Source organism: Lonchura striata, chromosome 3 (genome assembly GCF_050655825.1).
Source record: "Lonchura striata isolate lonStrDom1 chromosome 3, ASM5065582v1, whole genome shotgun sequence".
Lineage (NCBI taxonomy): Eukaryota > Metazoa > Chordata > Aves > Passeriformes > Estrildidae > Lonchura > Lonchura striata.
This window is the reverse complement of record NC_140705.1, coordinates 71,053,556-71,118,483: the sequence shown is the minus strand read 5'-3', so window position 1 is coordinate 71,118,483 and position 64,928 is coordinate 71,053,556. Positions and strand designations below refer to the sequence as shown.

At 38.4% G+C, this 64,928-nt stretch overlaps 2 protein-coding genes across 5 annotated transcripts; both read left to right on the top strand.

Moving 5' to 3' along the window:
• Positions 1 to 8,105: 8,105 nt before the first annotated feature.
• Positions 8,106 to 31,095, top strand: ABCB10 (ATP binding cassette subfamily B member 10). 2 transcript variants are annotated; one of them, XM_021527137.4, is made up of 13 exons: positions 8,106 to 8,571; positions 15,904 to 16,104; positions 16,448 to 16,650; positions 18,314 to 18,448; positions 19,841 to 19,987; positions 20,745 to 20,880; positions 22,997 to 23,092; positions 25,515 to 25,724; positions 25,987 to 26,066; positions 27,948 to 28,128; positions 28,368 to 28,411; positions 29,920 to 29,954; positions 30,487 to 31,095. In XM_021527137.4, exons 1-13 carry the CDS (start codon positions 8,121 to 8,123, stop codon positions 30,776 to 30,778), a joined length of 2,211 nt encoding a protein of 736 aa, XP_021382812.4. In that variant the 5' UTR covers positions 8,106 to 8,120; the 3' UTR covers positions 30,779 to 31,095. The 2 variants fall into 2 exon arrangements, with proteins under 2 accessions (XP_021382812.4, XP_085431559.1); XM_085575433.1 differs by lacking the exon at positions 8,106 to 8,571 and adding an exon at positions 8,824 to 8,973.
• Positions 31,096 to 33,886: 2,791 nt separating this feature from the next.
• Positions 33,887 to 63,967, top strand: NUP133 (nucleoporin 133). 3 transcript variants are annotated; one of them, XM_021527133.4, is made up of 26 exons: positions 33,887 to 34,132; positions 35,250 to 35,368; positions 36,163 to 36,266; positions 37,269 to 37,376; positions 38,937 to 39,068; positions 39,472 to 39,642; positions 40,253 to 40,408; positions 40,511 to 40,581; positions 41,162 to 41,309; positions 42,122 to 42,269; positions 42,937 to 43,094; positions 43,823 to 43,914; positions 46,144 to 46,307; positions 47,726 to 47,820; positions 47,935 to 48,159; positions 49,155 to 49,277; positions 49,729 to 49,828; positions 50,826 to 51,068; positions 52,242 to 52,375; positions 53,947 to 54,105; positions 55,490 to 55,625; positions 57,375 to 57,493; positions 58,975 to 59,055; positions 60,105 to 60,169; positions 62,491 to 62,579; positions 63,610 to 63,967. In XM_021527133.4, the coding sequence occupies exons 1-26, from the start codon at positions 33,948 to 33,950 to the stop codon at positions 63,744 to 63,746; spliced, it is 3,462 nt and encodes a 1,153-aa protein (XP_021382808.3). In that variant the 5' UTR covers positions 33,887 to 33,947; the 3' UTR covers positions 63,747 to 63,967. The 3 variants fall into 3 exon arrangements, with proteins under 3 accessions (XP_021382808.3, XP_085431558.1, XP_021382811.3); XM_085575432.1 differs by having other exon boundaries at positions 35,250 to 35,407; XM_021527136.4 differs by lacking the exon at positions 39,472 to 39,642.
• Positions 63,968 to 64,928: the final 961 nt, after the last annotated feature.

The window sequence follows — 64,928 nt, the reverse complement described above, 5'->3', positions numbered from 1 at the left end:
CAGAAACCCCTCTGTACACCTGGAGTTGAATGGTACTGCTGATCCTCTGATGGCTGCATGTCAGAAGTGTGAAGCAGTTTAACAATCCCAGACCAGGATTGGGCGTGTTGAAGAAAAATGTATGGAAGATGGTTGTGTTGCTGATGCTTTGTGCTATGCAGGTCTTTAGAGAGACCTCCCTCAGCTCTGTTGAATCAATACCATTTTCCAGACTGAACACATGGTGTTCTTCAACCTGCAGTAATCCCTCTAATTGCTTTGAGTGGTTTTGCTTGATGTTGTATAGTCTAGCATGAAGATTTTATTGTGAAGTGACTGTTTTGGCTGAATGTCTTTGTGAATACCCAGGAAGGATATGGCCCACCAGTGCTCACTGGAACTCATTTTGCTGTTCGTTGCCATATGTCCTGAGCAGTGTTTAGATTTAGAGCAGCTGGAGTTTTGGTCCTGAAGCAGAGCAAACAGCAACCAAAAGGGAAGGAGAGGAAGGGAGGGGGAAAGAGTAGGGGGCGGAAGTAAGAACAAGATGGGCTGAGAACAAAGTTTCCCATTAACATCTTACTTCTACAGTTCTACAGCAGAATTGGGCTTTTTATTACTTGGGTTGCTCTGAAGTATTGCATGTAGAAATGACAAGAGAAAAGAGACTTCAGAAGCAAATCCTGTATATGCACATAGGCTAAAAGATGTAAAAGTGATTCCTGAATTGTTGGAAAAACAGTCATTAATTATGTGCTTCAAACCTATAAACAACAATGTACTGTATGGAGAGTTTTTGGTGCTCTTTGACAGAAACTAGGAAATAATCTAGACTATAAAAGATGTCGGCAGTTGATTGACAGGCTGAATTTTAAGGCAGAATTGGGAGGAAAGTATGAATGGAAGGAAGGAATACCATAAAATCTAGCAAAATTTGGACTGTAGTCTCCATTAGCTATCTAGTTCAGAAATAAGTATACTTGCACGGTCTACTTTCTGTTTTAAATACGTACCAAAAACCACAAAAGCACTTAAGATGACAAATTTAAACACTGAAATGTTAAGAAACATCATAGCAGAATCTTGCAGTTTGTGTCCCCATGTGTAACTTAGTTCTCAGTTGGGTAACTGGGTTCTCCTTCCCCTGCAAAACTTTTTACTTCATGTGCCTCCTGGGTGATGCACAGGGTACAAGGCACTGCATGGTACCAGCAGTGGCTGTCAGGAGATGGTCAGAAAAAGAGGACAAATGGACAGCAGTCCTTTCCTGGTTTACACAATCCTGTCTTCTCACAGTTAGGTTTGCTGGGGTTTGGGGTTTGTTATAGTAGACCCCTGGCACTGCATGCTATGTAGCTGTTGATGCATTTAGTTTCATCTAAAATAGACTCATCTCTTTTATTAATCAGCTATAGCTTGTAGCTTCCACTGTTTGCTGCAGCAAGAAGTTTTATGAGGAGAGAAAAATATTTATTTGGTTTTGACATTTGCTATCTGATAATTTTGTTCTGTTCCTTAACCTCTTGAATTGAAAAAGACAACAAAGAGCAAAACCCCTTTCCAGGGTGTAAGGTAGTCCAGGCCACAGCAGGTATAGACAAAACTAAGGTAAAAGTCCATGCTTAGTCACTGAATACTGAGGAAAGGAAGGAGTATGTGCTCTAATAAATTGCTACACCCATTCACAGGTCTATACTAAAGTTGCCCTTCTCACTTTCAACACGGGCATCTCCCAGAGCAGTGTGCTGCCACCCTGTTCAGTCTAAATGTCGTAATTCCTGAAATTATAAAGTTCATCCTGTTCCTCTCCATTTTTGTGACATAGTGAAAAGATTGTCTCTTGAAAGCATTTTTAGGTCTGAAAACATTTTACAGAAATGTTATTTCCATTAACAGGTCCTTTGGGTTTGCCAAGAAAAACAAAAAGGACTTCAGGCCATGTTGCTAACCTTGTTTCAACACTTGCTGCCTTTTGTTAGACCTCTGGTCTTTGTGGGTTCTTCAAAAAAGTCCTGAAATGACCTTTCTTCTGAGCGGTGTCCAGTTGCTTACGGTGAGCCAGGCTCTAAAACTGTACCACTACAAGACACCGATGTGATGGTAAAATTAAGTGCCTGGATGTCCCTTGCCAAAGACTATCCTGGCACGTTGCACATCAGCTATGGTTTGTTTTTTTTTTTTTTAAGTACTGGGTAGGAGCCCAAACTGACTGAAATAATAACGTTCGCTCTGCTCAGTGTGCTTCAAGAACAAAAAACTTTTCCTCTGGACTGGTAATTTTTTGTAACAATTTTAAACCTCTGTCTGGCTTTCTGCTTCATGGACACTACTATGCAACAGCACTGAGCAGCAGGTGAACAGAGAAGGTGATACATTCTAAGTGCACAGTTTAAGGCAAGGTGTTATCTACTGTGTGTTATCCTGAAGAAACAGTCTCTTGGGACAAGGAAGTTGTTGAACAAGAAAGCTGTAGAAGTTATTTCTATAACTTGCTATCACAAGCGTTACTCTTGCATTAAGCTGAGGGTTAGGGGAGGAAGGAGACAATTTCAGAAACCTGCTTTATCAGTAGCCCTGATTTTCTACCTCATCCAGGTCTTTGCAGTTCCTTTTTAGGATAGAATTGTCTTCTCTTTGCAAAGGTTTGTTATCTTCATTGAAGTTGTAGTATTCTGTTTATGACAAGCCTGATGACAACATTTTTGCATATACACATGGAGAATCAGCTAGCAGTCAGGCTTCATACTGTTTGGTGCTGTACAAGCATATCAGCACATGGGCAGTGCTCCTCTGACACTGCCTGAGAACAGGAGGAAGTAACTCCTAATCCTTCTACTGGGATGCCAAAGGAAGGATGTATGCTGGAATTACTATCCCAGCTCTGGAGAATGGGATGGGAGGCAGTTCAGGAGCTATGAGTGTCAGGGCACAACACCAGGATCATGATGGTATCCAGTTTTATTTCTCTGCTCTCACTCCTTTCCCCAGCAGAGTAGTGATGCTTCTGTTCACTTTGCAACACATCATGCATCAACACTCCAGCAGCCTCGGTAGGGCAGCAGTTGGGCTGGTCAGGGAGCTAATTGAAATTATCCCCCTGCATTCCTTGTAAATGGCCTGTAAATATCAAGCCTGGGGTTTGGGTTGGGGTGTTTCAAGTTTGTTGGGTTTTTTTGTTTGTTTGTTCAATTTTTATTTGCTTTTCTAAATTGTTTTGTTTGTTTTTCCTGTGGCTTAAAATTATTTAACAGAGGTAGGCTGTAGCAGACTGAAATGCCTGTTTCCATCTGAAAGAAACCTTTGATCTTTGGATATTCAGGGATATCTTGAACCCCCTGTCCCTAATTTGGAAGATACCAGATCAGACTCCATTTTTATACTTAGACAAGTGGGCTACCTAGACAGCAGTGAGTGCCATAGCTCTATTCGTAGATACAGCAATACTGAATACTGAAATATCCAAAGGCTGGATTGCACATGAATCTTGGGAAGTTCCTGGAAGTGATGAGGTAGGTAGGTGGACACTAAGGGCAGAAAGGCTGCTAGATAACAAACCACTCCTGCCAGAAGGTGCTTCTTGTTCTTTGGACAGCAGTGATACTACCTGTGCTCTCTGATGTCTGCCTTAGGCCAGCCCTGCGCCTGGCTTTGCAACAGCCACTGATGCTTTGTAGTTCATGGAGAGGGACAGGGCAAATAAAGGCAGAAGCTGCTGTGTGCTGCTGCAGTGATAAACTGGGGCCATGCTGTAAGACAACTCCAGACAAACTAGTGCCAGCTGCATGTGGAGAATGGCCATTTGTCTGGCATCCAGAAGAGCACAACAAAACCCATGTACTGACAAGTTGCCCTTTAGAACTAGCACAGATCCTTCTGGAGCTGCATGCACTTCAACACCAGGAATCTGCCAAGCCCTAAACATTCACTCCCAGGGACGGCAGTTGTGAGTACACATGTGACTTCGTAGTATTTTAGGTTAACACGTCACAACTTCAGCCCATTACTGGAGTTGAAGCAAGACATGTTTGCACAGCTTTTTTTTTTTTTTTTTTTTTTTTTTTTTTTAAATTGGTGACGCTTAGCCAGAGACATGTGCAGGACTGCTGCTGCTTTTTGTCATTTTTGCTTAAGGCAATAGCAGAGCAATCTGCATGCGGTTAACAGACTGGAAAAGAATAGCCAGAATTTTATGCACTCTGTTCTGGCAACTCCACTCCACTAATGAAAATATTTCAGGACCATTTAGGATGACTGTGGAACCATCTGTGAATTTGGAGGTGGTTGTGTTATGATATACTATTTTTTAGCCCAGAAATAAAGCCTAAACCAAACTGGAGTGTAAAGCTGTGCTGCACCTAAACTTTCTGGTGTCTTTGCCAGGCTGATCTCCTTGTCCTGGAGGAGGTGGGGAGTCCTTGGCTTTCTGTTTTCTTTTTAAAATTATTTATCCATAAATCTCACTTCCCCAAAGTCTCTCAAGATAAAACATCCTGGGTTCTCCAACAGCTCTCATCCTGCACCCAGCATAGGATAGACACAAGTGCTGAGAAGCTGCCTTTCTGAAGCACTGCTTGTGTCTCCATGGATAGTTTTATTGCACAGAGAGATCACACACCTCAGTGACCTCTACATGCAGAGATGCTGGAGCCCCACCCTGCACACCTCACTGCTCAGGTGCACCTGGCACTGGGAACTGTATGCTTCATTCAGGTTTTATTTCACAATGGAAATGTTTCTTTTTCCTTTAAACGACACTTTGAAACAACATGTATTATGGGATTTCAATGCTCTGTTGCTTTTGTATTGCTTGCTTCACTCAATGCAAAGACTTTTGTCCTGAAGTGCCTGTTTTCTCTCCCTGAAGATGCAGAGGCTACAAAATTATTTCACTAACATGCAATAACTAAACAGAAATTTAATGTTTACAGTTTAATCTACATCTAACCCATCAGCTTTCATACACACATTCAGATAACCTGGGGACAGTAGAGGTTTGATAGCACCTGAAGCTTCACTGCAAGACATAAACTCTCATCTCTGCAAACTTTCCTGGGTGTGCCCTTCCTGTGGTGCTTTCACCTGTATCCTCCCCTGCACTCATTGGGTTTCCCCTCTGCACCTTGCAGCACCCCATACGGGCCAGTGCTGCAGCAGGTCTGGCAAGACCCTGGTCCTTAACATCACACCCAGGTTTGAAGTTTGCTCTGTCCTGTGTCCCAGACCCCATTTAATCCCCCTCCCTCAGAGATGGGGAGCAGGCATCCTGGGGCTGGTGTGGGGGATGCAGTCTCCTGGAGCACAGCACAGCACACAGCCTGCAGTGGTGTGAGGCTCCTCAGTCCACAGCAGGGTCAACTCACCAACCCTCTCACTAAAATATACTATTTGAGTGTTTCTCCCTTTAATAGCCTTGTGCAGTATTGCCTCAAAACTACACCAGCAGTTTTTCAAAATTAGGTTGTTTAGCCTACGGAGGCTCAAGGGATGACCTTATCACTCTCTACAACCACCTGCAAGGAAGATGCAGCCAGGTGGGAGTTGGCCTCTTCTCCCAGGAAGCCAGCAACAGGACAAGAGGGCACAGTCTTAAGCTGTGCCACGGGAGGTTTAAAGTTGTACGTTAGGAGGAATTTCTTCACAGAAAGGGTGATTAGACACTGGAACGGGCTGCCCAGGGAGGTGGTGAAGTCACTGTCCCTGGAGGTGTTTAAGGAACTTCCGGACGTGGCACTGGGTGCCATGGTCTAATTGACAGGGTGGTGTTTGGTCATAGCTTGGACTTGATGATCACAGAGGTCTTTCCCAAACCAATGGATTCCTCCCGTCTGTTTGGGAAACGCGGATTTGGCCGGGTCGATCCTGCCGAAAGGCGCCGCCCGGACCCTCTCCTGGCCTGCTGGAAGCAGCCACGTGCTGCACTGCATTTTCCAACGGGAGAGATTTACTCAAAACAAAACAAAACAAAAAAAACCAAATCGCCCTAAACCTAGGCATGGGGCGAGCGCAGCCCAGGCTCCACACCCGCCCCTCACACGGAGCACGGCCCGGCCGGCACTCCACGCGGGGAAGGGCCCACAGGCCTGCCCTCAGGGCCCCGGGCACTGGGAAACGGCTACGGGATTTTGGCTCTAGACACCCCTGAGAGCGGGCCTCATTAATGCGTATAAATAGTTAAAGGGTGGGTGTAAAGAGGATCCACACAGGCTCTTCTCGGTGGTGCCGAGCAATGGGGCAATAACACAGGAAATTCCATCTGCAGCAGATTGTGCAGAGAGGTTGTGGAGTCTCCCTCACTGGAGATGTTAAAGAATCATATGGACACAATCCTGTGCCAGGATGGCCCTGCTTGAGCAGGGAGCTTGGACCAGAAGACCGCCCATGGTCCTTTTCAGCCTGACCCATTCTGTGATTTAGTATTCAGTATATACACCATGTCCTCCTAGCAGGGCCTAAGAGCAACATTATAGAGGGCAGGAAAGCTGGGTGTGGGAAAGGAGGAATCCCAGGTACTGGGGGTGAGGCTGTGGAGCTACTGCCTTTGCACTGCAGTTCTCCCGCAAGGAAGGTTTATGGGAGTTCACTTATGTATCAAGGGAGGTTTATGCTAATTCACTCAAATATCAAGGGAAACTGCTACGGTGGTTTTCCCACGATGAGGTTCCATTCTTCAGCACTGTTGCTGGGTGTGCTAACACCTTGATTTCCCTAAATACTGGCTATATCATTTGCTGTAGTAAAAACCTGTTCATGTTTTCTCGTTATCTTTTAATACAATTTTACTCATTTGTAGACTTGAAAGTGTGATTGTTCAAACCACTGTGGCAAACCTAGTCTCACAACCCAATGTTAACTAATTTATACAGAAGCTTGAACCAAAAATTTAAAACTGAAGTACAGGTATCCCTATACTGGGCACTCTGGTGAGGAAAACAGGACAGTTGGTTCCCTGCTTTGGTTGCTGGTACTGTGTGGCTTCAGGAAAGCTCAGTTTCTTTTTCTTAAATCAGATTTGGGGCAGGAGATTGTTTGGTAAATAGTTCACACCTTGAGTAGTCATATGTGAAAAAAATAGTAATGTTAAGGGGTAGGAAGGGATCTTAAAGACCATCTAGTCCCAACCCCCCTGCAATAGGCAGAGACACCTCCCACTGGATCAGAGCTGCATCCCAATTGGCCTTAAACATTTCCAGGGATGGGGCATCCAGAACTCTGAATAACCTGTTGCACGACAGGTTCTTCCTAATATCTATCCTAAATTTCCTCTTTCCGTTTGAAGTCAATAGTCCTTCTAATCCTGTGGGCTCTTGCCCAAGCATAGGCATGTAAGGCCAGTTTATATCGATCCTTTAGACACCAGCCTGAGCATGGGATGAGGCACATGGTGTCCCCAAAAGGCAGCTCTCCTCTGGATGGACATTTTCCCTTGCTTGGACCAAGACCAAATCCATAGACACAGGTCAGAAGGTCTGGTGGCCAGCCTGAGATGACTGGAGACATTGTGACCCCCATGTGGGCCTGGAAGAGAGGAACAGGCCAAGTCCCTGCTTTCTTCTCCTGGGATCAGCTGCCTCAGCTCCCCTTGCCTCCCAGGTGGGTCTGCCATCACTGGGCAGGGCAGGGCAGGCTCACACAATCACAGACTTGTTAGGGTTGGAAGGGACCGCTGGAGGCTTTTGAGTCCAACGCCATGGCAAGGCAGGGTCACCTCGAGCAGCTGACACACGAACACATCCAGGTGGGTTTTTAACGTCTCCAGACAGCAAAAACCCACTACCTCCTCGGACAGCTTGTTCCAGTGCTCTGCCACCCTCAGAGTGAAGTTCTTCCTCACACTGAGATCGAACTTCTTAGGCTTTCGGTTACAGACACTGCTCCTCGCTGTCTCACAGGGCACCACTGAAAAAAGTCTGGCACCATCTCCTTGGCACCTGCCTTTGAGATATTTATACGCATTAGCGAGGTCCCCTCTGTCTTCTCGGGCGCCATTTCGGCAGGCCGGGCCCCGTCCCGTTCCTTTCCCGGGCCGGGCGGCGGCAGAGGGCGCTGGCCGGGGCGGCCGGGGGAGGCCGACACCGCAGCCTTATCGGCGCGCCGCAGGCCGGGCCGGGCCCGCGCGGCCGCGGCTTCCCGGCCGCCGGCCCATGGGCGGCGGCGGCGGCTCGGAGGCGCCTCCTCCTCCTCCTCCCGCCGCAGACCCGCGCGGCGGGGACCCGCGACCGCAGCAGCAGCCCGGGCGCCGTGCCGGCCGCATGGCGGGCTACGCGCCGCGCCTGCCCTGGCTGCTGCCGCTGCTGCGCCGGGCGGCGCCGCCCCCCTGGGCTCGGGCGGCCGCCGCGGCCGCCGGGCTCCGCGCCCCGCCGCGCCCGCCCGGCAGGTGCGGGGCGCACCCCCTGCCGCCGCCGCCGCCGCCGCCGGGCTGCCCGTCCTGTCGCCGCCACCTCCTCCCCGCCGCGGCGGCAGCGGGCGGCGCCCCGCGCTCCCTGAGCACCGCGGCGGGCGCGGAGCCGCCGCGGGGGACCGCGGGCGCTCGGCCGCGCTTCGAGGCTCGGAGGCTGCTGGCCCTGGCGCACCCCGAGCGCCGGAGACTGACAGGTACCGGGGCCGCCCCGGGGCTCTGCCCGAGCGGGAGGGGGCGGCGGGCGCCCTGCCCGGAGGGGCTGCAGGGGCCGGGGTGCGCCACCGGAGCGGCCGCCGCCGGGGCGAAGGAGAAGGTCGTGCTTCCCTGGAGAACCGGCCCTGCTGGCAGCATCCCAGCACGGCACGGAGTCTTGGCGCGAGCCTTCCATACGTGTGAAAAGCTAAAAACATACATTATCCCCCTTCTTCTCACTTTGCCATCTCTTAATCTGTTGGTTTTTAAGGGAAGGCAAAACTTTTGGAAGTTAAAATAACTCGGTTCCGTTTGTTTAATGCCTCTGTGCTTGTTCAGCGTTGGCTTCACAATCTACCTGTGATAAATTTGGGGCCAAGACTACATGAAATTAAGTAAAAAAGGTAACCTGATGAGTTTTTTTTTAAATAAATCAGAATTCTCGCCTCCAATATTTTTTTTTGCTTAAAACTTTTGTAACACGTTTTGAAAATTGTTTATTTTCTAGTGTCTATGCGGTGAAACCAAAACACCGTGGCTTAAATTACACCTTAACATTGATATGTTCAGCGTAGTATAAACAAACTTTTCTTGACATTTCTTCTCATGGGTTAATACTATAATAGCTGTTGGTAAGAAAACAATGTCAAATTATTATTTGCTTTGAGTTTTCTAAGGTATCTTTATTGGCAGACAGCATGTACACTGTCTCATAGTACCTGTAGTCCTCTGTAAAAATTTAGGTAGTTCCCATAGAATGAATAAATGGTGTTTGAGAAGAGAGATGAGGTAGTTGTACATATAAAGAGGTGGTTTGTGGAATACAAAATACTTTGCGCAAGATTTTATTCGCACTGGATATTTACAAGTTTCACTACATGTTAGTGTTATATAGCCAGCATAATTTGGGTCCAAATGAATGTTTATAGATTTTAGACTACCTGCTGGTTTTACAATGAAGTTTTAAAATACTGTGGTTTTCCCATTTAAATTTCATCAAGTAAATAAATCAATTATTTTAAGGCTGGCTTTTAGGACCCAAGGCTTCTAAGTATCTGAAAATTTAATTTAGTTCACTTTACTGGGCACTCGCTGCCAGCTTGTTTATCACAGGCAGGGTTATAATATGCTTGTTTGTAATTATGTTTTGAAATAGAGAAAAGCATCCTTAGTCTGTGCAGTCTGCTGATGGTTTTATTTAAGTAATCAGCTATCACAATTACTAAAAACCAGCTACATGCAGTTTTGTCTTTTGAGATAACAAAATAGCCCGAATTAAAAGGTTTAAAAAAACCCTAACACAACAACTTGATGATATCAAGTTATGAAGATGGAAAAAATATGGAAATGTAGTAACTGCTTTTTTCAGTGTTCAGTTGGTCTTCACCGTAGGAGAGGAGTGAATTTATGTAAGATTCTTCTTTACTGACACCCTTCTTAAGGGAAAAGTTGTAGTTAAGATGTAATTAGGTGGAGTGATGGAAAAGCTGGCAGGGAAAATGCTTTTGGTCATTACAGTGCAGGGATAACAAATATGGGTAAAATGCACTGTAGGTGGTTGTAGGGAAATTGCATGTACCCATTGTATCTGAAATATGTAAAAATAGTCGCATTTTGTTCCTGTTGCAGCTTTGTACTTGAGAACCTAGTCCTCAAAAACCTAATATGTCTGGGTTTGCTCCATTCAAAAAAAGAGGAAGGTTAATGGTTTCACTATATGAAACAATGAACCAAGGGTAAAACATATAATTTCCTCTTTGAGTCCATGTAACTGTTAAGCAAATGGTGTGAGATCTCTTCAGAGGTCTACATGTGCTGTTTAGTTCATTGAGTTCTTCCAGATTTTCTGTGTTTTATAGAGCGGGTGGCTTGTAACATAGGAGTGTAGCAGTACCAGTGTGTAGTGCTGTGTGCCTTTTCTGGCATCTCACATAGCATGAGTTGTGATGGTCTGTCTGCTCCTTGCAGTTGTGAGTTGAAATTCACAGTCACAGAAGGTGAAGTGGTTGCTGTGAGGACAGCAGAATGCCGTGGGAGCAGAGGATGAGTTATGAGGAAGTTGAGCAAGCCTAGCTTCACCCCTCTTGGTGCACTGGGGAAGTGGTGTCAGCTGATGAGGTGCAGGTACAGAGGTGAAGGTGACCTGCTCCCCTCATGACTGGCAGCAGAGGAGAAGGTCCCATCTTGCTCTGTGCAGGACCTCTTCACCATCCAATGGTTCAGGAAGAAGGGGTGTGCTCTGGCCCAGACTTCCCATGTGCTAGCACACAGCGCCTCTTGCAGAGGGAGCTTCTGACCCTCTGGAGGCTCCAAATATCATACTGCCCAAAAAAAAGAGTATCAGTGTAATATGTTCCATGTCCAATTACTTCTACAGTGGGGTAGAGCTATGAATGTATTTTAAATGGGACATGTGTGTTAAATTTTGTTGTTTGCAATTAAAGTGCTAAAAAGAAGCCCAAATACTATTGTGGGAATTCACTGTGTTAGTGACCATAGTTTTGTGTAGTGATTAGGAGTTTGTAAGTTCCTTAATACCTTCCAGGTTTAACAAAGGAGAGAAGTAGTTGTAGGAGTTCTTTGGACGATCTGGTGTAGTCAGGTAAGGTAAACTTGCATCTTCAGCTAAGTTCAAGTCTTGGGGAAGAGGACAGGGCTATTGTTGGAATTATTAAATCCTGCTGTGTGTGTGTGAGACCACAAAAATGCCTTTTCAAAATGATCCCTTTTATATCCTCCTGCCTCCTTGTTTTTCCTCGTGAGAATCTGTCTGTTGCACTTTATCCAAACCACACTCGAAGGAAACAATAGTTGTATTGAATTGTAAAGTAAGCACAAGGAATTCTGAAATTTTTAATCCCATAGCAAAGTGTGCCCTTTCCCTCTATCAAACTTTATGTGCATAGTGTAAGATTTATTTTGTACACAGGTCTTCTTTAGAGGCATTCAAGAAATGTTATCTCAGATACTTTATTTGGTAATTTTTTGCAAGTTTGTAATAGCTGTTTTCCTATGGATTAAAATTTCAATTAAGTCAGGAGAGCACTGCCTTATTCATAATTGGATTTTATTGTATTTTAAAATTACACCAAATGATGCACATCGAATTTTTTTGGAAGGCAATTTTTGTGGTTTTAAAATCGCAATTCCTATATGTATATATATGTAGAGGTAACTCACTGAGTGTTTTCTCATGTGCGATGCGCCAATGAAATATAAGCTAGATGCTTTTTATTGTTTTTCCCATAGTTTTCCTTCTGATTTTCTCAATTTTTGGTATGAAACTTACAAAAGGTCCTAGCAGCCTTGCAGCTTTATCACAGAAAGTTTGTTTGGTTTTTTTTTCTGTGTAATTGATTGTTTATTTTGAACTGGGGGTGAACTGTTAGCGAAACTACTTAAGTAAGACGTTGCAGAAACAATAGCTGCTTACCACTGTGATCAGTTAAGTGCTTAGACCTTAATTTCCTTGGGGAATGTTGTTGCTGCATTATTTGTGGATATAGGAGGAATAATAGCTAGGTTGGTCTGACATAAAGACTGTCTTCTATACGGGGTAAATGTCAACAAGTTAAATGCTTTACTGTTAAATGCACGTTAAAAAAAAGAAGCCATATTTTCTCCTCTAAACCTAGAGTTATTCTGTTAGTTTCTAGCATTTTGTGAACTGTATTTTTTTTTTATGAGCACAGTAACACAGTTGCTCTTAATGTAAGGAGGGTGGTTCTAGAAAGTTTTTGCATAATAATAGATGCAGTGCAGTTGTCATGTATGAATTTACTTTAACACAGAAAGAAAACCACACCACTCATACCTAACCTAGAACTATACAGAACATCATTAAGTGCTTGCAGTGTACTCTGGAAGAAGATTTTTGTCTTGTAGTAAGTATTTGCAGAGCTGCCTCTTCACAGAGTTGATACCTTTGCAGGTATCAGCTGATACCCAAATATGTTGTGGTCCAGTGTCCACGAAAGGAAATGAACTTTATTTGACCAAAAAATGTAAAATTTACCAGTACATCTTCCTCCCATAAAGAACAATTGAAGAGCCCAATCTTCTTGAATGTACATTATAATGTGGTAGGTTTTATTCGGCACTCCAAATGCCCTTGTGGAAAGCCAGTCAGTGTTCAGCTTAAAAATCCCCCACATATTAAATAAAACTGCACAGATAACTGGTTAAGGACAGACATTAATTGTTACTGGCAGAAGGATATTTCTCAGAAATCCAAAGTTTGTTTCTGACCCTCCAGCCCCCCATATTTAAATGAAACCAGTACAGGACCTAAAAGATTTCAGGAGGTAACACTCATAGCTTATGAAATAGTAAAATCTAGCTACTGAGACCTGTTTCTGGGATACTGTGCAGTGCCAGATCTCATCAATACCTCATTTTTCTGTCTTTTATCCCTGATTGGCTTGGATGATCTTAATTCATCTGTGATAAAATCTTTATGTATTTGTATTCAAAACAGCCCCTCACCAAACAGGCTTGCAAGTATTTTGTCTTCATACATTTCCACATACTATACTATACTTGGTGAGAAGGGTGCTCTGTTATAAAACAGCAAAATTAGAAGTATTCATTGTCTTGGTGTTGGTTTTGTGTGTAGAAAATTAATTTATGACTCTTTGGAGTCACTTAGTCTACTTTCTGAAGAGAGGTTTCTGATAGCTCTGCCTAGTTATTGCTTGTAAATGTTGTGTTTTATCATTTGGCAACCTTGTCATCTTAGGAAGTTGCAGGTTCGCTGTCAAGAAGCAAGCCATGTCAGCCTTAACAGAGAGTGTGTTGATCTTAATAGTGATAAAGGCATCACTTTGGGCAGTAATCTGGATTTCTGTGCAAGCAGATAAGCAAAGTGTTTGCATAACATTTCCAAGAGGGTTGCTCAGCTGCTCCTGCAGACAGCTTTCCTTGTCATGCTCCTGTTGCCACTTTGAACTCTCAGAAGTTCCACTGATCTGCCTCACATTTTCTTTATTGTCATCTCAGAACCTACAAAAATTAATTTAAAAATAAGAGAGTGTGTTTTGGGTCTTTGTTTGATGTAATTTTCTGGGTAACAGAGTAAGCCATGTGAAACTAATACTATAGAGTTTTCTCTGACCTTTTTTTCTATCAGCAACAACCTTCAGTGTCACTGGAGTATCTTCGTATCTGGTTGCTGAACACATTGAACTCCTCCCTTCTGCCAGTTATCACCAGGACAGCTCCTTTGAAGGAGGCAATGCAATGAGTGTTTGCTAGTTCCTATTTTTTCAACTAGTCAACATTTTAAAAGAAACAGAAAAGAGCAGCCACTTGGCAACTGTGCTATTTTCTAGTTGATCTGCTGGTATAATCAGCATGAGTTTCAGTTAGGGAACCTGATTTTACATGTGATTTGCGATTAAATTAATAAAGATATCTATGTTGCCTAGTTCAGTAGTTTTCAGTTTCCTTTAGGTACTAGTATTTGCTCTTAATTCAGTTAAGGCTGTTGGAAGTAATTACAGTGAAACCTGTGGTAGTTTGAATGAAGAACTGAAGATAAATTCAAGCAACTAGACAGAAACATATGACAGGTTTAGCTATACAGTCCTCTTCCTTCTGTCAATATTTATATCTGCAGTTCATATGTACTGTTTCATCCATAACTCAGAAATTGTCTGGACTAATGGAGACTGAGCTGCCATGCAGTACTGTGCTTATAATCAATGCTTTTGTCCATCTCCAGCTGCCTTGGAGACCAACCATTTTTCCTGACAGGAAATAACCTGGGTTTTGTTGGATTTTTCCCTGCTGCTTCACAACTTGAATCCACCAGTGCTGCCAGGCTGTTAATAAGGTCATTCATGTATTTTTAGCTAATAAGTAATACCCTTTTGAGATGTGCCTATGGCATAGATCAATAAGTTTGCACCAGAAAGTTTTTTACTTTCTCCTCTGGTTTCTCTTATAGTTTCTATAACTTCAAGCCAAAGATCCAAATCCTCTATCTTTTGCACACTTGCTGGTTGGACTGTAACACAAGGGAAAGATTGCAAATAAATATTGTCTGAGAAGCACAGGCTGCAGCTATGCATTTTTTGTACTCTGAATTCTTCCTTATAAATACATGACTGTATTTACATTTCAAGCAGAAACTGAAACAAAGCTTTCCATGTGTATGAGAAGGTGGTAAGAGGCATCAAACCATCTGTGTCAGGTGTTAGAAGTACTGCTTACAGCAGTGTGCAATAGGGAGGCTGGCTGTATCATAGAAGTGATACAAGAAGCTCGGTAGAATGGAACTAAACTTCAGGACTTTCAGTACAATACATTTTTTGTCTTCAAAGACATTATTTGCTAGTAGTTTTCCAGCAATCGTATGAATGGTTGCTGTAAGTGTGTGGTTGGTTCTTGGAAAATGATGCTATATAAATGTCATTGTTTGTTGTGGTTTTCGTATCAAGTTTGTTCAGTTTTCAATTAAGATGTGGTTTTTTTCTAGCTCTCAGCCTTCCAAGTGTGGCTTGCCTTTTTAGAATTAAACTTTGTTGTTGGCTCAAGAAATTTCTTTGCAGATTTTAGTTCAAAAGGCTAAGTTTTAGTTGAGTGTAATTTTCATACTTTGTGATACACCTTCAAAAAGCTACACAGGCTGTTCCATTGGTTATCCTGCTACTGGAATTCAAGAGCTCTGCTCATCAGAAAATATATTTCTAATTAAGACTTACACTATTTTTCTTTTAGGCCAACAATAGTAAAGAGTAAAACAAAATGAGTGTTTATAAAATTTAAGAGAAAAATAAATTCTAAAATGTATCAGTTAAGAGGAAATAAAATTTGGGTTTTTTTTTTGGTTTCTGGTTTGTTTGGTTTTTTTCCCCAATAAAATTGCATAGTTCTCAGATCAGATCTTTACTTCAGTCCATTGTTACCTCAGAAGCAGACAGCTGGAAGCTTCCATACAGTGACAAGTATGAATAATAAAACCCAAACCAAACAGAACTTGAAGGATTGTGTGAGAGAATTTGGTAACTTTCAGTGTTCTCAAAGGGTGACACCTGTGAAAAGTTAACCTTTTTTGGATGGTGCTGTTGAAGATTAGACAAGAGAAGTGATTCCAGGACTGTGATTATATACAAAGGCTTTCCAGACTCTTAAAATGTGGCTTGCTAAGTTAATTTATGCAGTGGCTTAAAATACCCCTTTCAGAACTGGGTGTAAAAGACTGCTGATTATTTCAATTGGCACTTGCAAGCTTAATAGAAGTTTCAAAAAAATCATTTAATGAAAAAATAATTTCATTTTTACTAGGATCATGTACGTTCAGAATAACTTTCCTTTTTCTTGTTGATTTGCAGCTGCTGTTGGCTTTCTGGCAGTTTCCAGTGTCATTACCATGTCAGCTCCTTTCTTTATGGGGAAAGTTATTGACATTATTTATACAAATCCCAGTGAGGATTTCACTGACAGCCTGACCAGCCTGTGTGCCTTGCTGAGTGGAATCTTTTTATGTGGTGGTGCTGCTAATGCTACACGTGTCTACCTCATGCAGACTGCAGGTAAAAACAGAAGCAAAAGTGGTACTGAGACTCATCTTGTGTTTTGCAGAGTCAGGATCTTAAACAAATTCTTGGCAATGGCCAAGAGATGATTTTTGGAATTGTTAGATTTTTTGTAACCAGAGCAAGGTGAACTAATAGTGTAAAGATAAACATGCTGGAATAATTGATCATTTTTATTTGCTGTTAGGTGAGATCTTCAAGATTTTATCTAACACATCTTACCAGACTCTGTTCCCTGTAATGTGCCTTGTTCAGTGCTGTACAATCCTGTGATTTTTGTATTGTTGGTGTCTGTGTAAAGTCTCTTGTGTCATGCTTGTCTGACTTATGTTTTTGACAGGACAAAGAATTGTGAATCGTTTGAGAGCAACCATGTTCTCCTCTATTGTGAAGCAAGAAATAGCTTTCTTTGACAAGACCAGAACAGGAGAGCTGATAAATCGCTTATCTTCAGATACAGCCCTTTTGGGCCGCTCAGTGACTGAAAACCTTTCAGATGGACTCAGGGCAGGAGCACAAGCATCCGTGGGGGTTGGAATGATGGTATGGTGGTCTCTTACTTGCTTGACACTACTTGTAGTTTCACATTTGTTCCAGTTCTATTAGGTGAGTGTGAGTCAGTCAGTCCAGCAACAATTGTGTGTTCTTGGGTACAAGTGTATTTCATTGTTTCTCTACAACAGATGCAGAGATTATTGCAATAGGTGATGTGCCTGTAGCCAGCCAACTTGATGTTTGTTCACAAGCAAAATTTGGAGGATGATGGATTGACATTAACTACTGTTTCTACCCAAAGTTATCAAGCAAAATGTAGTAGGCAAATCAATTAATTCTGTTATTTCTGAAGATACTAAAATCAGTGATAACATTCCCATGGTTGTTGCAGGTAAAATACAGTATGAAGGGCCTGATAGAAAATTATCATTAAAGTTGGTTGATTCTGGTTGAGCAAAGGGCACATCATATCTAATTAATGCCGAGGATTTTTACAAGTATTAGTATTCCTGCTTTAGTCTGTCAGTAAAGAATATGTTTATGTAGGAGCCTTGTTAATGAAGGCTTCAGTGCAGGGCATCAGTTAATATTCCTTGGTGGTCAGTTAGATTACATTAACATCTGACTTCTTTTGAGAGTGTTTTTTTTTGTGGCCTTAATTTTTTTAAGCTTATGCATTGATGTGGTAATTTCTGCTGTCTACTTGGAGTTAAAAACAGACAGCAAATAATATTTTCATAAAAATAAGCATCCAATATTTTCATTATTAGAAACTGTTAAGAGTTTCCACTATGAAGCTTTAAAGCTTTAATATTTTGTCACTGATAAGAATTGCTGATAAGAATGGCTTTCTGTTCTCTCTTACAAAGGGACTCTAAGGCTTTATCTTACCACAGATAAAATTAAATAACTTTATATAATATATTCTGCCCCAAAATACTGCCATGAGGTAGTTGTAAGAGGAGGACTATAAAAGCTTGCCAAGGAAAGGAAGAAGATACTATTATTAAATAATTATCAAGTCTATCAATTACGTTGATTTTGGATCTTTGTGGAGACTTTTATCTTCAATACAGAAAGCAAGTTGAAATTACAACACATTAGATCTACTGTCAGTAAATCTTATGAAGAGAACCTCTTTAGGTGCTTTAATGATGATTATTATAAGTAATAAGTTTTGCAGCAATAAATTAAATGCCCTGTTCCACCCATTCGTGGGCGCTAAGGAGTACTGGTGACTCCATCTGTTTGTTCCTCAGTTACCCAGAAGTACTGTATGATATTTCTCTACTCAGAGCTTCAGAGTATTACACCATCTACTCAGAGTATTACACCATCTAATAGCTACACCATTTAATAGTTGTGAAAGCACTTTAGAAACTATGTAAAGCTTATGTCTTTCAGCATCCCCAAGAGATTTCTTGGTGGGCCTGTTTACTGGCAGGTTAAGGTGCTTGACAAAGACTACACCAAGAACCAGTGAGAAAGCTAGAAATTAAATCCAGATGGCTTTGTTTATAGTCCTTTGTTCTAACCTCCCAAATGCTGTGGAAGAATGCATATTCTGCCTGGAAAAAAAATTAAAGCGTGATAAATGAAAGCATGACAGCACTAAATCCCTACTAGTTTTAGAAAAGTAGCAAGTGAAATTACACTTCAGGGATTATTTTTAATCTGAATGCTAAACTCTGACAATACCTTTTTCTTCTAGTTTTTTGTTTCCCCTAGCCTTGCTGCATTTGTTCTGAGTGTTGTGCCACCCTTGGCTGTCCTGGCTGTGATTTATGGCAGATACTTGCGAAAGCTTACTAAAATGACTCAAGATTCACTTGCAGAAGCAACACAGGTAACCTTTCTAATTAACTTTGAAGTTGGTCTAACGTACATGTAATGCTCTGTGTACATATCTTCTGAAGAAAATTGTACTTTTAGTTCTGACACTAATTTTGCACTTGAGTAGTATGGCAGGTAAATGTCAGTAACACTTATTCACAGATCTCAAAAACAACCATGCTTCCTTTGTCCATAGCAATATAACACAGAGATACTAGGCCTTGAGAATTTGTAAATGTAGGAAATTACAAGGAGCTTAGGCCTTAGCTTTGTGAGAAAAAAAAAAAAAAATCAGCCTATAAAGTCCTGTGGAAGTTGGTACCTGGATTTGGAAACTACTTTTATTGGATTATGGTTTTGAGCTTGAAGCCATCAGGAGCATAGTAGATTAATGCTTCCTTTTCTAGCAAGTCTGTCCCTGAAATGCATCCCTGATTGCTTGACCTTACTGTCAGCTCTTAAATGTTTCTTAAACATTTTCCTCAAAGGCTTAGGGTGGGGAAACATTATTATAAAGCACAGAAATATAATTAGGAAAGCTGTAGTTAAAACAGTCACAGTTGTCAGCTGTTATAAGTTTGAGATGTCCATTGTAGAACTGTGTAAAAGGAAGATTAGCCCAATCTTTCTGTTTGTCTTCTTCAGACTGTTGGTGGGAAGCTCATGCCTTTGTAAACCAGGTGTGGGACTTCATATGAACAAGCAATTGTTGTGTTCCATTCAAATTTTCAGGTTGAATGAGAGATGAAAGGAGAATTACTTTTTGTCTCATACTTTTACTTAGAAAGGGTGAAACTTGTTTTTATTAAGACCATCACAATGTCCATTAACAACTTTGTGTAATTGGTTACAATTGAGGTATTTTAGAATTAATACTTCGCTGTTTAGAAGTTAAAATACTGAGTTGAAATGAGACATTAGTAGTTGGGCTAAATTAATTCCCAGCATTGCTTAGATCAAATGAGTGGAATTAAGTAATAACTGCAGGCTTTTTTGCATTACTTGGTACGTAACAGAATATGCATTTTTTCCCTTTCCATGATGTTATTGCATATTGTGAATAGTAACTTCCCTATGGGTTTTGTTCACGCTGAATTTTTATATTACGACTACTATTATTACTACTACTACCTTTTTATATTTTTCTGTCTCTGCTAGCACTTAAGATAATCTTGGGGTGTTTTTTTTTTTTTAACTGCCTGGGCATGCGATTTGCTTTTAACTTAATAGAATTTTAAAAAAGGGGGTTTGGGGTGGGGAGAGGAAGGCATGAGAAATTTCCAGTGCTATCCAAAGATATGTTGATTAGTGAAGTGATATTGGTTTAACTTTCAGATGTTCTGTAATGTGAGCATTTCAAATTGTGTGTCTTTGTGGTTCTGTTTTGTGCTTTGCTTCAATGCAGTTAGCTGAAGAACGTATTGGAAACATCAGAACAGTTCGAGCTTTTGGGCAAGAAGTGGCTGAAATGGAGAAGTATACAAATAAAGTTGATTATGTGCTGCAGCTGGCTAAAAAAGAGGCACTAGCTCGGGCAGGCTTCTTCGGAGCAGTAAGTGTATTTAATGAAAGTAAACCAACCATGTTATGCAAAGTGTCAATTATTTTAAAACTCCCGATGGTACTTAAAAATCTGGAAGTAAATGATTGAGAATAAATAGAATAAATTGAACATACATAAAACTGTGGGAAGACTGAACTTAAATAAGTCTAAATTGCTGTGAAACTGCATCTCAAGATAAAACAGTATGATAAAGTCACTTTAAGCCTCAATTTCTGCACCACACCCCATAGTTGGAGACTACTTATCTGAGGCCACACCTTCTATTCAAGGAATTAAACCAGTGGAAACCTTCCCCTACCCTTAGCATTTAGAGGTTTGGCTCCCCAGTGAGAGGAGCATCAATGGATAGGAAGGTGGGAAGTGCGCAGGTAGGGGAGGGAGGCTTGGATTTTTCCATAACTGTTTGTCTAATTGAATTCTAAAACTGGAACATAACTGCAGACTATCAATTCTTCCTTGGTAACGATGGTTGCGAACAATGTTTAGTGTTCCTTTCTACCATGGGGAAGAAAAAAGCCAAAAATGTTGCTTGCTTTTTGAACATTTGCTGGATAGCACTGTGCCACTGGATGTCTGGCTGGCTGTTGGCTGGTTTTATGTTAGAATTGTTGAATTTACCTCCAAAAGCCTAGATACCTATAGTTGTGAGAGTTCTTTTCATTATAAGGAAAGTTCTGAAACAGCATTTTAGAGGGTGAAATTTAAAATGTATGTGACAAAATCTGCCTTTTTCATTTTTCCTTAGACTGGCCTTTCTGGGAACTTAATTGTCCTCTCAGTGTTATACAAAGGAGGATTACTAATGGGCAGTGCCTACATGACAGTTGGTGAACTCTCATCTTTCCTCATGTATGCTTTCTGGGTTGGCATAAGCATTGGAGGTATGGAATGGGAAATTAGGTTTTCTTCACTTGAAAGCATTATAGTTATTATAGGGGTGGGAGGGAAAAAGCTCTTTAAAAAATCTGACTTTCTTAAATAATGTTCTGAATGAACTACTCAAGGAATCATAATTTTTTTCTTCTGAAGAGTTAATGAAAATAATAATCTGTAACTTAATATAAGGCTTCTTTTTCTCCCAAAAGAAAGGTAGTTTTTTTTTCAATGTGTGCATGTGATGGTATATATTACTTTAATTTTCTTTAGGTCTAAATTAAGATACTTCCTGTATTGTGTAAAGCAATGAAATATTTGGGTCTATATTAAGCATACTTTACTTAGAAAGGCATGTAACATTTAGCTGTAATTCAGTGTAGAGTGTCCTCCACTGGAAGAGTAAACAAAGCGCCAGCAGAATACTGCACTCAGTGCTAACCTTCTGGTTTTCCTTACTCACTGACTCATCCCAGAAGCCCACACACTGTAATCTACTGACCCAGCAACAAGCTGTTCATCTTTTTGTCAAAGGTGTCTTCATGGCTGCATACAAGCAAAAATGAAGATAAGTTGCTCAGAAGCTTCTACAACTTACTGGAAGCATTCTTTAAAATGACCCTCTTAATTCTGATAGACTAGGAGGACAATGCAGCTTTTTCTTTTTTAAGACTAGGCCTGATATCACAGGGAGCACAAAGACGTGCTTGAGGGCAAAATATAACAAACCTGCTTCCTTGTATATCAAAATTCCAGTGGCACCCATTCCAACTACCAGCCCCCTTTCTTTTCTGCTTAAATCATTGAAGTTTGGTCAATGGAGAGATACCTGGCACTTTGAAAACATGGGACAAGCTGATATTAAATAAATTAAGATTAGAAGCACTGCTAAAAATACCATTGAATTAACTTTCATTTGCTATAAAAACATATTTTTAAATTCTAGGTCAGATTATTTAGAATGTAGTTCTGCACAGAGCTCATTCTCAGGGGGATTCTGAAGTAGAGGTGTCTTGCCACAAGAGACCTGCCTTCCTATGTGCCTACAAGGCATATAAATCTTCTAAATGCTAAGTCTACCCTGTATATGTCATCAATACATATAGGAGTTGATGCAACTGTGAAGTTCATTGCATAATCGGTGACTTTGATCTTCTTTGTTGTAAGTTTGCTGTGTTTTCTTCCCAACACAGAACATGGGTTATGAAAAACAGAAATGTTTTCTAATTTGTATTTGCTGTCCATATTATATAGTGTTTTGTTTATGAGTGGTTGTGAATTTGCAAACCTCAGTGTTTGAGTTTGAAGTTGCTCAGTGAGGCTTATGCCTTCCCCTGCTCTAGGATGTGATTCTTCAGCTCTTTTTTCCAAGCAGAGAGCTACTCACCTGACTAGTGTTGCAAACTTTCAGATAGTCCTTAGCAGCAGCATGATGAAACACCCTGCCTACACTTACAGATTTGTGACCTTGAGATGAGCTTCTTGCTCTGCAGAAATAAACCAGTAAATCCATTATATATGTATTTAGATATACATATTTTTATGTGCACCTTCATTTTTCTGGCCTACTGAAATAAGTCTTAAGTGCTTTACAGGAATTCAAAGATCGTTAAATCGGTATCTTTCTTTTGAATGGCACACAAAAATTTAAGGAATTGGACATTTTATATCCATATACTACTCCATTTTTAGTTCTGTGTTTCATTTCTGTGTTTATGTCAGCTGGAAAGCCCTTCAGCCAAGCTACTTTCAAGATTATTCAGATATCTGCTAAGAGCTGGGACCCAGTACTATGTGCTGGTTGAATGCAAAGCCATTTTCCTAAAGTTGGATGCTGTTCTTTCTGACAGGTGAATGAAAAAGGGCATACATAAGCTGAAGGGTATTCACATTTTCTTCAGAGTGATTTGTTTACAGATATAAGGAAGAACGGTGAATAAGGGTTATTGGCAGCTCTCAAATGAGACTAGATAGGATTTAACAAGTTTAACAGTTTGTTGGAATAAAAGATCCTCTACATATCTGATCCTTCAATGCTGCTGCTGAAAAGTATAATGCTAATTTTATCTCTTCTATGTCATCCATTGAATATGAATGAATAATACTGTTCTGCTTTTTGTTTAGGTTTAAGTTCCTTTTATTCTGAGCTCATGAAAGGTCTAGGTGCTGGTGGACGTCTTTGGGAACTTATTGAAAGAAAACCCCAACTTCCATTTAATGGTGGGTTCTTGGTCTGTTACTATTTAAAGGTTGATTCTGATTTATGGGTCAGCAATACTTTAGATGAGTGTGTGTAACACTGTTAAGTAATGACTTACATCACTTTCAAAGAAACTAAATATAGTCATAATCCTTCTGCCTTTACCTAAGCACGAAACAGATGATGAAAAATTACTTTAATAAAAAATTTTAGAAGCCAAAAGTTTAGCTTAATTAATTACTTTTGGTTTAATTATTTTTTATTTATTTAATTCAGAATATGATTTTAAATCATATTACTTTCTAATTTATGTGACTGAGGACATAGTAGTTTCTAGCTTTTGGAATTTCTTCTTGATGTCATCACTACTTCCTCTTGATTCAGCTTTAGAGTGAAAAGAGTGGAAAGAAGAAAAAGTAGAGGAGGGAGGAGCTCTTTGAGATGGCTGTATCTTATATGTCTACTGAACAGTTTACTGTGCTTGTCTCTAATGGCTAAGAAATGATCAGAGAAGCTTTCAAAACCAGGTGGTTTTCATTAAGAGTATTGCAAGCTTAAACATTTCATGCTGATCCAGTGAAAATCAGCCCATAGTAAGACATGTTGATATGAATTCTAACTTGCAGGCACACAGTTTGAGGCCTTTCAGCAACACATACTAAACTGAGTTTTTGAGTTGTTCTGCCATAGGAGTCAGGTACTGAGGAATGACTGGGGAATAAAAGGAAGGGTAGGGCTGATAGGGGGACTTCTGTTTCTTGGAATAGTATGGATGTGCAGCTACAGCAGGTGTTGCTTTTGGAGTGATTTGCACCTTTCTCCATGCAGTAATACTACCCACATTTTTTCTTTATTTGAGGGGGCAAGATTTTGTTTTTGCAGAGCTCTGGTTGTTGCTGATGACAACAGATATCTTGGGAACAAATAATAATGTCATTTTTCTTGTGTCTAGAACACAAACAAGAGACAAGTATGTAGCTTTTAGATATTTTTACCATGATATATAGAGGAAGGTCTTGTGGTAGCAGACTTCCTGTATTGCAGTAGTTTCAGTGTTTCGGGCCATGGATAGACTGTGCAATAACTGGAACTGAGACTGTGGTAATAATAAAGATTATACTGCTAACACAGGATTTAGCAAACACTTTATTTTCTGAAAAGGAGGTTTACAGGCTATTGTGGAAACATTACAATGTGTGTGTCCATCAGTTAAAGTCAAGGAAAGAATCTGGAATTGTATGTTCTTGCCTTTTCCATTCTAATGCTACTATCATCAAACTGAAAGCCTGGAGAAGAAATGGAAACCTGGAGAAAAAAAAAAAAAAGAGCAGAACTAGCGAAATCTTGATTGCTACTTATGGGTATCTTTGTTTCCTACCCACAGTTACTGTTTAACCAGACATAGGCATGTGCTACCCTATGCTGTGGCTGGTTGGGAGTTAATTGTGTGCTGCATCTGAAAAGAGTTAAGGGTTTGAGCTGTGCTTCTCCAGCACAAACAAACATGACTCGGGTATTGCTCTAGTATTGCCAGTTTTTACAAAGTTGGTGGGAACTTCATATTTTGGGAATGCAGTCCAATTAATTTGCTTTGTATGGATACGTGTAACTGGGTTTTAACAGGGCTTGAAGAAATTTTGTTTCTTTGTCTTAAATATTTATAAGGTTTGTCTAGTAATGATATTAAGATACTTGTTTAAGTCAAATGCTGTGTTCCAGAAATAAACTGGTTTTATTTAACTTTGGTAGTTGTTAATTCATCGTGGTTTAATTAATGGAAAAGTGAAATTTTTATTTCAGTGAACTGTTGCCCAAGAGTTAGGCCTCTGATTGGTATTTGAATTTATTAAATATGCTTTCCACTGAAAGAAGAAAATAAAACTAAAAATTGTCTGTTAGTGCAACAAACCTAGCAGCAGCTTTATTCCAGTGACAGGAACTGCTCTTGTTCAGAGGAGGGTGCTTCAGGTGACTTTTGTGGCTTGGTGAAAGGGCAATAAATGATTTGCAATGTTTGTCTTTTTTGTGTTCTGTGGTAACTGGACTTTGGCCTTCACCAATGCCTTTTTATTTCATTGCTCCTAATTTACAAAGCTTTAATTGTTTATAGTATGTTCACTAATTCAGATCATTCTATGAGAAGTGATTGTTGTTAGTGGTTAGGTATTAGCAAGATGCAAATTCTCCCTCTTGCTGTAGGTAGCCTACAGGTTCTGTGCTGGTGAGCAACCTGAAATTACATTCAGGAATGATTGGTATACCACACTGATTCTCTCATGGCTGAAATATAACCACTGTGGTCCGGAATTGTGGCTTGCAGTTATCCATAGATTGAATGTGAAGATAGATACTTCTATTGAGTGTCTGTAAAGCAAGTTCTAGGAGGGCTGAGCTAATTTTTGTTTCTGTTCACATTTCTGTATTTTATTTTTTGTTATATAGAGGGAATCACATTAGGCAAAGACGTATTCAGAGGTGCTTTGGAATTCAAAGATGTTGAATTTGCCTATCCAACACGTCCAGAAGTATCAATTTTCAAAGATTTCAGCCTTTCCATTCCAGCTGGCTCTGTTATGGCTCTCGTTGGCCCAAGTGGTACAGGGAAATCGACGATTGTATCCCTTCTGCTGCGGCTGTATGATCCAATCTCAGGTATGGTTTGTGTATAGCTCTCATTTGCAACAATTAATGCTTTGCATCTCAGAAAACCTTATAAACAGTTGGGGTTCCTGTGCCTGTGGTCCATGTCTCCTTCTGGAGTGTATGGTTACCTTGTGGTAGTGCCTGCATAGCTTTGCATTTCTGATCCACCACTACAGTGTGTGATTCCCCAGGGGTTGTCGTTCTCAGCTGTTCCTTCAGACTCTATCAGTACATGTCAAACACACTTGACTTTACTGTTTCCTAACTTAAGGTACTATCACTGTCGATGGCTTCGATATCCGTCAATTAAATCCACTGTGGTTCAGGACAAAGATTGGAACAGTAAGTCAGGTAAGAAAGAAAAAAAAATCCAAGGGGATGAAATAATTTTGTGATCATCTAGCTTTTCCTCACTTTCCTTCTTTTTAAAAATATATCATTTTGCTTCTCAGTGAAATTCTTCCATCTCACCATAAGTGCTGTTGCACATGCTTTGTTCTAAAAATAACTATTTAGAGCTAGTTCCAGTATTCTGTAGTCTGTTTTTACATAATCACAGAGATACAAAATGTTAGTTTAGAAGAAAAGTGTGCATATGGAGACTGGAAGGTAAATTGCTGCAAATTGTATAGGTATGATCAACCTAATGCTTGCTATAATTTGTTGAAGAAAGTTACAAAATTCTTAACACTTAACTACCTTTTGTATTGATAGAAGTCACACAATCATATTTTACGCAGCCATTTAAAAAACTGACCTTCTGTGCTATGAGTAGTTTCCAGGAAATCATAATTTCAATTAGGAAAGCATGAAAATACAGCACAGTTTGCACGCACTTAGTTTTATAGTGTCACCTTCCTAGCAACCTCTATACTCTGGAAGTCAATAGTGTCTTAAAAATAAGCTATTTCATCAATTTAAATGTTCATTCCCTTGTCTCCCCAGATACTTCACAGTATAATTATCTTTTAGGCTGATGTTCTGCTTAATGTTCTGTCTTAAAATAAGAGTAACTGAGTGTTTGGTGCATTTCAAAACAACTTCTTTATGTAATAATGCCACCAAAAGCTTTTGTATAGAAATTATTTCCCTGTTGGCACATTAGCACTTTTCTTTTTGAAAGAATCTATTCCATTTAAATTGCCAGTAGGACGTCAATACGTATTCAAAGAACATAACTCTACTTTTTAAACAAAGCTCACTTACCTTGTTTCAGACACTTTGCCATTGTACATCACTTGTCCTATCTCACAGTTCTCTATTACAAGCTTGAATACAAATTAAATGCACATGCCATAAAATCTGTGTAGAGATTAAGAAAAGAATCTTCACTGTTGCAAATCATAGAATAGTTTGGGTTGGAAGGGACCTTTAAATGTCATCTAATCACTTGTCCTATCTCACAGTTCTCTATTACAAGCTTGAATACAAATTAAATGCACATGCCATAAAATCTGTGTAGAGATTAAGAAAAGAATCTTCACTGTTGCAAATCATAGAATAGTTTGGGTTGGAAGGGACCTTTAAATGTCATCTAATCCAATTCCCCTGCTTTGAGGAGGGACATCTTCAACTACATGTGGTTGCTCAGAGCCCCATCTGTGATTGAGCCTAAGTTAGAATGTTTCTGAGGATGGGCATCCACCATCTCTGGGAAACCTCTTCTGGTGTTTCACTATGTGCATTATAAAAAAAGTCTTACTTACATCTAATCTAAACCGACCCTCCTTTAGTTTAAAACCATCATCCCTTTTCTTATGACAATAGACCCTGCTAAAAAGTCTGTTTCCATCTTTCTAAAGCTCCCCTTTAAGTCCTGAAACACCACCATCAGGTCTCTCTGGAGCCTTTTCTTCTCCAGGCTGAACAGCCCCATCTCTCAGCCTTCTCTCACAGGACAGGTGCTCCATCCCTTCCATTATGATGATATGTGGCAAAGGAAGGGCTTTTGATGTTTGAATGTATAGCTCTTCCTAAAGTCTTCCTAAAATACTAGGAATTGAGAGTTATATTTTGTCAGTTAAAAAAGCAACTTAATTTTGAATTGTTTTTCACTGTCCATTTTGGTGTTAGGGGAGGAGGGTTTTTTTATTAGTTTTTAATTGAATTAACTCTATCTTACATATTATTTTAATGGATATTCTAAGTGGAATATCTGTTATCTGGCATACTAGATAACACATGCATACAATTACAGATCTACCATATTAGTTATGTGTTTGCATTTGTCAGGAACCAATTCTCTTCTCCTGTTCTATTGCTGAAAATATTGCCTATGGTGCAGAGGATCCTTCTACTGTGACTGCAGAGGAGATTCAGAAAGTTGCTGAAATAGCTAATGCTGCTAGTTTTATCAGAGATTTTCCAAAAGGGTTTGACACTGTAGTTGGAGAAAAAGGCATTTTGCTTTCAGGTACGTTTTTATGTTGCTTATTTTAAAAATCTTGATGCTATTGAGTGGTGTAAAAATTCTGTCATTTTTTGTTACCACATTTTTTTCCAAGCTGTAACCTGCCATAAGTATTTAGAGAATACTCACCTCCATTCCCCATTAGTATATGGGCCTAATTCTGCTCAGTCCAGGCATTCAGTCCAGTTAAAATTACCTGACATCTGTTTTCCTATTTCAATTTACTGATTATTTTTCCCCAGGTGGACAGAAGCAACGAATTGCAATTGCTCGAGCTCTGCTCAAGGTAAGCCAGCCCCCAAACAAATATTTAAATACTTCTTGGAGGGAGGCAGGAAGAATTAACAAAGAGGAGGTATTTCAATGGGAGAGGTAGGAACATATTTTAAAAATGGAAAACTGTATCTTTTATGTTAATGAAGTTTGAAAGGGCTGAGTGGCTTAACTAATGACAGCTTACTTAATGTCAGTGCTTCTCCCTATCTTTCAGCCATGTTTCTTGATAGTTCTTTCCAAGACTGATGTTAAATCATTGTATAATGGCCCACTTCCGTAAGATGAGGTCAAGGATGAAGGAAGACTTTAAGAATGTGGTACTATTAAAGCATATATGATGTCTGTGTTCAGAGCTTTATCATTCATGGGCTAATTTATCTGGGTTGCAGTTTACTAGGAATTCAGATGCCTTGTCTTAGCTTTGAGGGGGGGTGGCCTGGATTTGGAACAAGGTGATATTTCAGGCACAATGTAGTGTCATGTTTTTCTTATGGGTATGGGTCTAGTTCCAGGGCAGGCTCTGTGCTGCACAATTTGAGGGGGCTTCTGAGGATCAGAACAATAGAGAGCTTGATTCAGGGACAGCCATGGGACCTTGCAGGGAGGCAATTTGTTGTTGATGCTCAGCTGGAAGTTTTGATTCTTGCTGAACACAGTTTACATTCATGTTAAGCCACAGAGGTGTCTGTAACATCTTGGCATGTTCAGTTCTGCTAGATTAATAGGCATTTCATGATACCTGTTGTTTTTACCACAAATGCTAAAAAGCTGACTGTATTTCAAGCCATGCATTTTATATGGCTCATGGGATTAAAGACTTAATTTTGTAAAAGTAAAAAGGTAAAAAATAAATGAGTAGTTGATATACTGGGATATCTGGGGATGCAGTGGAGTCCTGTCTGTCCCAGATAAAGTTTAAAGCTTTTACTCTCAGCTTTATCAAGGAAGTTTGGGTTATTTTCTGTAATTCAGTAGTGAATTCTTCTAAGGGATGTGTATGCTGGCAATTTTATTTTTTTTTTTTATAATCTAACTGGAGAAGTTCTTAAATGCTAGTTCTTAAGTACTATGTGTTTACCTGTGAATGAAATACTGCTTGTTGGTAGGGCTTTGTTACTTTCAGTTACTAAGACAGTTTTATGTAGCAGACTGCAAGCAGAGGGTAACTGAGCCTCTGTGAAAGAGCCACATCAGAACACAGAACTTTTGACCACGATGCTGCCAAGAATGCCTTAGAAATAATCTCCCCTCTTTAGTTCGTATCTTTCAAATGGTTATCTCATAATAGTATTCTGCTATTTTAGTTTGGAAAATTTGAAAATTGAGGAGTGTTGTTTGTTTTGTCCTCTTAGCATTTAGATTTCTTAGAAGTAATGCTTTGAATGGTGCTCAGTTCTTTTGATGAAGTAGGTACTCCTAATTGGAGTTTTAAACTGTATGAATCCTGTTCTCTATTGATATGAATATTCAGATCTTGTTTAATTGTTATTATAACCAATTTAATTTTTTTATTTTTAGAATCCTAAAATTCTTCTGTTAGATGAAGCAACAAGGTAAGAAGAAAAGAAATAGAAACTTAGAAATTATGTACCTGTAAAACTCAGATTTGGGAACTCGCTCTCTTTCTTTCTCTCTCTCCATATCATTATACATTATTTAGATTTATGCAAAGCAGAAAGGATAGCTGGTGCATTGTGATTTTTCATTGAGTTAAATTCATACTGTGTAACATGATTTTGAAACATCTACTTAAGGCTTTTTTGGCTCTGTAGTTTAAGTTTAGATCCTAGTGTAAAACAACTAGGCTTATTGTGCAGTGTAACTGATTTTTTTTTCCACTGATTTTCTTTGGTGTTATTTTCCAATGCTTATTTTTGCATTTGAGAATACGTCATGACTGTAACTTAGATGTGAGCACTGAGCATGTTCATGAAACTTTCCTGCAGTTTCAGTGGTTCATCATCACCACAAATAGAGAGGGTTTGCAGTTTTGGCAAAATAAGCCTCATGCGTACAAAACCAACCTGCCTTACAATAACAAATATCCTCCTCTCCTCTCTCCCATCCCCTCCCATTTGTTACTAGTGCTTTGGATGCTGAAAATGAGTATCTAGTGCAAGAGGCTCTGGACCGGCTGATGGAAGGGAGGACAGTCCTAATTATTGCTCATCGTCTGTCTACTATTCAAAATGCAGATTCCGTTGCAGTCCTTGGCCAGGGTAAAATTCTTGAATGTGGGAAACATGAGGAACTACTTGCAAATCCAAATGGACTTTTCAGGAAACTGATGCAGAAACAAGCTTTTCTTCAGAATAATGATACTTTTGCATTAGATTTACAATCCAGAGAAAAGGATATATTAAAAGAAAACGTATGAGACAATGTATGAATAATTACAAACTTCAAAGACTATAACTTATGTTTCAGTTATGTAAATGTTATATTTTTCCAAAATGTACAAAATATTATTTTGAAACTTAAATGTGTTTAAACTTTTTATTGAAAGCTTTTTAGTAACTATTGTAACTTTTAAAAATGTCTGTCACACTGAGATCATTTCAGGGCATAGATTTTTCTGCTTGTGTTACTTTGAAACTGTCTAGAATCTTGTTTGCTGTAATGCATTGTATGAAGATGTGCTCCATTCTCAAGTAAGTTCAGTATTTTAAAGGTAATTAAATTACAGTCTTATCATTTTCATATAATTGTCTCTCTCTTTCCAAGGAACTTTCATGTTTTGTGCTTGTCATGAGTCTTAAAATGATGGAATTCAAAAATGCATGACACAAACGCACTGTGAAAGTTCTGTCGGACTTCCACTGCGCTGTCCTTCCAGATACCATTTGTTCTGCAATGTGATTATGTGTTCTGAAGTTGACTGTGATCCCCATCTACAGTTCCTGTAGAGAATTACATATGAAAAGGGTATGAAAGCACAAGTTGGAGGAAAGTTCTTTAATAAAACAAACCACCCAATGGAAAAAAAGGCAAACAAACAAAAAAACTTTCTTTACAAAAGGACAAAGGAAATTGTTTTTAACAATTGTTAACAAATTACCACATGAAGTCACATAGGAAAATCTAAAATTTTCATGCATTTTCTTCCGTTTTCTATTTTCTCATTTCTTTAGTTTCACTTTCTCTCTAAGATGGCATCCAAAAGAACATGCCCTCCCATATATGTTTTTGTCCTTTTTAAGGCATATATAAGTTTTGTATTCTTAATTAAAATTTCAGTGATAGAAATCATGAGTTTTGCCTAATTACTTTATTAGAAACAACTAGTAAACAACATTTTCAAGGACAACTAGTAAAATAGCAGCATTACATTAATTTGAATAACTGCAGGGGGATATGTTTGAGAGTGAAGAGTTTGCTTCATGTTTCTGATTGAAGAGTCTTTCAATAGAATTTCTGAAGATGCAAAACCCCACAAGATTTTACAAAGCTAGAAACTTCCCAGGTCACATTAAAACTCATCCATGCTGGAAGACCTGATTCACAATAGCTGAAATACCTAGTGTTGGGCAAGCTTAAAATGTTTGTCCCATGAGTGGCACCTTGTGGAATACAGTGAAACTATTAGAGAATGAAAATAAAATTACATCCAGATGTGATTGTATCTTCAGATAAAATTTTCCTAGAAGCATATGTTGTACTAAAGTTATGCAAAAAATACTCCCGACCCAATGTTTAATTTCATTGTTGACTATTAATGTATTTAGAGGGGTTTGCAGCTTTAATCCTCACTCATGTGATTTCTCCTTATTTGAGATCCAATGAGCCCATTTATTCCTGTATTTACACAGGTTACAGGAATTCCTTCCAGCTGAACTGAATGAGTGTTTCATGTCTTTTGTTCATTAGTTGTCCTGGCAGGTAGTGCAGCTGACAGAGAAGTGTGAAAAGCTACACAAAAGCTCTAGTCCACGAAAAGGTAAATGTATGTCATAACAGTTACATTGTTTAGAAGACTTTTTTGGATATTTATGGGACAGTCAAGAAGTGGTTAAGTCTCTAACTGGTATCCGTACAAACTATTTTTGTGCAGAAAATTAGATTTGAATGTTGAATTGTATCTTGTAAAGATGGAGCTCTTGCAGGGCTGAGACAGCCAAAGGAAGCCGACTAATTCCCTGAGGAAGTGTAGCTGCGTATAGATAGGGTTCAATCAGCAAAACATAATTCTCATGCTGCATCGTTTCAAATATTTTAGGAACAAGCTGTGAAAAGGAGCCTTCAGTTTTTCAAATAATTTGAATGTCACCATTTGGGTTCAGTCATAGAGGACCATAATCCACATAGAAAGTCTAACAGCCCTGAATCTATTATCAAAAACCATGGTTTTGAAAAGTTATGCAATTTTTAAAAATATTCTATTTTTAGTTAATTTTATCTTAACTGATTTGCTTTGTTAATACTATACATTCAACTCAACTTCTTCCCCAAGTGTGGTACATACTTACCTTCTGAAAGCTTTTTAATGCTAACTGATGCCATTGAGCATTTAGTTCCCCTTGAAGGCTAAAATCTATTTTTATACCACAGAATAGCTGTCGTGCATGGTTGTTATTTAGCGTAGATGTGAAACGTGCCAAGGTCTGTATGGAAAATGGTTTTCTGTATTTATTTATTTACTTAATTAGAAATGTGGGGACAAACACAGGTATGCACAGGCTATTTTAAAGATAAGGCTGGAAAATACGTCTTTCCAAATAGTCTTTGAACAGCTGCTTTTTGGTCATATTCAGATGGTTAGTGCAAGCTAATCGCGTGAACTCGGCGGGGAATGGTACCCAAGCCCACCCTTGTGAATGCTCTGGGAGCGCCCCGAAGAACGGAGCTTCAGGGCCGGTGAGTGAGGCCCGTGTTTAGCTCGGCTGAGGGCGGGCAGCGCGGGGGAGGAGCCCGGGCCGCCATTCCGCCCTCAGGGCCGGCCCTGCGGCCTCTCGGACCCGCTCGGCCCCGCTCGGCTCCTGCCGGCCGCGCTCGGCCCCGCTCGGCTCCTGCTCGGCCCCGCTCGGCGCCTGCCGGCCGCGCTCGGCTCCGCTCGGCTCCTGCTCGGCCCCGCTCGGCCCCGCTCGGCGCCTGCCGGCCCCGCTCGGCCCCGCTCGGCTCCTGCTCGGCCCCGCTCGGCGCCTGCCGGCCGCGCTCGGCGCCTGCCGGCCGCGCTCGGCTCCGCTCGGCTCCTGCTCGGCCCCGCTCGGCCCCGCTCGGCGCCTGCCGGCCCCGCTCGGCCCCGCTCGGCGCCTGCCGGCCCCGCTCGGCTCCTGCTCGGCCCCGCTCGGCGCCTGCCGGCCGCGCTCGGCCCCGCTCGGCGCCTGCTCGGCCCCGCTCGGCTCCTGCTCGGCCCCGCTAGGCGCCTGCCGGCCGCGCTCGGCCCCGCTCGGCGCCTGCCGGCCGCGCTCGGCCGCGCTCGGCCGCGCTCGGCGCCTCTCGGCCGTGCTCGGCTGCCGGCGGTTCCCGCGCGGCCCCGCCCCGCGGTGACGCGCTCCGCGGGCGCCCGGCGGCAGCGCGGTGCCGGTGCCGCTCCCGCACCCACAGCCATGTTCCCATCGGCTCCCGCCTCCCCGCGCACCCCGGGCGGCTCGGCCCGCAGGACCCTGGGCAGCGCCGCGCCCAGCCCTCTCTCCCGGCCGAGCGGCAAGAAGGGCCTGCCCGTGGTGGCGGCAGCCGCCTCCCCGGTGCTGTTCTCGCCGGTGGCGCGGAAGAGCGGCTCCCTCTCGGCGCGGTGAGTCTGCCCCTCGCCTCAGACCCGGCCTCGCTGTTAGCTGCTCGAGCCAGCCTGGGTTATATCACAGTACTGTACATTAAAGCTGCACATACACGGTGCTCCGTGTCCAGCGGTGTGAATACCTCATACTAGGTTTTAAATGCGCGAGTTCCTCAAATATACCCCCGTGTGATACAATTATGAGATATGAAAATTATAAGAACTTCTGTGTTTAAAAATAAGCTAAAATAGTAAAGTTCAGGCATTTCACACCCGCGTCTCTCCCCAGCTTCTTCCCCCGTCTTCTCCCTGAGGTACAGCATGAGCCCCAGACCAGTTTCAGGCTTCATAATTTCTTCTCTCAGGAGAAGATACTTGTCGTACAGTTAAGATAAAGAGGATTGCCAGTGTTCAGTTTTGGAGAACTTTTACTTTAAGTCTGCATAATAATTTTTTCAGGGTGCCAGGAATGTCTACTAGCTATATATCAACTTCTGCCATTTCACACAGGGAGGTGTGAGGCATCAATTCACTTGTGAGGAGACATAAAAAGAGGGCATTAACTTGTAAAAGCAGATAAATTTGCCCACCTCACTGTGTCCAGAGGACAACACAGACCTGTGCTGTTCCAGAGTCAGAAGGTGGAGAAAGATACAATGAAGCTTTTATAAATGGTAGTCAGTGCAGTCTCCGCAGCAAGCTAAGGGTGGTAGAAGTGCTGTTGGGTCCAAGCTGCCATGGCTGTTCAAAGTGTTGCACAGCGTGTGCTGCCCAGCAGTGCCAGAGCTAGGGATGGAACTAGTCCTTGCAGTCAGGGAAGAGCTTCTGCTGAGCTTCTTCTGATATTGTGAATGTCTTCATTCTGTAGATAACCAGAGTGTAGAGAGGTTGAACGGTGAGTTTGTTGCTGGTGGAGTAATGCGTATTCAAAGTCAGTTCTTTAAAAATGAAGAATTTGATGACAGCTAGGAACTTGTAAGGAAGCCACCAAATTTTTGCTTTAGGTGGTGTTCCCAGAGAAAGCATGTTTATTTTACATAAATCTGTTTCTAAATAGATACTTGTGAAGTAAATGTCTGCTGAAACTGATGAATAAGCAATAAAAAGTTGACTGTAACTTTTTGTTTTGTTTAAGAGCGACTCCTACCAGAATTATCCAGCTTCCTACAGCAACTGAGACTATTAACTATGATGTTAAGGCCTTTGGGTCCTCTCTGCCTGTTAAGGTTATGGAAGCCCTGAAGAAGGCTGATGGTAAGAATTGATGTTATTTTTCTCCATGAAACTTGACAGGTGAGAGAATTCTTAATGTGTTGTTGATGCCATTGAAATGCTGATTTTATAGGGGAAGCTAAAATGTCTGTGCCTTGCTTTGAATCCAACCTGGTTGTATATGTAACAATAATTATAATAATGCCCATGTGGGTGTGAATGCATGAAAATACCCTTCAGGTGCTGCTTATGCAATTTATTGTATAAAACCAAGGGTACAAGAAAAGCCAATAGTAGGTTTTTGGTAACTTTTACTTACTGGTTCTTCCTTACCTTTTTTACTTGTTTTGATTTTGCTGTGTCCTAGAGTGGATGCTTAATATTTTTCTTTATTTCAATTCCCATTTGTTATCTCTTCCAAAAGCCCTAGTGATACAAACCATTCCCTGAGTTCAAGAAATTGGTCTCCTAAACAGTTTTTTCTCTGTGCATAAGTTTTTCCTTTATAGTAGATATAAGAGGAACCCAATAAATTTCTGAAAAATAATGTTAAAATTGTTGCGCGATTTACAAAGCTCTTAAAATCTGCTCTAAATACAAGGAAATGGGTTTTGGGGTTGTCATTTCGTTCTCAAAGGTTGAGGGTTTATCAAATGGATTTTTAAACAAGATGTAGTAATTTGATATGTTAATCAAATAGATGGACATTCTAACATGGAAACTAATTTAATAGAAAATATTTATTTTCATTTAAGAATGAAAGTTTATTGGTTTAAATGTTGCTCTGCAGTGTTTTAAACATCTGAATGCTTTAAAGAAGTTACTTTTTTATGTAGCTGATGACCAGCTGAGCGTTCAAGTGGATGAAAGTGGATGGGCCTGGCTAGTTCATAAGGAGAGGCTGATTATTTGGAAGATTGGTCAGTCTGCAGTAGCTAAGGTAACTGAAGGGTCAAGATGGAAAGTCTGTATTTTATGCTATTTCAACTGGTAACGCAATTATGGGGTTGGGGTTTTTTTTTCAGTTGGAGTTTGTGTGTTTTTCCTCAAAAGTAGCAGGATTGATATGAAGTCATGTTAACAACAGTAACTGAAACTCAGGCTTTTGAGAGAGCTTATAATTTTTATATTCCTCTCTTCTGTTTTGTCACCTTGGCACTAAGGTTAATTCTTCATATTTTAATGGGTGTAGCTCTTAGGTTAGATAGTCTTGGCAAAGTTTATTTTGATAATTGAAATCTGGTTGATATGTTCAAGTTGCAACAAACCCCAAAAACATGGTTAATTTCGGAGGTTACTGAACATACGTTTCACCTAGATTTCTTAGGTCAAGAATTTTTGTATCCTCTCTGGACAGTATTTCTTTCAGCATCATTTCAGTGATAGTCGGAGAAAAACAAAATCAGAGTTACAAAATCAGTTTTCTTTCAATCAAGACAAGGTATGTTCATTATATAGGTCCTGCACTTACAGAGGAGTGTCAGGTGTACACATTCTGGCACTTGAAGAGATTTCTCAAGGGATTACAATTTTTCTGGTTGTTTAACTTCAAGGGTGTAGGGGAGTGGGGTGTGTTTCCCTTCTCTACCCTGTTAGTAGTTAATAAGTTCTCTCAACCATTTCTAATTTAATTTTTTTTAATATTGTGTTAAAGAATGGTCAAATAATCTCCAATAGAAATAATCCAATATTATAGTGTTGTGAGAAACAATCAGAAATAACTAAAGAAAACCAGTGATATTTGAAAATTTGAAGATGTTTTATAGCTGTTTGTTACAACCTTGTTGAAATTATTTTGTGACTTTTTTTTTGTTCCCTTACACAGTGTCTGGATTAGTTGAAATGTAGTTTTTAGCAGTGTCAAAACATCTAAAGATTTTGTGGCAGAGGAATAAGTTTTTCCAGTCTCATATTTATTATGACATCTCTTTCTTTCTTTCAGTTATCTCTGTGCAAGGAATTGCAGCTGCCACCCAGTGACTTCCAATGGAGTTCTAGTTTAGCAGCTATATCTTGTCTCAATTCTTCAGGTGAAGCACCTTCTCTTCAGGTGACCAAATCTTAAATTTTAGTGTTTAAAAGCACCTTAAGAATAACTTTGAATATATCCTTTTTTGTCAAAAGGATGTATTCAAAGTATTTGAAAACATTTGGTGGTATGCTATCTATTCAAAAGGTCAGGATTGATAGCTGGCAGTAAATACCTTTGAAATAAACTTCTGCTAATCCTTTTAAATTGCACCGTGTGCATCTTACAGGATCAGATTAAATAATAGTTTTTCTAAGGATTACTTGACATGCTTTCATAGCAAACAAAAATGCAGTAAACTAAGAGGTGTTGTGTTAACAAACAGCAGGGCAATCAAAAATGGGGTCTGACCAAGTGCAGTTTAATTGCTGGCTGAAAATGTTGTTCAGTGGATTAATTCCCAGTATCCTTAGATGAGAGGCAAACCCCAGCACCCTCCCTCAGCTGGTCTTGGTAAGAAAGCTGAAACTGGAAGGACAGACTTAATCTGTCTTGATTGGTCTCCTAAGTGGTTTTTTTCCTGAGTTACTGTATTAGAGGGTGTGAAGTTCAAAGATCGGTTTTGTTCTGAAAGTGTGTTAATGTGCCTGTTTACCATAATTCATGAAAAGAGCATCTCATTTTTAGCTTAGATTTCAGTTAATATATGTGATGCTCTGATAAAACTGGCTAAGAAGCTGTCCTTGGAAGTAAGCTGCAGCACAGAATATGTAGTATGATCTTTTCTTTTGATTTGTTGTTGTGTTACTCTTCCAGATGATAACATACAGTCTTAGTATTTTGGGATTATCTCATGAAACCTGAAATGTTCTGACTTATTTTAAGAGGAAGTAATACACCTAACTCTAATACTTTATTTATTGTATTTTTTAATTTCATAAGTGTTTAACTTGTGAACTGAAAGTCAGTGTCTAGTAAAAAATTGGTTCGAAAACTCCAAGGAGCTCTATAACAACTCCCATCTACAGTTCTTCTACTGTTTTGTGATTTTTTACTTTTTTTTTTGACAACCACTAGATTAAGTACAATGTTTTTTTCTAAATCTCTACCTGAACATTCTCTTGGTTCACACTTTTAATTTGGTATCTGTGATTCCCTGAGTTACACTGTAGGCCTATGCCTTTGAAAAGAAGAGCTGCCTTGTGATTTGATATTTCTTTTAAAGACATTAGAGCAGATTCTTTGCTAAATTATACTCTGCATTTGAAGTCTTTCATAGTAGTTTTTCACTCTTGGCATCTGAACTATTCTCCACAGGCCCTTTACAACTGTAAGTTTTGTTTGCATTTCAGCACCAGATCCTGAATTATCAGGAGCAAAAACTAGTAGAAAATGTTGATTAGGAAAATAAATGTATGTAACATACCCTGCACAAATTAAGTTTTGCTGCAGAATGTTTTTGTGACTCAGTTCAAGGTTTATCAGTGTGCATCCATGTGTATTTGCTACTTTCTTGTCTTTGTCATACACAATCTTGATGTGTAAAACAACTTGTTTAAGTTAAAGCTGCAGTCTGATTTAATATTATTATCATCATCATCATAATTTTGCCTGTTCTCTTAATTACCTTTTCACTTCAAGTCTCTGGCAATAATGGTTGTTACCAGTGAAGGTTCTGTGCGCTACTGGCCCAATCTTGCACATGAAGGATCCTATACAGACACTTTCACAGACTTTGGAGGCTCTCTGTGCAGTTTCCTCACAGCAGTAAAGGTAAAACAGTATGATTTATGTTAAAATACTGGTTTTGTTCCTAATCTAAAGATGGGAAAGTGTGCTCAATTTTATTAGTCTTAAATCTGCAATAAATATGGCAAAGGTAACACTATTTTTTGTCATTAGATCCCAAGGATTATGTGAGAGTTTAGTTCTGTTGTTTAACTGAAATTGAGCTTCATGGATAAAAATGTCACATAAAGCTAAGAAAATGAGTCTCTGCCAGTGCCAAGTAGCCATGAGAAGTTTGTCATTTTCTAAGGATGCCTTGTGTCTTGTTCAGTATTTACCCGTATGAGCTGTTATAAAGAATTTTAGCTGACAGTAGAGTTTTCTTGAATGTGATTTTTTTTTTAATGTAGTTGCTTTTTTAAATGTAGTTGCTTTCTCTTTTTGTTAGGGGGGAAGCTTTATTTTATCATCTTCCAGAGGTCAACTAGTCCGATTGATACCTGATAGTTCTGGCAAGATTCATCAACATGCCCTGCCACAGGGGCAGGGCATGTTTTCTGGAATTGGTAGAAAGGTTTCTTCTTTTCTGGGTATATTGTCTCCTGGAAATGATGCTGTGGTAAGCTTGAGAAGCATTCATCTTCTTTAATTTCTCTTTGTAATTTCTAGCTTGTGTCTAAGAAAGGAAAAAAAATGTGTAAGGATGTGTGATGACAAAAACCACGACTTGCTCAGTTCATTTATGTTACTTATATTTCTTTGAAATTTGAAACAACAACAGAAACCAAATAAATTTGTATGTTTTGTGAAGGCAAATGCTGGCTTAGTCTTTAGCTCTGAATAAAAGGCAACTTTGAAATAGTAGTCTTTCCTGGGGAATATGCAATGGTTGCATGTCCTGCCCCTTTCTAGTGATAGCCTCATTGAAGAAACCAGCCTGTAATTCTTTTCTGACTTAGCACTGCTGAGGGTTGATGATTGGCTTGAGTTTTGTCAATGAACGCCACAGAAGATGGCAGGAAGTACAAGAAATATTTGTAGTGTAGATGTTCTTTTATCTATAAAATAAGACTCCTCTTGGAAGTTATCATAATGCTCATCTTGAGTGCAACTTTTGTGGATTGCCCAAGGGAAGGACTCTTTTTGTGGACAGAGGGTGGTTTAGATTATTCTATCCAAATAATCAGGCTTTCCTCTAACTTTTTAGCTTTTTCATTTTTCAAATGCAGATTTCCAGTGTTCTTTGGGATAGAGAGAGATCAAGCTTTTACATGCTAACAAGTTCAAATCTAAACAAATGGGAGATTGATGATTCATCAGAACGTTACATTTTCAGCTGGGATATCAACAGGATCTTGAAAGAACATATTACAGATGCAATTTGGGTAAGAGCCAGCTCAACTGGAAAGGGTTAGTGTGTTTGTTTTAATTGATAGCCTGTTTATATACAGTTACACAACAGATGAGATGTATTTCTTTATTTTTAGGGATCTGAAAGTAACTATGAAGATATTAAAGGAGGAGTAAATATACAATACATGGATTTGCAACAGAATCGGTAAGGAAGTACACTTGATCTGGTAAGACTTTCATTAATGAGATAAATCCATTCTGTTTTCCTGCAAAAACTTCATGTAAGTACTTGTAGTTTAATTTTACTCAAGTGGAACTGTTGATTAAATAAGCACCTTATATTAGGTAGTTAGGTTATCCTATATTTAATGCTATCATCTTTTTAGCATTACAAATCCTTTACCTAATATATAAATTCTCTTTACTTTTTTTAGTGTCATTTTATCAGGATTTTGTATTTGTTTTGTCTTGATTTTTAGAAAGATAAAAAATAAGCAACTGTAACTTGTTCCAGCAGGTGCAGACAATTTAGTATTTGTTGCATTTGACTTAATTACATGAAATTACAACTGCCTTGGTTCAGTTTTGTACTGCAATATGAATACTGTTAATAAAGTAATTTGGAAGAACAAATAGTGTAGTTTTTCTTTCTAAAAGAATACAAGATTGAACAATATCTAGTTGAGATTGTAGTTAGAAAACTTTTTTTTTTTGAGTAATAATTTTTGAGCAAATAAAATATGTGATAATCATCTCTCAGTGGTGTGATATCTGTTGTTGAATAGTGATGGACTGGTCATACTTGCTGCAGCATGGCATCCTGGAGATCGTCCATGTCTTGTCTACTACACTCTGATAACAGTAGAAGATAAAGGCTGTCAGATGTCTGATGATGTTGTTGTGGAGGTCACACAATATAATCCATGTTTTCAGGTATGCTAATGGAGGTTCTGATACTGACTTAAGATTATGTTCTGTGTCAGGTTTTTGTCTAAACGAAAATCAGTTTCCCTTGGAAGTATGTATTTGTAATACTCTGAGGAAAATGTGTACCAGCATCTCTTAATGTTTAATACTAGCTGTATATAAAAGTTTATGCTTTGCATTTTAAGTTGTAAGATGAAACCCTCAAAAATAAGTGTAATCTGATTTATTTCAATTTTTTTGCTGTCTTTGAAAAAAGTTTTACAGAGTGATTTTATAATATGCTCTTGTAATCCATTTAGAACAGATCTCAAACTCTGAGACTCTTGTTGTGGGACAAGGAATTACAGGATCTGTTTTTGGTCGTTGCTAGGCAGCTAGCTTGCTGGGAGGGGAGGAGACATTGGTTGTGTGTGGAGTACATTGTCTGTGCTGTGTCTTCTGGAAGCATAAACCTGGGGATTAGATTGCTTTGGTAAACATCTTCCACTCTTCCCTCTCTCCCCACTGCCTGTAATGGCATCTTAAAGCTCAAAGGTGGAAGAAGAATGTGAAAACTGTTGAATAATTGATCTGTTTATTTATGTCTCCATGTGAAATTAGCAAGAATATAATGCATATGGAAGGGGAAAAAAACACAGGATCTAAAATTTTAGGGCAAATTCAAAGTGATTTTGTTTGTTTTTTTAGGTTATAAGTTACATCCATACCTCATTGTTAAAAATTAAAACAAGTTCAGGCTTCATGGATTAGCGTTTAAAAGTTTAAATATTTAAGGGATTGATTACATATGTGATATTGTTTGTATTCAACCCTTTCAGTCAGAAGATGAAGTGTTGTGCTGCCTGGTAGTCCCAGATTACTTCAGCCACGCTGCTTACCTTTACAAGGAAGATGAAGTGTTTGCTTGTTCCACTGGAACTGGCAGAATTTCATTACCACAGGAAAAAATCATATTTGGCATACAAGGTAACTTGCTGTGGAGGGAAATCACATTTTGTTGGTACCTCTTAATTCAATATTTTTACAGTATTTAGCTATCGCAGAGAGCAGTGTCATACTTGTGCTCCTTTATTAAATGTTTCGAGTTGGGAATGTCTCGTGGGTGTATGGGGAAATGCTGATGTGACACCCAGTATTGTTGCTCTACAGTGTTTGAAATGAAAATGAAGCAGATCCCTTTTCTTGTTAAATGAAAGGATGGGGGGTTTTGCTTGTCGGGCCTTTTCTTTGCTTTTTCTCTTTCCTAACATTCACTGTGGATTGATTTTTCCCTTGAAGTAAACTTAGTGCCAGGTGTCTCTAAGTATGTCATCCATGACCTTCAAAGGTGTTTTCAAGTACAACAGGAACATCGATCCTTATGTAGAATTTGAATTAACTGAATCTGGATTTTTTTTCTTTGTTTCTCTCTTTTCTTCTTTTTTTTTTTTTTTTTTTTTAACACTTGCAGTATCTGGAAGTCTACATCTAGAGTAGCAAATAATTCCACAGTTTTTCTAAGTCAGGCGCAGTTATCAATTACTCTTGCTTGATTAATGATAAAAGTCAATAATTGTAAATGAGGTCTTATGTTTTGGCCATAAAATAAAGTGGTAATTATGTGCTTGGTTTTTTCCCCCTCTTTTTATTTTAGGAGATAGTATTTTAGGAGCAGGTTCCTGTAATAGCCTTCCCATCTTCTTTGCCAAAAAAAGTGGACTTCTCACTATCTTGTTCAGGGAAAATATTTCTGTGCTTCCTGAAGACCTTGAAGATGCCCTGTCCTCTTCTATTGCTGGACCAAGAAGTGAGGTAATGGTTATTTGCTTGCCTGGTTGAATACAGAGTACAAATAAAGTGGTCTTTTAGGTCACTTTTGAATTTGCACTGTGGAAATTCTTACTTGTTTGGGTTTTAAAATTTTTTTTTTAAATAGAGACTCAAACACTTGTTATGAAGGCAGTTTTCAAAACAAAAATGTTTACATCTGCTAGTTTGAGTAGCTTTTTTTCTTTCCATTTGTTTCACAGCTGAGGTTTCCATGAAATTTGCATTTTTTTTCTTTGTAGGTGTGTTGCTGTCAATCACTAGGTCTAATATTACACTATAATCAATAGTTATTATTAACTGGTATTTTAGTGGAAGGCCTTTGTGGGCTGATGAAACTGTTTTTCTTAACAAACTAGTTTCTAGTTAAGTTTGCCTGCAGTTAAACTGCTTTTGTGGATGATAGTACTTAGGAATACCTTTTAAATCCTGTCAAAAATTGTGGGTTTGAATTTTCAAATATTTATCATTAAAAATTTGATGGGCAGAATAAGTTGGTGTAAGTTCCTTTGCAGATAGTGTGAATTTTGGTCAAACCTCTGTGTGAATTTCATTATAATGTATCTTGGAGGTTTATGTTTGACATAATAAACACAACTGCTTCCAGTGATTTTATTTTATATCTGTGGCATGGCTACTTAAAAATCTGTTTTCATTTCATAATGAAGATTATTATTTGTCTTTCAGCTGAAGTTTTAATTTTGCTTTTTCAGAGTCCTGCATTTGATGCAACTGGTAGGCTAGAAGTTATAGCCCAAGAAGATAAAACCAAATTATTGAAAGCTGCTTTTCTACAGTACTGCAGGTAGAAATTGCACTTCATTTTTTGAGACTTTGTTTCCTGTTTTTGAAGGCACTCTGGTATTTGAGTAAGAGACTGTCTTGGTTAGGATATTCCTGTGCTATTTTAGTTGCAACTTTTTTTAATGACACACATCTTTATTAGGAAAGCATTAAATACGCCTTGGGCTAGTGAAGAAGGGTTATGTGCTAGAAAGGAGCAGACTTCTGTAATCTCAGTCACTTGTCACCTGCTCTGTGTAAATTCTATGGGTAACTTTGTGCCAGTGAAACAACTTTCAACTTTTCATTTTGACTTTTTTATTCTTTAGTAAGTGGTGTTTTGTTGAAAAAGCTTTTTCAGTCTCATTTTTATTTGCCTAGCTGTTTTCAGTAATACTTTTGAATATACTGGCTATGAAGATTAACTAGTATGGCAGAATTAGGGCAGGATGATTTTTTCTTTCCGATTGGCTGATATAGAAGAATTAGTGGAACAAAATACCCTGTTTGTCAAACTATCCTTATTAAAACAGTTGGAGTGTAAAAAGGCATGTAGTGCTTTTGAAAGGTTTGATATGAGATGAGCGATGTAAACAAAGGAGGAAAAGGAAAAATAAGAAGATAAACAGATCTGTAGGCTTAGATTAATTATAGTAGACGGGATTGTTGTCAGTATTTTTGTGTTTAAAAAACAAGGCAAACAACCCACACATTCTCTTAGGACTAATCTTAAAGTGTCTTAAAACTTGGAAAGAAGAGGTCCAAGATAACAAGTGCTTTTGCTGTAGAACTTCATGTGAGGTAAAAGGTAATGAAGGGGCTTAGGCTTTATTCTCCTTTAGAGAATAAAGGATACCAATCCAAGATCTGTAAACAGGTACAGAATTTAGAGAAATTCTGCATGTGTTCAGAAGTGTCATGAGAGCATGGTTAACAAACATGATGTCATTGAGGACATGTACAAGGGGGTTGGAAACAAGAAGGAAATGGGAGGTAGTAAGGAAAACAGTGTGAAACAGTATGAAAGTTGTAAGTTATTACAATAAAAATCTGGGTTATATTTATGAAACTAGAAGAAAACAATAATTTTATGTATATAGTAGATACTCTGATTTTTTTCCCAGAAATAAATAGTCTGGTAAAATGAATGGAGCAGTATTCCACAGAACAGATGTAGCGGTGGCCTGTCCAGATGGCCAGTGAGTTGATGCAGACCTAATAATGGAAGGTTGTGCAGCCACTGGAAGTGTAGAGTGTACCAGCTGTACAGTGAGCTCTGGCTGCTTTATAGAACTAGTGATGTTTAGAGGGGATAGAAAGTTCTGTGGAAATATCAAGTTGACCCTTTTTGAGGGAAATTCATGATTTGAAGGGGCTAATAAAGTCCTATGTAATTTCCTTAGAAACACATCCTGCTGGGTAGTAAAGATGGGACTTTCTTTTTTAATAGAAGATCCAGTATATTCCAGTTTTTCAAAAGTATCCTTTGTTTAGTTTACCTTTGTGCAATTTCTGGATGCACTGCTGGGTTTTTTGGTTTTTTTAAATTTGTAGACATCTTGGTCATGTAAGTGTTTAAACTGAAAGTTTCATGAAAAATGTAAGTACTTCCAGTGTTTGACTGACAATATCCCTTCTCAGTCAGAATACTATAATATTTTAGTCACAAAATCAAATCCCTGGGTTTTGTGTATATTCTTACATAGAAGTACACCTTCATACCTTGGAGGTCTGTGTTTGGTTGCTTCTTGCTCTTTTACTTACTGATATGAATAAGAGAGGATTCTTTGAAATTATAGGAAATAAAAACAATGCATTATATTTGCTGAAGCATTTTCCTGAGAGCTTTTACAAGCTTCCTCTCTATTGCCATTAGTGGGAGTGACTGAGAAAATGAGAAAATTTTAAAGCAAGCCATAGAAATTTAGTGACTTAACTACTAGATACGTTCAGGCTTAGTTCTGTGTGATGAGTCATTTCTCTTAAATAATAATAATAGAGGCAATAAAGTGTGCCTTGACTCCTGACTTGTACTTTTTTGATTTATAAATTGTGCAGCCTACTTGCTTTTAAAGAATTGGAGTAGCTTTTATCTACAGTTAGTTTAGAGAGAGTTCCAAAAATGCTTGATGTATATAATCTAAAGAACTTCACAAAAAGTGTATCAGAAAATCCTGCTAACTGTGGGGGGTTTATTTCTGTGATCCTGTCGGTTGATTTTATTTAGCATACTTTGTTTCATTTATTTCAGGAAAGATATAGTCAATGCACAAAGCATGGTAATCGAGCTCTTTCCAAGTAATGCAGATCTGGAGTCTGATGCTGAACTGGATAGAGCAGTGACTCAGATCAGTGTGGATTTAATGGATGATTACCCTGCCTCTGATCCAAGATGGGCTGAATCTGTACCAGAAGGTAAATATAACATGTTGGTTTTTGAGCTTTTTAATTTGTGGTTTTGGTTCGTTGGTTGTTTTGTTGTTGTTTTGGGTTTTTGTTTGGTTGTTGTTGTTTTTTCTGTAGTATCTATAACATTCTAGATAACATTATACTTTAAGCTTTGCAAAGAAGGCGTACATTTCTTGTTCAGTCAATATGCCCTCTATCACCACTAGATACATTTCCAAAAAGACTTAAAGATGCATCTTTTGATATTACCACATAAGCTTGCAGTCTGCTATGATTAGTTCTTCTCATGTAGTAAACACAAACAGCAAGGAAAACATATTTCTGAGAAGGATACTTTGTGTAAGGATCAGGTGGTGTTACCCTAGAATTTCCATGATTCCTTGTGTAGTTTTGAATCATTTTCCAAAAAATAGATGTGTTACGAGAATGACAAAAGGGCTAAGAATGAAAAAATAAGCTCTGTGTGACTGCAGTTCTGGTCACCTTGGATCCTGGGTAGAGTGAGCTCGTATTCCTCTGGGGCTTTGGTATTTGTATCTGTGTGAAAGAGGACTAGAGAAATTGGTTTATGAGTATTTGTCGTACATAAAGGATTAAAGCAGATATGTTTTCAGCAAGAAATTTCTTTGTTGATGCTTTGGTGTCTCTTACAAGTTTTCATTTGAAAGTGGCTTCTAACTTCTTAGCAGTAGTTGCCAGTTACAGAGTAGAGGCTTAATTTGAAAGTTCATGTAAATAGTTACAGATGGATGATGTTTCCTGTTGTTTTTGTGGGGCAGCGAGTTGGAGATTGTCAGGCATCACATCTTCACTATTTTCTGAACCAACTTTATTTTTAATTTGGCAGCCTGTCTGTGCTTATTCCTGGCTAAAGCCAGAAATGAAAATTGATAGCTTCTTGGAAATTGTCTTGCTAAGTTTGCTCAGTGATAGTTCTTCCAAGATTTTTATCTTTTTATCTTGATGTTATAAGCACACTTAATTTATACAAAAAATCTGGATGCAGAGTCAGTTAGAGCTGAATGTTTGTTAACACTGTAGCTTCTAGTAGCTATGGTCTAGGGCATAATAAATTTAGCAATAGCTAGTCCATCACAAGGATAAAAATATGAGTCTGAATCCTACTAAGACTAGAATATGCTTGTGAGCTGCTATTTTAGGAGCATAATTAATTGAATATTTCAGAATAGTACTGATCTAAAGATACTTTATTTCTTCCAAAAGCTTTTTTTCAGCCATGATAGAGCTGAAAAAGACAGATTAAAAATAGCATGGTAAGCAGTATATAAATGTGTGTGCATATACTGTAAAAAGTACCAGTGCAGTACTGCTATAAAAATTGACAGATCAGTTTACCTCAGAGGCACAAAACACCCAGAAATTAAGATATCAAGTGATCTGACCTAAGATTTTACTTTTTTTAGAAGCAGTTGGTTTCAGCAACACGTCTCTCATTCTTCTTCATCAGCTAGAGGATAAGACAAAAGCACATTCATTCTTCATTGAGTTTCTTCATCAGGTGAGTCCTACTGTTCTTTTGGTATCAGCACACACAGTTTATTACTTTGTCTTGATTCCTCTAGAACACTGTTTAAAGTGCATGGGGTGTTCTGTTTTGTTTTTTTAATAAAAGGTTGGTGTGTTTGAGCGTCTGGGCAGTTTTCCAGTGCGAGGAATGCCGATGGCCACCCGACTGTTGCTCTGTGAGCACGCAGAGAAACTGGCAGCAGCTATTGTTCTCAAGAATCACCACTCCAGGCTGCCTGAGCTGGTGAATGCTGCTATACTAATTGCATTAAACAAAAGAGATTGTGGTGTTCCACCAAGCCTTACCCCTGCTGATGTGTTCTTCAGGGAGGTAAGAAACCTGCGGTTCCTGAATTACTGTGTAGCCCTGAATGTAGTAAATATTACAGTGCTTTGAAATGTACTTTGAAACTTCTCTCTGTAAAACTGTAGAAGTCAATTCAGCTTTACACAACTACCCTTTAAATAAATAGGGATAATGTGGTAGTATTTTCCTCACTTTGCTGTGTATACTTTTTTGTGTCTGCAGCTAAAATGCAATTTCTGACATATTTTATGTAGCAGAAGTAAAGTAAGTAAATTTCCCACTGCCCAAAAGGGATAAGCAATGAAAAAGACAATGGAAATTCTCTGACACATAAGAAGATGCATGCTAAGTTATCATTTTTGAAGGATGAATTGAAGCATATTAAGCTTTCCAGATAGGAGAGCTGCTTTAATGAACTGTCCTGGATGGAATTATATTAATTCAGTCACTTACAATTTTTGTCCTCTCTAGCATTAGTCAAACTAAGTTAGTTCTCAGTTTATGCTGCATTCCAGTCAAGTGCTCCATCTTTATTTCTTTCTTCCTTCTTGAGAAGAACTATGCACAAAACATTTATTCTTAGGAAGTTTTTTACTGCGGAGAACAATAGTTGCTAAGGGAGAAAAATAAATATGAAAGAAAACAGAAATAATAGTCTGCTATTTTAAAGCAGATATGTTATCCAGTGTACTTTATGTAACAAAGATTCTGCTGCTAAATATTCCAGAAGATGATGGAGGAATGTGCTTAACGGAAGTGTATGGAGTTGTCTTCAGAAATGAGGATTTTTTTCTTTTCAGATTTAAGTCCAGAAAGAAGGTATTTTTTGTAGTTTTAAGTATTGTATGAACCATAAGCTGGTTACCTCATTATGCGTTAGGGTAGTTGATACCTTTTAATATTTTTGGCTATGTGGTTTATAGTAATGTACTTATTTTTCTATACATGTCTTGGCTTTCAGGTATCAGCTGATAGCGGACATGTTTGTATTCAGTGTAACTTTTCTTTCTGTCTTCAAGGTATCCCAGATAGATTCCATCTTTGAATGCTTATTAGAAGAGGAGGAGCAAATCCTGAAAGATATGCCTATTGAATCAATTGAGTGGGCCCAGATAGTTGTCAATGTGAACAACATCATTAAGGTACAAAACTGCCTTAACCAAGATGTTTGTAAGAGGGGAAGATAAACATTGAAGAGCACTGAACAAGTTGAGTGTAGCATATCCAAGTTACTGAGATGAAGAAAAATGAATGTGCTTTTCACATGTCCAAATACAGCAGGAAGGAAAAGACAGCCTTGGGAAGAATTAGGGGCATTCCTTTTCCTCCTGAGCCACTGTTAAAGATAATTTGAGAAGTTGCAGCTTCGTTGGAAGTTGTGAAGTCATGAATATGTAGCAAAGAGTGAAGAGCTTGTGTTTCTGCACTGCATTTTCTTGCTCAGTCAGTATGTCCCCTTCTGTCCAACTGAGAAAGTGCTGTATTGAATGTGGATATTGAAAGAACATTTCAGGATTACAAAAGATAGCATCTTTTGTGGTCTGCGTGTACTGAGGTAGACTTTGAAATACTGACATCTTTACCTTTCAATAGGATATGCTACAAGCTGCCTGTCAGTATCGTCAGTCTAGAGCCACTTTATATAAAACAGGAGAACTTCCAGAAAGAGAACCTGAATATATTCCATGGACAGGTGAGAAAAATACTATTACAAGTTCGTAAGTTTCAGAACACATGAATTTCAGTCTGAGTTTTAAACTTTTGTTAAAAGCTGCTACAGGGTTGTCAGTGAGAGTAAGTGAAAATGAAGTTTTCACTTGGGAAATGAAGTGGGATGAATCAGTGAACTCTTAGTTTGTCCAATACTGATGATGCTTTTTTAAAACTTGCATTGCAAATTTGGCTATAAAACCACAAGTTTGGGAAAGAAAATTTTAGAATTTTTATAACATTTTAGACTTTTATAAAAATTTTTAATGCATTGGTTCTGGTTGGCAGATCTGTGGGGTACATAACATTAAAATAAATCATAAAATATGATCCATAGCTGTTTTAAAAGGACTGATGATTCTCTACTTGCATAAATGTTGTTTTGTTTTGATGGTTTAGTAGTGTGAAAAAATATCAGAACAAATCTTCTCAGAAGCAAGCACTTTCTAATTGATGCTTAAGCTTCCTTGTAGCCTCTACATGTAAAACACATTTGTTTTGTGCTTCCAAGACAGAAGTCTTGCAGTCCATATTCCTCCTCACAAAAGCAGGACCCATGCAAACTCTTGTGTCTTGATCTTGTGTCCTGATGATTATATCAAAATATTTAAATCAGGTTAACAGAAGTTGCCTTTTCCTTGTGTATTCCCTTACTTTGCTCTAGAAATAGTGGAAGTAATTCTCTTCTTCTGGAAAAAGAGCTGCTGTTGGTAGTTGGCAGCATAAATCTGCATAGTTCAGGCTTTTAGTTTACCACATCCTGGCCCTGTTTAATATGTAAAAATAGATGGGAGTAGTTGTTTATTGCAGGGTGGGAATGATGATGGTATTACTTTGATTTTCAGAATAAAAACATTTATTGGCTTTTTTCCCCTTGTATTTTTTTAATTATACACAGTAATGGGTTTTTTTTGCGCTTTGCTGTAGATTGCTGCGGTGATTGGATTATTGCTTTAATGTTGCCTGTGTTTTTTCCCAAGCCTCCAGTGGCCTCCGTGCGGCAATAGCACGTCAGCACGGTACCATCCTGAAGGTGGTGTACCCCCAGGTGGACAGCAACCTCCGCAGCGTGGTGGCCGAGCAGCTGGTGGCACTCCTGGATTGCTTCCTGGATGGCTACGTTGCTCAGCTGAAGTCTGTGGATCGTCTGGCTGATCAGGAGCGCTACAGCAGCGTGGAAATGGAATATGTCCAGAAAAGATCCGAGCTCTTGTCCCCTCTGCGTGAGTGCTCTCCGTGTTCTGTAATGCAAAGATTAAGTGGTCAGTTGGATGAGGAAATGACACCAATTCGGAGTAGATGGCATCTGTGTATGAATTCTACTTGCTTTACACTGTTCTTCTTTCAGAGTACAAATGGCTGGTCTGTGATTTAATGAGATAATTACAAAATAAATGCAGATTACAAATTAGTATCCAGGACTGCGCTCCTTGTGTGTACTTCATATTAGGTACTTGGGTGCTTGAATTTTTGTCTTCTGCTAACTTGTTGCATTTATCTGGCAGGTTTTTATTTTGCACTGCCTGGCTGAAAGTAGACTATAAATGGATTTTGAATGTTTCTGTTGTTGCAAATTGAGATAAACCTATATGCCTGAAATCTTGTTTGGTGTTTATCAGTGAATAGTTACTTTTTGAAGCCAAATTATTTAATTATCGTACCCATTGTTTAAGGTGTTAGATGTGGTCAAGTCCTGAATGAGTAAGCCATAGAAAAGCTGCCTTTTAAAATGGAAATAAGTTGGTGTAAATGCATTTTAGTAATTTTGAAAAGTTTAATTTTTTTAATTGAAGTAAATTATATAAATAGAACAATCTAATGATAATTTTTGAGCATTCTTAGAAAAAGCTTCATAAAATTATCATTGCCCACATTCATGGGCTCTGTTAGCTTATAAATACATTTTATAACATTATGTTCAGTCTAAGGTCCATATTTCCTTACAAACAGAGCTAAGTCTTCTGCTGACTCTTACATATTTAACTGAACAAAAAGAAATATTCCAAGTAGTTTCTCTTTAATGCAAGCCCAATTATCCTTATTTGTCAGAAGCCCATGGCTGCTGCTTTTTTACTTTGTGTATTTAAGTGGCTGTTATTGTAGATGTTAAGTCATGGGTAGAATTTCCTCCCCCAGTGCAGAAAGCAGATAATGCTAACTTCCAGAGGAAATAGTAGACATGATGCCATTTAGTATTCCCTTTTTCCCTCTTGTGCTGTGGGACAGAGGTGGTAGGTCTGTGTGCATACGTGTGCACAGGAGATTTATGCAGACAGGGAATGTTCCTTTGGGAATATGTATCTCCTTGATGGCAACACTTGAAATTGTTTTCATTTTTCTGGTTTCGGACAAAGGTGAGCTTGTTTGATAAAAACTTATTTTTCTTGGTTACTTAGTTTCCCTGGGACAGTACCAGTTGGCAGCTGCTTTAGCAGAGAAATACTGCGACTTTGATATCCTGGTGCAAATGTGTGAGCAGACAGACAACCAGACCAGATTACAACGCTACATGACTCAGTTTGCAGATCAGGCAAGTCTCTTCTATTTCCTTTAGGTAGCATTTTATATTAAGCTTGCACCTGAAATGTTGCAAAATTTAGTATTTCTTTGGGGGTTTCTTACCCTGTTTTTTTTAATGGTTTTGTAATTATGTATACATACAGGGGTAATGGGGAAAATATTGAAGTCAATATTCACTGTAAAATATTCAATGGAGTATTTTACACTGGACAGGCAAAACTAGCCAGCAGAAATAAAGGTACTACGTGTACCTTATCATGGGATCTTTTTGTGTCCCAGACATGTTTTCTCATTCTTACCATTTTTCAGCATGTTGGGATTTCTTCACTCAGGTGCTGTTGTCATTACACTGTTGTTTTATTAAACTAATCTAATATAAAATGGAGGATAATTTCCAAAAGAGATGAAATTGTTAAATGTATAAATGGAAAAGTAATTAATATGTAAATATAAAAGTATTTAGGAAGAGTAGGAAGGTAGGGCTGTTGCTTTGGGGGTTTTTGCAGTGTCCTGCTACATATTTGTTGGATGGTTTTTCCGCCATCTAGTGTAAAAATTAAGTGTGCTTAAATACTAGAAAGATTAAGGAAAAGGTGGTAGAGATTACTTGAAAAGTGTTGGACTGGAACAAAGAGGTGTTAATTTGAGAATTGATAGATTCATTTTTTTAGCTTTCCACAACTCTTGGGGAAAGAGAGTACATAGAATTTGTTTAAATAACAAAAACTAGAAGTATCAGTAATAGACAGAAATTATAGCAAACTTTTTAAATAGTGTATCTTAAATACTCAGCCTGACTGTCAAAGGGGATAAATTACTTTTTTTTTCCTCTTCATATGCTTTATTTTAAAGAGGAAATGTAAAACTTCTGGAAAAGAAGTTACTGTAACAAATGTAGAGCTGAATAGATAAGTCTAATGGATAGACTGATGGCCTCTTCAGACTTCATTTTTAAATCGTTAATGCAATTTAAATTTAACATTACTCTAATATTGTCCTGAAAAGACTAAATTAAATCTCAAACAGAAATCCTGATTAGTTTTTTCATGTTCAAGTTCTTGAGGATAAAATAAGGTGGTTTTTCTTTTAGAAAAAGAGAGGTGTTTTTAAACTATGCCCGAGAGATGGATGGTTACAGTATAATTTGTAGGTAGGAAGGAATGTTTCAAAAACAGTGACAGCTGAAGTAAACTTGTCTATGAAAGGAAATAGTAAGTATGGAGTTTTGAAGGGGGCAAAGAAACAGGTCTGAAAATGAGACAAGAATTGTGATTGATGCGATTGCTGTTCTTGTGTATTAATGTGAAGAATGTAGTTTTGGCACTTCCACCACTTTAATTGAAGGAGTCTGTGTTTATCAGCATCTGTTGGAGAGAGCTCATGAATGCTTTAAACACTTTATATCAGGACTCTTAGAGGCATTTTTATCAACACTGTTTTGTGTCATGTGTGTATGTGTCTGGTTTTATCAAGAAGGTTCTTACTATTTTTTTTACCAATTGTATTTTATAAAGTGCTTAGAAGGCAAACCAGATATGAAATGTAACTTTTAAAATACATTCATATTTCTGTTATGTTCAGAACTTTTCAGATTTCCTGTTTCGCTGGTATCTGGAAAAAGGAAAGCGAGGAAAGCTGTTATCTCAGCCTGTTGCTCAGCATGGACAGCTGGCCAGTTTCTTGCAAGCACATGAACATCTGAGCTGGTTACATGACATCAATAGCCAGGATTTGCAGAAGGTAGGGTTTCTTAAATACAGCCAAATGGAAATACCACATGTTAAACAGGTCAAGTAGGTAATTTACCGAATTATGACTCTTCCCCGTCAAAAGACAGCTTATCCAGGTGAGTTATGGGAAAGATGGCAGATAACTAATTAGGTACTTTCTGAGTACCAAAAGCCTCCCTTCAGGCACCATCTAGTATCTCATGTAAGCCACTGCACCATGTAATGGAAATTAGAGCTGCTTTTCATCCCTGGCTGGTGGCTAGTACTTTTTACTGAGGAAGTTTGGTTTGGCTACACAATCACGACTTTGATGGAATTGGGGATTTATACTGAATTTCAATAGCATTGTAATGTTATCCAGCCAGGGAAAAACTGAAACTTCTCTTTTAAGACTACTATCTTAAAGCTAAGGAATTTGGAATTATCATGAAAGTAAAAAAGCTGTTGGTAACTTTAATCACTTACATTCATAGTTTAAAGTAATTTTAATAGCAAATATGCATGTGGCTAGATTAATGTGACATTGTTTTTAGACATGATCATTTGTTGCCTTCTAGACTTTCAAGTTACATCCCCTCTTCTTGCTGGTCAGTCTTTCCATCATTCTGCTAGACTTAAAAATGCATTTCATTTAACAGTTAAAACTATTTCAAATCAAAAATGGCTTCTTTCAGTCCACATGCGCATTTGTTAAGCATGAAAACCACAGAAACATTTATCCTAATGCAAATTCTAGGTTTGTAATGCCATATCCCTCTTAAACAAACAAAAAAGTCCCACCCACCAACCCCAACCAAAACAAATAAAAATCACTCTGAAAAAAGTGTAATATTCCATTTGTGTCAATTGAGATTTTCTATGTCATGGCAAAGCACTTTGAAGAGGGGATAAGGATTCTTAAACATACAGTACATTCTGTGTAAATAGTTTATTTCTGAGTAAGTGCTCAGAAACTCTTCCTTTGTGTGATAAACAAATTCCTGCCTCTGTATTTAGTTATTGCATAAGTTATACACAGTTCTGGTTTTTCAAATTCCCAAATTAAGAGGTAAAACACTGCATGCAAAAGTGTTCTGTCAAAACATATTTGCCTGGCTTTTATTGGAAAATACTAAATTAGATCCTAAAGATACAATGTGTGAAGTTGCAATTTATCATCTGAGAATGTGGTAGTATTTTTATTAATGATTAAAAGATTTTAAAAATAGTTTGTTGAAAGAGAGAGCATCTTGAAGAGTGTAATGCAAAGTTTCACTGTACAAATTGTACAACTTTTAAGGATTATAGTATTACAAACAATAACTGCAAGATTTCTGTTCAGATAAAATTCTTGTCTGTTAACCTTATGATCCTAATTTACAAAACTGATTTCTAACAGTTTCTATTAATTTTAGGCTCACAGAACATTGCAGACTTTAGCAAATATGGAGACAAGATATTTTGCAAAGAAGAAAACACTTCTTGGCTTGAGCAAATTAGCCGCACTAGCATCGGACTTCTCAGAAGACATGCTACAAGAGAAAATAGAAGGTAAGGAATAGAAACAGGGCAAAGTGAAGAAAAGACTTACTAAATTATTGAATTAGAATCCCATTAATTTTGGAGATTGTTGGTTTTTATGTTGAGGGTGCTGACTTAGTGTGGTAAGGATAAATGGGCTGATGATTTTGCTCATTTTAGGAAGCATAAGGAACACAGCAAGAGACACTAACCTCAGCGCTCACTTTCATCTGCGAGTTAGGACTATGAGCATGGCAAATCTGTACCTTTCCACTTTTTCTACTAACATATAATATTGGCAAAAATAACAAGCTGGACCTGCACTTTGAGAAGTGGCTGAAAGTTGTCAATCATTCACACTGAACATATTTTAATGAATCTGCATTTTATATTTCAGATGTAATGTAAAAAATAATTAATTTCTTAGAGCCCGTTTATAGCATGGCTTTCAGTTTTGAATTCTTCTCAAGTCCTGAGGCTCTTAGGATATACAGGGAAATCCTGTAACTGTTGTAGTGCAGTAATGCAATTGCAGATATATACAGTTGTGATCAAGAAGTGCTTTCTCAGGGTTTTGCTCTCTGTATCTAGGAAGGTTACCATAACAGTGTTTCACTGTACTCTATCTGAAATTATGTGAACAGGAGAAGTACAAATATCTAACCTGCTTCATTACCAAATGCAATGGTTCCACTGCTCTGCCGTTCCTATCCCCTTGGAAGATAATGTTTGTGCAGCACATGTGCTGTGGGCCACCAGGGGGAAGCTTTGGAATATGGCTCAGGGTTGCTGCTCAAGCTTACTTCTGTTTATCTGTATATTTATCCATCTATGAAATGAATAGTTCTTAAATCCTGTTGAAAAAGCCTGGTAATAATTAGGTTAACTAAATAGGCTTTAGAAGTTATTTTTAGCTCATAATAATAATGTATTACTGCCTTTTAAGTTGTATAGCATTGCATGAAACCTTGAAGTTTAAATCTGTTTTTTTATCACTGTGAAAATGCCTATGCTGGTGTGAAGAATTTCACCTTTAAATAGGAAAATTTTAAAATTACAAATGAGATAATCAAAGCTTTATTTCTATGGACTAGAGGACTCTCAAAATTTGTTCTGGACTGCATTCTGCTACACATTTCTGTGTGGCATATGATATAGTTATTAAAACTTATGCTTTTTGTTTATCACTTTCCTATCGATAAAAAAATACTAATTATTTCTGCCACATTTTTCTTATTCCTCTAAACAGATAAAATGCTCCACAGAATTATTTTCCCTATTCTAACATGCAGTGGAAGTTGGTAGGAAGGGTAGGGTTGATATTAATCCATTTTGAACATCTCAGACTAGCAAGTTTCTCATCCTGAAGCAGCTCATACTGGCAAATATAAAACAGTCAAAAATTGAACAGTTCATGAGATGGGACATGTCCATGGCACAGCTCCCTCAAGTTGCAGCCAACTCATTTTCCTGTGCAGTGCAACAGCTTCCATCCAATCCTCTGTACTAATTTTGAAGCTTTGGGGCAAATATAGAGTTATGCATTTTAATTACACAGGGAGCATGAGTGGAAAGTAAGAACTAGTTCCCTGGGAAGGCAGAATTGAAGTGGAAGTATTTATGTGCTTTGGGAACATGGATGAGAGTCCAAGGAGAATGCTTCATAACAAACGATTGTAGGCTTGAATAATATTGTGGCTTGACAGTTGTTGTTGTGCCACAAAACTTATTTTTACATTTTAATAACATGAAACATTCATTTCCTTAAATGACTACAAGAAATATCAGAGCAGGAGCGCTTTTTGTTACATCAGGAGACACTTCCCGAACAACTCCTGGCAGAGAAACAGTTGAACCTCAACGATATGCCAGTGCTGTCTGCATCTCAGCTCATTGAAGTAAGTGTCCCATGTTTTCTTCATTACACAGGTAAACTTCCAGTATGTTTTCTGCCCCTTTGTGATAAAATAAATGAGAAGGTCACAACTGCCTTTATCCCTTATATAACTTGCTGAGCACCTAAAGATCTAATGTATGAATTAGTTTAACTTCGCTTACTTTCTACCAGCAAACATCAGAATGATGGGTTTATCCTAGTTTTTTCTGTTGAATGTGTGCTTTGAAGTGCTACTGCAAGAAAAAGCAAATCAGATGAGTCCCAGAAGTTGATTTACTGGTCTAAACCAGTTTTTGGATGTGAGACAGTTTTTACATTCCTTTACATTCTTGATAGGGCAGAACTTGGAAGGCAGAATGAACAAACAATTCTACCTTAGGGGAGAAGGACGTTGCAAGATAGAACAAGGAAGTACTAGAAGCAGGAAGAGGCTTTTGGTCACCTGTTGCAAAGAGGCACCAGAAGTCTTTCTACTTTCGCTTTCTTTTACAAAAATCCAGCCCGTAATGAACCAAAAATTTGAACTGTTCCAGTACTGGGATAAGTAATAGTGCTGACTTCTTTTTCTCACTCCTTTCTGGGATCAGCCAGGAATCGGTAGCCTTACTGATTCTGCCTTGTTTGCCACACTTTTTACCATCCAGGGATGCACACAAAAAATACTCCATGAATAACAGCAATACATTGTAAAAGAAGTCACTTATGTCTGGGTGTAATTTTTTTTTTTTTTTTTTATAATCCTGTGGAAAATCAAAAGCTAGCATGTAAGCAAGCATCCTTGTTTACATTCTCATCATTTTCTTTGAACTGTGCTAATAGGAGATTGTGAAGTCCTTACCCGTGTCTTTAAGTGAGGCTGTCTGTGGGATTAGGGAAGGGTAAGGAAGTGTCAGTGAGGATTTGGCAAGTGCTGGCACCACAAGAGTTTTCCTTCTGAATTCTCTCTTATTGTCATACTAGTGTTAAGACTTGCTGCTTGCAATGCAGAAATGGAACTCAGAATGTTTGAATTAAAAGAGTTAATATTAATTTTTTTTTAACTACTAATTTATAATTGGGTGATAGGAAATACTGAGGGAAGCTTGTTGTTTTTAAGGGGTGAAAGGCAGCACATGTGCTGAAGTACTGCTTTGAGCTTAATTACTGAAATAATTCAGAGAGCTTATTTGTGGAGCTGAGCTCTGGCCACAGTAGTCCAGGAATGTTACAGCCTTAAATGGCACTTAAATTTGAAACCCAGCAGCCTTGTATCCAGTATCATTTATCCACAGACCATTGTCACGTAGGTGGAATGCTGCTCTAAAACTTTAAGTATATTCCTTACTATAAAAATACTAGTGGTTGAATCAAGACATATTTTCATGAGAAGGTCATGTAAGTAGAAAATATGTGGTGGTCTTCCTACAGTGGGTTGTCCCTGATACCAGTTACGTTAGTTTGTAAGCTAAAAATAATTCTCCATGTTAATCTCTGATTTCATAGTTGTTCATATGTGATGAGAACAGAAGAGCCAATGAGTATGACTTCAAGAAAGCACTTGATCTGCTGGAATATATTGATGAGGTAGGAAAACTTTTTGAACGATTTCTAACCTAGAGACTTCTTTATTATTATTTATTAACTACAGATGGTACATCTGTAGTTAATTAACACATTAGCTTAGTCTGTAGTAATTAAAGGAACCCCTGATGTGTTTTTTTCAGTTTGTTTTTAAGTCACTGGAGACATAATGCCAAATGTGGTTTAGATAATTTAAGAAAAATTACACTCTTCATCTTCACTTTCCATTTATAGTCTATAGTTTCTTTTAAGAGCCCTGTTTCCCTACAGGTTATCTCCAAGCAGGACAAAGATGAACTGTTTTTAGTAGTTTAGTTCTTGTGTCTTCCCTCTTGACAGTTTCACTGATTGTCACAAGGTAATGTGGGATAGTCACCATTTTCTAACATGTAAATAGCTTTGAACCACAAATTTGCCATCTGCTTTTTTTCCAGTTGTTTTTTTTTTTATTTCATCTCAATAAAATAAATGTTATGCTAAACCCATAAAATTTCAATTTTTTTCCCCACAGATATTAAAATTCCTAACAACTTGTATAGAACCATTCAGCACAAATTGGAGGTGGTGGTTTCAGTGCAATGAAGGAACTGCCCTTCTCAAATCAAATTTATATCTTTGAAAACATTTATTAATGTGTTTATATAACATATATCTTAATGTGGCCACTAGTGCATGTTAGTTAGCTTGGCCATACTGAAAAAAGAGCTTTGACTCCACTCATCATTTAGCACATGGTAAAATAAAATTTGCCTAGAATACCATGTTTTACAATTTGTTTTTTTTGTGCCCTTTTACAAGCTGTGTTAGTTGGTCATCAGCAGTCAAGTGGTACTGTAGAAAGTCTGAATCCATGATTTCAAATGGAAACAAACAGTGTTTGGTGTTTCAACAATCCAAACAGATCATCTTTTAGAACAGCATATGTTAAAAATTGTGTTTGGTGATTGGAGAATCTAATTCATCAGTTCAATCTGTGTAACAGCGTGATTATTTCTTTGCAAAAAACCCTAGAATTTTAATATGCCTGTATTTTCTCCTTATATGAACTGAAGGAAGAAGAAGTGGATGTAAATGATCTTAAACTTAAAATTCTCTGTAAGGCTCTCCAAAGAGATGGGTAAGTATAAATGTAAGTTCCTGAAACACAACTTTTCCAGAATTATATTTTAGTGTACTATTCTCTAATTCACAAAAAATATTTAATTTCACAGGATAAAGTTTGATAATGTGTTTGATCAGAACATGTATTCTTATTTGTAAAGTGAAACCACAGCAAAAGAAATCTGCAGTACTTTGTTGTTTTATCTCACTGGCAACCTTCTGTGCAGTCCTGGCACCTGATGCAGAAATGAACCCATGCAGCTTTTGTTCCTGAATCTCTTCCTGAAGTAAAAGAAGTGACCAATGCTGAACTTTTTAAAGTTTGTTTTTTTTTTTTTTTTAAGCATCTCAAGTAGAAGCTTTTTAATAAGATAACATTGTCAGAGGTCACTCCTGTAAGCTTTTATTTACTTGGGTTTTGCCATTGAATCACACTGGCAATTTCATTACCTTTTTGGATTAAAACTACATTTTTGGTTGTAAAAGATCAAAGCCTAACCAGTGCTTAGAAGAGCCACTCCTGTGGATGTTCAAAACCAAATGCAGGCAGAATCCAGTTGGTCACAGGGATCTTCTCATCAAACAGCGGTGCTGTTCTTTCCCAGGTTAAGTAACGCAAATGGCATTTCCTCCCTTTCCTTTCCAACTCTCAGAAGTCTTCTGACTTTCCTAACTCCCACCAGTATTCCAAGAGGAACCTAAGGAAGAAAAGATGAGGAAAGAATACATTCCAAATGCACTGTGCCATTTGTGATTAAAACGGAAATAAGGAGCATTTGGATTCACACTTATGCATAGGATAGATTCCAAATGGCAGTGGTGCCAAGGAAATAATTCCTAATTGCATGGATAAGTTATGTCCATATATAACACAAATCATAAGCAGAGAGAGGTTCACAATATTCCAAGTGTTTTCCATTCCTGTTATTTTAAAGACAGAAGAATTCAGAGCTCCTTCATGGCACCAGTGCAGTTATTGGTTTATGATCTATCTACCCTGGACAAGCACGGGGTTTTGAATGTGGTATTTTAACAGTTCAAACACGTACAATGCTGACAAAATTTTGGCCACTCTGACAGCTAACCAGAGGCAATTTGAGATGCAGACTTTACACTGAATAGTGTGTAGAAAACTTAATGTCCCAGCTGACTTTCCAGTCCAGCAAGACTCCCAAAGGCTTACAGAGAGGTGGTGTTAACTTTCACCTGTGTGCAAAAGTGAACATTCAAGATGTGACAGTTCCTATTTTTAAGGATGGCTTGTTTTTTTCTAACCTGAGGGTTACAGATGGTGATAAGGTTCTTGGGTAATAAGATTCTTGGGTAGGATGGAGAGCTTTGCTGGGTAGGCTCCTGATGCCCTGCTTGTGTTCTCACTATTCTCCTCTGTTCCCAAGGGGAGAGAATCCCCCTTCCCTCCCTCCTTTCCACACATTCTTCCCAGAGGAATTAAAGATGTAATCCTAGACATTTAGGAGCTGAAGATTCATCCAGGGTAAAACCAGTGAAGTACAGAGGATTTGTTAATAATAGCTTCTGGATCCAGGTTCAGATCTGTTACAAGCACATCCCACAGGCCTGTGGTAGTTTAGGGAGTGATATGAGAACCAGTTTTGTCTGACAGCTTAGCACATGGAACAGGAAATTTTAACAACTGAAAGGTTAGAATCACAGCAAAACAAGTTGGGTTGGTGTTGACTTTAAACTGGTTCATGTAAAGCTCTGCAAGGATGAAAAATTGTCATTTAAAACAATATTTTGTATCATAGATGAGACTTGTATTTCATGAGTCTTTCAGTTTAATCGCAGAGCAGATAAGCTGTTCTGTGACTGTGTGTGCTGTTGTAGGCCTTGCAATTTCTTTTCTCAGTGTTTGGTATTTGTTTTCTTTTTATTTTTTTTCATGTTAGAGAATTACTTCTCTTGCTTTATTCTACCAAAAAAAAATCTACACTTTCATCACCTCTGTTGTAAAATACAATTACTGAGAATAGGTAGTTCTTATCTCAATGGATAATACTTTTATTTTATCAAAGAAATAATGTTGTTTGGTTAGGATTTTAATGGTTTAGATGTGGGAAACATTTCTGTTCTCCTCCTCACTAGACTACATTATAGTAGTGCAGTTTCATTACAGTTTTACTAGTTAGCATGGGGTAGAAAAAAAACCTCTTGTTTTGAGCTATAACCAAGCACATAATGCTTCTATATGGACCAGTATTAATCACTTTTGATAATTTATCTAATTTTCCTGTGGTTTTTTTTTTTTTTTTCTTGTTAGTGTTCTTATTATTTTGTCTTTGTAATTCTTTCCCAAAATTACTCTTTGACTTGCAGATGGTCCTGTTCAGATGGTAGAGGAGATCCAATTGAAGCGTCTAAAGACAGTATATTTGTGAAAATACTACAAAAGCTGTTGAAAGAAGGTAAAGTGTACTTAAATAAATTGAATGTCTTGAAACTGTTGTTTCAAAAGCTGCTTAAGATCAATCTGTAAAAAGTGGCATTATTAAATTCTCAGAGTAATAGCAAATTCATTCCACTAGGCAGTTAAAATCATTCTGAGCTAATTCTATCTCTGTAAACTGTTCAGGGGGTAAGAGATGAGCAGATTTCTTGGTTATAATCTTAGTATCTTTAAGTTATTTGCTCAATAGAGCACTCAACAGATTTAGCTATTGCTTACTGCACAGTAAAGTAGATCTTCTGGAGGTAAATATGGTTTTTCTATAAGATACAGGATAGTAATTAATTGACTGTCACTTGGTAAAAATCTATTTTAGCCAAATTTTTTTTTTGCTTTTGTTTTTTCTCTGCAAAAGCCAAAACAAAAAAATACACCTCCCATACCCACTTAAAGCTGACTATAGGAGGTTATGGTCATGGAATTTACAGCTGGAGGAGGGAGGGAGAGAAGGGAAGCAAAGTCTGTTTTCAGTATGAGAGACTTCTGAGAGAAGTCAAAGTCTGTTTTAAATATTACTGCATAGGAACTTCTGCAGAACACATAAGGCTTCATGTGAAAAAGACAAAACTTAAGTACTTCAGAAAAGTTTCAGTTTTGTGTGTTCAATCCTGTCAATTCCCTTGCATTTTTAAGACTTGCACACCCTACACTGGAACTGTTGCATCTGATACATAGTTATTGTATGACTGAGCCTTCTTTTCTCTTGTCTTTTCTTTTATTATCTATTTTTATTTTGGTGAAGTGTTACATAAAGACTTGGATTTTACATTTAATCATTACAATACTGAACACTGGATTAAAAAAAAATTAAATCTGTTTTACAAGCTACTTAAGCTTTATTGTATTTCTTGACATGTCTAATAGAAATCAGAGCTTCCCAATTCCAAAACAGTAATTTAGCTCTGAGGAAGGCATGGGTGTTTACTTAAAAATTATATTAGCTGCTAATGCAAAATACTTTAATTGTAATAAATGGTTTTGTTTTGTAGGAGTTCAGTTAAGTGAGTATTTGCCAGAGGTGAAGGACTTGCTTCAAGCAAACGAACTCGGCAACTTGAAATACAGCTCTTACTTTGAATATGTGTTAAAAGCAAACTATGAACTCTATGTTCAGGGACAAGAATGATTCTCACTGGGATTTTAAAATATTTTTTCTAAAGAACTCCTGAATTCATATTTACTTTTTTATATTCTGTTTGGTTTTTTGCTAAAGCTTTGTGATAAAGTCTGTATGAGTAACATACTTGGTCTTAAATGTATAGATATTAATGCTTTAGTCAGGGGATGCAGAATTGTGTTTTCAGGTGAAATAAAAATAAAGTTTTCATTTTCGGTGTCTTTCATAAATTTGCTGTTTTGTTCTGTATTTTATTGGAACATGTCCTGTCTGAGACTCAAGGATACATACATAAACATGCAGGGTGAAACTCAGGAACCCACTGCAGGAGGTGGGAAACTTGAGTTGTCACCACTGGGGCTGTGATTTCAGTTCAGAGAAAATGCTGAACACATTAATGTTGGGTGACTGCATACATTACTTAAGAAACCACAGGTTATTCTCTCAGATAACGCCACTCTTCCTTTGTACAACACTTTTTGCTATAGAAACTAGGTAATTTCAGTATTTTCAGTTTTGCATTAAAGGTTACTTGCACAAAAGGATAACTGGCTTGTCACTGATCACTCAGTTTGTCTGTGTCAAAGGAATAAAACACAGTTCTCATTCAAAGCCTTCTGGTCCAGTAAATATTCCATTCTTTCAGTTCATATCTGTTGAAGTAAACTTTTTCCAAACATTTTAGTATTCTGTTCATTTAATTTCCCTTTAAGCTATTTCTAGCATACATGTAAAATGGTATTAGCAGCTCACAATGCAGTCATTCACAGTAACTGGTTGTGCCTAGGCTCAGAAGAAACCTCGAAAGCAGTCATGAAAGTGTGGGAGTACAGCATGACCTTCTGTACTTCCATGCCTTGGTCTTTACTGGTAGGCACTACAAATTTCCTTTTTTCCTTTTTAACCCCAGTTAGTTATCTCTGACATGGGAATAATTTTGAAAAAACCTGATTTCTCAATTATTGTGATTAACAGCAAAATTTAGTCTTTCAATAAAAGTAACTGGAATCAGATGTGTTGCACCTTTATTTTGCATGTAGCTTGAGAGCCAGAAACTGACTGCAGAGCGACTTGCACTCCCTCATGTTTTACTTGTCTGGCTCCATGCCTGCTGCAACAACTTGATCTAACAGCTGAGAAGGTCAGAAGTTAAATTGGTTGAAGAGAATCCAGTTTCTAGTTTTAAAAGCA

Coding starts and splice junctions, on each gene's coding strand:
- NUP133 (XM_021527133.4), top strand. CDS start 33,948: ATGTTCCCATCGGCTCCCGCCTCCCCGCGCACCCCGGGCGGCTCGGCC. Junction 39,069..39,471: donor GTTTCCTCACAGCAGTAAAG/GTAAAACAGTAT, acceptor TCTTTTTGTTAG/GGGGGAAGCTTTATTTTATC. Junction 40,582..41,161: donor ATGGATTTGCAACAGAATCG/GTAAGGAAGTAC, acceptor GTTGTTGAATAG/TGATGGACTGGTCATACTTG.
- ABCB10 (XM_021527137.4), top strand. CDS start 8,121: ATGGGCGGCGGCGGCGGCTCGGAGGCGCCTCCTCCTCCTCCTCCCGCC. Junction 16,651..18,313: donor CCGTGGGGGTTGGAATGATG/GTATGGTGGTCT, acceptor TTTTTCTTCTAG/TTTTTTGTTTCCCCTAGCCT. Junction 28,129..28,367: donor AAAAGGCATTTTGCTTTCAG/GTACGTTTTTAT, acceptor ATTTTTCCCCAG/GTGGACAGAAGCAACGAATT.